This window comes from Lynx rufus, unplaced genomic scaffold, assembly GCF_022079265.1.
Source record: "Lynx rufus isolate CCGP_SWC_20201006 ecotype Redwood Valley unplaced genomic scaffold, mLynRuf1.p SCAF_8, whole genome shotgun sequence".
Taxonomy (NCBI): Eukaryota; Metazoa; Chordata; class Mammalia; order Carnivora; family Felidae; genus Lynx; species Lynx rufus.
In genome coordinates, this window is record NW_025814896.1 from 22,075,398 (window position 1) to 22,146,167 (window position 70,770).

The 70,770-nt window shown below is 48.3% G+C and overlaps 2 protein-coding genes across 3 annotated transcripts; one reads left to right on the forward strand and one right to left on the reverse strand.

Moving 5' to 3' along the window:
* The first annotated feature begins 9,333 nt into the window (after positions 1–9,333).
* BLCAP (BLCAP apoptosis inducing factor) lies at positions 9,334–19,707 on the forward strand. Its single transcript, XM_047068761.1, has 2 exons — positions 9,334–9,430; positions 17,735–19,707. The coding sequence occupies exon 2, from the start codon at positions 17,911–17,913 to the stop codon at positions 18,172–18,174; it is 264 nt and encodes an 87-aa protein (XP_046924717.1). The 5' UTR covers positions 9,334–9,430; positions 17,735–17,910; the 3' UTR covers positions 18,175–19,707.
* On the reverse strand, positions 14,210–15,828 carry NNAT (neuronatin). Of its 2 annotated transcripts, none has more exons than XM_047068762.1 (3): positions 15,757–15,828; positions 14,743–14,818; positions 14,210–14,509 (listed from the first exon to the last, which is right to left on the reverse strand). In XM_047068762.1, exons 1-3 carry the CDS (start codon positions 15,826–15,828, stop codon positions 14,280–14,282), a joined length of 378 nt encoding a protein of 125 aa, XP_046924718.1. In that variant the 3' UTR covers positions 14,210–14,279. The 2 variants fall into 2 exon arrangements, with proteins under 2 accessions (XP_046924718.1, XP_046924719.1); XM_047068763.1 differs by having other exon boundaries at positions 14,417–14,509; positions 14,738–14,818.
* Positions 19,708–70,770: the final 51,063 nt, after the last annotated feature.

Here is a 70,770-nt window from a genome sequence, read left to right on the forward strand (position 1 = left end):
CTGGGTCAGAGCATTGAGGGCTGATTCCAGGTGCGAGGCTTTGGAGGCTCCAACTTCCCGCTCTGAGCATTTGCTGAGGGCTGGTCCACCCAGCGCTCCAGGACTTGGATCCACTCCGGACTCCTGGGCCTGGCTTCGGGATCGAGGCCCCGGCTAGTCTGCAGCCCCCATGGAGGGGGTGTGTACCGGAAAGACACTAATGATCAAAACAAGAGGACATCACAGCCCCTGCTCTCATTTCCTCTCATTCCGCAGACCTTCCCTGCACTACCTAGAAGGCCCTCTCGCACACTTCTGAGAATGCTGGACAGACTAAAAGTAGGGTGTGGGGGCATATGGGTTTTTATTGACCGTTCTCCTGCCTGAAACATCAGCTTCTCTCTGACTGTGGCCCTGATAATCCTCGAGATCCCCTCCACCCTCCTCTTGCAGTGTCCAGCCTCATTAAGAAGAGGTGACAGATGGAAAGAGGAGGTCAAGGTGATCATGGAATTAGAGTAGGGCTCAGGGAAGACGGGGGAGGTGGCATTCTGACAGGGTTGGTGGTGAGGTGCCCCTCAGACTTGGAGGGTGACGCAACCACCCACAGCCCTCTTAACTATTTGTGTTTGGGACTGGAGATTAGTTTCTGGGATGCCATTAACTGTCAAGCAGGTTGCAGACTGCACACGAGCACTCAAGCAAGGAGAGACTAAAATCCAGCCGTTGCCCCTTTCACTGTAGAGCCGAATCCACCCAGAGGAAGGGGTGACTTTTTCTGATTCACACAAAGACAACATATGGGCTAGAGGTAAGCCTGTGCATTAAAGACCGGGTCTTAGAATGTTATGTGCAAAACTTAAATGTTTTATTTTGACTTAAAACATATAAATGTGTATTTACCCTCCAATCTTTTGATATAGGTCCAAGGCCTTTTCTCTGAGGAGTCCAGGGGTCGGAATTCCCATTCATTACCTATGTCTATAATTTCTAATGTTGGTGTCTCGAAAGTGGAAGGGACTCTCGTGAAGTGACCCGCAGGCAGAGGTCTTGCCGATTTCTCTCTCACAGCTGTCCTGTTCGTATCTAGTTACAAAGCGCTATTTTTACAGTTTGCCATTATTGGGGCCTCACAGACACCTAGCTAGATCCCAAAGCTTCTGCACGGCTGCGTTTGTCCGTGGGTATTTGCAAGATATTGTTGCTGAAGGGGGGTACCAGCGGAAGACCTCACGTGCTGCCACCTTACTGGTATCTTTCCTCCACCAGTTTTTCAAGCTAGCATTTATCAAGCATTTACTATGTGCCAGCTGGATACTAAATATTTTTCATGCGTTTTCTGCCACACTAGGAGGTCAGATCTGTCAGTCCCATTTTACAGGTGAGGACCCTGAGGCATAGGGAGAGGGGAATGCTTTGCCTTGTTTTCTGAACGCACAACTCCTATGTTGACTCAGTTCTAAGACATATTTTTTTTTCACATTGCTAAACTTAGGATGTCGACGAAATATAGAATAAATGAAGAAGCCATGATGTGTAAACGTGCTTTTAAAAACTTGTAAACTTTTAGTCTGAAAGCATTTCAAATTTACAGAAAAAGGTACAAGAATACTGCAAAGAATTCCCATATGCCCTTGACCCAGAATCACATATATTATTAACATGTTGCCACATTTACTTCAAAATTCTCTCTCTCTCCATATACATGAATCATTTGAAAGTAAGCTACAGACATCATGCCTCTTTTCCCCTAAACATTGCCCAAGAACAAGGAATATGCTCTTACACAATCATAGTATAACTATGAAAATCAGAAAATTTAACACTGAACAATATACTATTATCTGGTTCATAGTTCATAGCCTACATTCAGATTTTGCCAACTCTTCCGGTAACGTCCCTTACAGCAGATTTTTCTAGCGCCAACTTCAATTCAGAATTACATGTTGCATTTTGATGTTGTATCTCTGTCATCCCTTTTAAATTCCTGTCTTTTCTTTCTTCCATTGACATTTTTGGCGAGTCAGGCCAGTTACTTTGTAGAATGTCCTAAATTTCAATTCGTCGGGTTGTTTTCTCACGATTTCATCCAGGTTACACACTTTTGGCAGGGGGACCAGGTACGTGATAGCTTCTCGGTATACCCCATTGAGAGGCACATATGTTGGCTTGTCCTATCAATATGATGTTAACCTTGAACACTGGGCTAAGGTGGAGTCCATCAGGTTTCTCCACTATCGTGATCACTCTTCTTTTGTAATTAAAAAGCCATTTGGAAGGAGACACTTTGAGACTGTGAATATTCTCCTAGCAAACTTTCAACAGTTTTAGCACCCATGGATGATTCTTATTCCAATTTACTGCTATTACAGTTGCAAAGCTGTGATTTTCGTATGCTATCACCCCTTCTATATTTATTAGCTGGCATTCTGCTATAGGGAAGATGTCTCCCTCCTCTCCCATTTATTTCAAGAGTAGAGACTCATGGATTCTTCTCACATTAGTCAGTGGGAAATAATGCATTACTGTCATTATTTATGCTGATGTTTTATTGTCACTGAGGCAGGATATGAGCCCAGGTCCATCTGATGGCAGAACCTATGTTCCAGACCACTCTTCTATGCTCCACTCTGTTTACTAGCTTTTACCTTGAGCACACTGCCTAAATTCTCTAAAACTCAGCTTTAATACTGGAAGGATCTAAGAGACACGTGTGACACATGACTGAGATTCTAAAGGGAAAGTCTGTGGCATTGGCCCTCTGCTGGGTCCTAGGACAACCCTCGTTCCCTGCCAGGCCCTCAGCACCGTTCTGTTCAGTCAGGTTCAAGTTGCACCAACCTAACACTTGGTCCTCTACTAGGGGCTTTGTTTACACAGATGAGTGAGACCTGGCCTCTGCCAGATTGAGGCTGCTCCACACCACTGCGTCCCAGAGAAAAACAATGTGGAATAGAGCCACAGCTGAGCCACGATGGGCTTGTAGCACGAATGAGACATAAACATTTGTGGTCATCAGGCCCTGAGGTTTGGGACTGGTTTGTCCCTGCAGTATAACCTATTACCCCCTGTCCTAGTTTCTGAAAGTACAATTAGGACCAAGGCACACTTAGTTCCTGCTTTCATGGAGCTCACAGTCTACTTGGGAAGACCGATGCTAACCAAACGAATAGTTATTTAAGCACAATTATGGTAAGGGCTACAAAGGAAAAGCACTTGGTACTGGGACATCATCTAACCAGGGTGCCTGACTTCATCGAGAAAACCAGGGAAAGCTTCTGAGGAAGCAACAGTAAAACTAAGACCTTAAGAATGAGTCTGAGAGGGCCTGGTAAAGAAAGGCAAGCGAGATATTTCAGCAGAGGGAACAGCATGTGCAAAGGCCCTGGGAAAGGGAGACTTCAGGTTTCCTGCACTTTCCAAGCTTGCTTCTTCAAGTGCCTCTCAGTTCTGTGAGCCCAGAGATCCTACTGATACATTTCCTTTGTGCTTAAATTAGCTGAAAGTCTACTGCTTTCCACCAAAGAAATATACACTGTGTACTTTAGGCAGGAATTTTTGGCTACAGTCTGTACCCAGAGTCAACATCAACCCAAGTCTCTCAAATAAACTCCCACCTCAACAGACTCGTTGGCCAGAAAGAAGTTCCCTGCTGAGTATACGTGGGCTCATCTGGCTTCTCCAAGGAAAAGTCGAGAGCATCCTTTTGTGCAACTAAGCATCGAAAAGCAATCTGATTTCCTTTTTTTTTGTTTGTTGGTTTAGTTTTGTTGTTGTTGTTGTTGTTGATTCTTTGGAACAAGGCATCGTTCTACAGAGTGCCAGGGGAGCAAAGCCCAGCAGAGTCTCTCAGCCACACTCCGGCACCCATTACCTCCTTCCATCCCCATGTCAGGGGTAATCTCCTGGCATAACCTGAGCCAAAAAGAAAGAAAAAAGAATCTCTGCCCTCTGGGATAAATTTAAACTCCTCAAGTCTTCTCTTTCCTCAGCCTTACCCATTTCAGTCAATCCTATTTTTAAAGACAAAATCCCAGGAATCATCCTCAATTCTTTTATTTACCCCCTCACATTTGAGCAGTCATCCAGTGCCGACAGCCTTGCCTCCAAAATACATCACAAATTAGCCCACCTCCCTGTATCACCACGGTCTCCACCCTGGGCCAAGCCACCACCACCTAGACACTTATCTTGGCCTCCCCACTGTCTTCCCACCTCTCCTCTTGCTCTCCAATCCATCTACTTTATAGCTAGAGAGATCTTTTAACACAGAGGGGTTAAAAATGCAGACTTCAGGTCCTTGTGGCCTGGAGTCAAATTGAGCTTGATCACCTGTGGCTGTGTAGCCTTAGGCACTTGACTTCATCTCCCCGAATCTTCTTTTCCTGGTCTTTAAAATAAAGATAATACAATCTGTTCTTTATAGAATTACACTGAAGATTAACAATGTCAATGCTCAGTGTCTGGCACACGGGAAGAGCTTAATACATCATTATTGTTCCTATCATTAATGGGTTGAGGACAGGAAGAATATTGGGCACTTGCCCACATTACCACTAGATGTCGCCACAGTCCTTGCTAAAATAGCAGCACTTGTTTGCCAAGTCTGGAGCAAAAAAACAAAAAACAAACCTTAGAGTTGGAGAAACTGAGGAAAAAACCAGCAGGGACCTCTCAAGTCCATGAAAGCAGGTCCAGGATTCCAAGCCACTGGTCCTGCCCCCTTAAGGATGGCAAATTCCACACCAGGGCTCCCACAGCTCGTCCTGCCCCTGGAATAACCTGCTATCCATTTGAACTAACAGGTACCCGTGAGTGCTAACTGCGCGACAGGACCCATTCTAAGCATTTTACAATATGAACTCACTGAATTGGCAGAAATAACTATAAGAGGTAGATTCTAATGTTTTCTTCATTTTATGGATGGGAAAAGTGAGGCACAGGGAGGGTCAGTAAGTTGCTCAAGGACACACAGCTAGAAAATGCAGAGTGGGATTAAAACCCTGGCATTCTGGCTGTAGTCTGTGCTATCCTAGAGCTTACTTCTTTGGTCACCTTGGCAATAATGTTAATTATTACATTTTAAATCTTTTGATATCACATAGCTTCTTTGATGATTTAACAAATCACTGCTGTTCCATTATGGGTTACCTTTCCCCAGTCTGTGTCTTGGGAAGGAAACAGTGTTGATTTTCAGAAAAAGCGATTGTCAAATGATGTGATTACATAGGAAATTAAGTATTGTAGTTTCGCAAAACATCACTCTATAAACAACATAACCTTTTGCTGATTCTTCATCATTTAGCCCTAAGTTTGCTATCCAGTCCCAACAGAATTCCATGGACTTGGTCACTGGCTAAATTGGAGGCTTGGAGGACAAATGAGAAAGGAAGGAGCTTGGCCAGGTCTTTAATTCATTCACTCATTCATTCATTCATTCCACAGTGACCGCGTCCTACTCCCTGCCTGGCCCTGTACGAGGCTCTGAAGCCAAGAAATGACCCCTACATTAGCCCTGCCCTCAAGGAGCTCACAGTCCAGTGAGAGTTAACAGACAGGAAGTACGCACACATTGGCCCTGCTTAATTGACCATCTCCCCAGACTGTCTGTAGATGGAGTTTGTCTATTCCCTCCATTCCCAGCATAGTGCTTGGCCCATGTTAGGTACTAGATAAATGTTTGCTGAAATGAATACAAAAGCTCCATGGAGCAGGCAGCAATTTGATCTGGGGCTTTGAGGATTAGAAAACTCTTGACAGGTGAAGACAGAGGAGAGGACACACCCTCTCAAGAGGAAGAATGACATGGTCATTGTAGAAAGATCCTCCTGGCTTCTGTGTGGAGGATGATTGCTTTGGGTGAGATGCGGGGCACTTAGAGGCTGGTTCAGGGCCCAGGGGTGAGTGGATGGTGGCCTGGACCAAGGCTTTGGAGGTGGGGACAGAAAAGGCCTGATGGAGGATTGAGGAAGGATGGACAAGCCTTGGGGAGTGTGGAGCAGGAAAAAACAGGAGCCGTGGGTGAGTCTGGCTGTCTGGTGGAGCAGAGCAAGTTGGAGAGGACTTGGAAGGAAGTTGAGGTCTGTTGAACAAAATTTGGGGGCATAAAGACCCTTCAGGTCCCTCAAGTCAGAGCCCAGCTTTGGTGTCATTTCTATCACCTGGAACTGCCGTTGGGGGTTAGAGCAGTCTTGTGGATACAGAGGAAGCAAGCCAGCTGGGCAGGAGCCAGCCACATGTGAGTGAGAAGCCCTGCCTCACTTTCTCCAGTTTTCTGGGGCCCCAAGGGGAAGAGGGCTGGCCACGGAGGCTTTGTCAATGCCCAGACCTAGCATGAAGGTTACTGGAAGGCAGAGTCTCTCCAAAAAGTGCCTTCTGATGCTTGCCCAGCAGCACAAATCACATACCTTGGATTGGGAGGACATCGTCCTCTCTTTTATTATATTTTATTTTTCTTGGGCTATAACACACATAAAGTATATAAAGTCTCCTAATCTTAAGGTATAGCTTGATGAATTTGTGCCCATGTAGTCACCAAGCAGATTAAGATATAGACCTTTTTCAGCATCCCAGAAAAGTCCCTCTTATTCCTTTTCCATCTCTCCTCCCCTCCCCGCGACCCAGGTAACTACTATTCTGATTTCTATCACCATAAATCATTGTTGCCCACCCTTGAACTTTATATATGAACGGAATCATACTATATGTATTGTTTTTGTGTCTGGGTCCTTTTAGTCAGCTTAATGTCACTGTCTGTGATATTAATCCACATATCACGTCAGAATATTATACTTTTATATGTATAATATAGTATTCCATTGGACGAACGTGCCATAATTTGTCAGTTCTCCTACTGATGGACATTGAGCTATTTCCAGTTTAAGCTATAAATAAATCTGCTAAAATTCTTTCGTGAGTCTTTTTGTAGACATAGGCACTCATCTCTCTCAGAGTGAATACCTAAGAGTAGAAATTCTAGGTCATGGCAGAGGTGTATGTTCGGATTTAGTAGAAACCGTCGGTTATCAGAAGTGGCTGTACCAATTTCCTCTCTCACCAGCTGTATGCAAGAATTTCAGTGGCTGCACGTCCTTGTCTCTACTCCGAGACTCCTCTTTTCTTCCAGTGTTGGAAACTGGAACACCAGAGATTGGAATGGGTGCGTTGATCCCTCAGCCCATTAGCAGCAAGACAGACAGAGGCCACATCCAGTTTGTTTCTCAGCTGGGGGAGGAGTGGACATCTTGATGTGGATGTGACTCTAGGAACTGGGGTAGTCATCTTATGACCATGAGCATGAAATCATCATGAGGATAGCAGATCAAAGATGGAATTAAACCTGGGAGATGGAATGTCCATGATGACACTGCACTGCCAAGCCACTCAATTAATTTGCCATTGGGTGGCAGCCTTCTTATTTTTAAGCCAATTGATTTATGGATTTTTTTTTTTTTTGGTGGTTTTCTTTGTTCTGTTTTGTTTTGTTGGCGGCGGTGGGGGACTTATAAAGGATATAGTCTATTAGCCCTCCTTTTAACCAAACCCAGTGGTGCCATTTCTGTCCTTTATAGCAGTAAGCCCCACTGAGCACTTTCTCCTTCTTGAAACCTTCTCGTTGGGATCCCATATTCACCTGGTCTTCCTCCTACCTGTCTGGACACTGCTTCTCAGCTTCCTTTCTTGGCTCCTCCTCCTCTGTTTACTTTTTTTTTTTTTTTAATCTATCTTCCCTCCCTTGGGATCTCATCCAGCATCATGATCCCATCCATCACCTGTGTGCCGATGTTACCCAAATGTGAATCTCCAGCCCAGACCTCTCTTCTGAGCTCATCTCATATAAAAATGCCTGTTGACCCTCTCCACCTAGATGTTGCCCAGGCATTTCAGATTTGCCTTCGCAAAGTCAAACTCTGTATACTCTCCCTCAATTTGATCCTTCTTCCGGTTTCACTACCTTAGTGAAGGGCTCTTGACTCCTTCCTACTCAAGGCAAAAACCTAGATGTTCTTGCCATTGCCTTAGCACACACCCACATGCAATCTTTCATCCTTTACTTCTCTACCTCTCCAAACCGCCACCCTGAGTCATTGTTACTTTGCAGCTAGAAAGTTGCAACAGCCTTCTAACTGGTCCCCCCACACCTGCTCCCAACTGTCTTCCAAGCCATGCAGCCAGGGTAGCGTTTCAGAAATCCAAATTTGTTATCATTCCCCTTATGAAAATGGCTCCTCATTACTCTCAGGATAAAATCCAAATTCATTTGGTACCATTACCTGCCCTTCTCCTTGCTCATCCCTCATGCCCCCTCCCCCCCCCCCCGCCGCCGCCCCCAACTCCTTCCCACCTCATCTGGCACAAATGGTTCTTTCTGCTTAGTGCATTTCCCCTCTTACTCTTGCCCTGCACAACTCCTAACTGTCCTTGGTTTCTCAATCTAAATGCCAGCTTCGCAAGGATGATCCACCCTTACCCTCACCCTATGTCAGGAACCCCATTCATTTTTCATAATCCTCCTTACTTTCCCACCGTACATCCCATGCTGCATAACTATATATTGATTTGATTAATATTATTGACACATAGTGATTATTTGATGACTCTCTTTCCTCCTCCACCCGCCGCCCCTACACTTCACCCCACTAGAATGGCAGGTTGGAGCAGTGTCTAAGCCACCCTCCACTCCACTTGCTTTTAGCAATGCATTTAACAGAGAGTAAGCGCTCAAGGAATGCGCTTAATTAGCTGATAAATGACTCATTCAATCCCCCATAACAACGCTGTGGAGTAGGCATTTCACCAGACCTAGGGAAGCTGGGTGAGAACCGGGGTAGGCAAGTTGCCCGAGGTATAGTGAAAGCGGAGGAATCAGGTCCTGCCCCACGTCTGGTCTTAAATTCTGAACCTGGTTTTTCCGCTCCTGAACTTTGGCCGCTTGGTGAAAGAGCCAGGGAGGGGGCGGACTTTGAGCCACAGGAAGGTTTTCCCGGATGACACGGGTGATCCACATGGGGCACTGGAATCAAGAGTTCACCCACGGAAACTAAGGAACGCCCCCTCCGCTCTCAAAGAGTAAAGATCACAATCTGCTGCATATGCATGAGGGGACCATGAAACCGTGATTCGGGACTATCCAAGACGAGCCTGATTGAAAATTCTTCGGGCTTGAAGACTTGAGAACCTCCAGAATTCCTCACACATACATAGAAAGTTTTCAAAGGCTCATATAAAGCGGATATTGAGGGAATATCGGGTGAGGACGACCCAGGTTTGGGTCTTTTGATCAGGCGTCTGCTGGAGGCAGCCCGATCCCAGGAGGGGTCCTCGGTCTGCTCCACTAGAAGACGAAGGGGGCGTCTCCCCGGCTTCCTGCGGCGTCGGCGGCGAGCTGAGGTGGAGGCAGGCTGCGGCAGCGAAGGCGACAGGGGCGGCGGCGCCATGGCAGGGCTCGCAGGTACCGTGGCGTCGGCCTCCTGGGGACGGGATAAGAGGCCCTCAGTGCGGCGGTGCCGCCATGTTGTCCCCTCGGGGTCACCTTAGGCGTCGCCCGGTCCCTTTCTGGGGTTTTCCTTCCGCGCACCCTGGGGGCCACCCCTGTCCGGTGTCACGTGATTGCCCTGTGTGGCCCCAGCCTGGGCCTTGGGGGTCCCTTTCCGGCCCGAGGGCGGGCCACCGGACCCCTGGGTCTCGGTCTGGCCTCCAAGGTCAGCGCTCGCCTGTCTGTTCCCAGGAAGGGACAGACAGAGCCGGGGAGCGCGGAGCTGAGGGGCGCGACTACCGCGTCTTCGGCCCGGGGCCCACGGCAGGGGTCCCGGGTTCTGAGAGTCCTGCCACTCCGTCCCCGCCACTTAAATCGCATTTTTTAAATCAGAAGGGGCGTGGGGGAGAGGGGAGAGAGGGGTCTTCCCCACACATACAGGCACCCGCTTTGGTGTCTGAGGTGATGAGGTAATAGGTTGACGCTCTGCCTTGAGTCGCGGGTGCTTCTCACTCCCTCGTAACTTTTCAGGTCTGGACACCCGTTCCCTTTTCTCCAGTGTATATGGGGAGTGGCCCTCAAGGGCAGCTGAAGGAACGGAATGCCTGGCACACCCGTGGCCTAGAAAGAAGAATGGGGGCTGGGGAACAGTTGCTTTTTCCTTCCCCCTTCCCCCGTCCCAACCTTCTGTAAATTCCTTCCAGGCCTCCGTGTTCCTTTTCAATGCTAAATGTTGGGACAGCCTGGGGTCTGTCCTGGGGAGGAAATGATCTTTCTGTTTATAGGTTCGGATCGTGTTTTATCCCTTTCAGGGAACTGGTGTGTTGGGAACAGCTTCTGTTTGCCCTGCCTGACACGGTCCAACCATCCCCTCAGCCTTCTGGACGGCAACACCAAAGCCAGGACCCCAAAAAAAAAAAAAAAAAAAAAGTTCCAGCTTAAGTGCTAATGCCAAGTGTTAGATCTTGTCTATGTGTTTGTTTCAAATCAGACAGACTAATTAATGTCAAACAAATCTGTTACCAGATTCAGAGGCCTGGTCAGTTTCCAGTGACCAGATCAATTCCATAGCTGAAATTGGTCTTGTTAGAATTGCTGCCAGAAACAGCTTAACCTTTTATCTGTAACGTGTTGTTTCAGAGAGGAATCTGGAAGTCTGGGTTTGGCTGTCTTTTTTGTAGTTCTCTTATCTTCGAAACATATGCATTCCATCTCAAGCCTGTCACTGTGTGCTATATACCAAGGATCATGCGTTGCCTGCCTCTTTGACTTCCTGTTCTGGGAATGCTCAGGAATCGGGATCCTGCCTGGGTACGGGCCCTGTGGGAGGGAGAAGGGGCGGAAGGGAGGGCGAACCAGATCCTTCTCAGAGAAGGTGGTGACCTGTCTCTGGGGCAAATAGAGGAAGTCAGAGGTCACCAGGGAAAAAGAGCGTGTTGCTAAACCAATGTTTTGTGTGGTGTGTGCACGCTTGTGCACATTTAAATCTCGGGGGGTAAAACTAACTGCAAATTCAGAATTTCACTTTAGGATGCTGGCTCCTGAGTAGACACAGTTTGAAAATAGGGGATCTAGCACATGGCTCTCAGCAAACCTGCTCCCTCATCCAACCCAGGTGTAATGAGCTGTGGCTGTCCTGCATGAAGCTTGGGAAACTCTCCGCCCCCTCAGTCACAACCCAGATGCTCCACGGATAGAGATGACACTGTCACATAGCACCCCACACCTCTGAAAGCCACGGTACCCAAACCCTCCTGGAGCTTAACCTGACTGGTTAGGCTGAGACACTAACATCTTCTTGGGGTATTAGTGCCAAGGATCGTGCCCGTTGGTGTCCTGCAAAGCCATTCCAATCCCCTCACAACTCATCTGCTGTATCCTTGGTCTCACAGGGGCAAAGCCTTGTGGTGGTGGCAGAAACAGTTTAGGAAGAAGGGAGGCCTGTGGACTAAGGGTCTTGCAATGAAACTCTAGTGATTTTCAACTTCTGCCGTTGCTCTCTATCAGAATAAAATGTTTTCGTGGTATTGCTTCTGGAAAAATTTTTGTAAACAAGGTGTGTCTGGACCAGACTTCTAGGCACCACACAGGAATAGAAAGTGAACGCATTCCCTCTGTCTTCTCCAGTGGGTTGTGTTTGCTGCCAGAACATGAGGGTTTGGGGGATGAGGAGTGAAAGTGGAAGAGTAGACATTGCACACTCAAGCCTACCCATGTGGATGCAGGCCACCAGGACAGCCCTTGCCTGGAAGTCTGTCATCTCACCATGCCACACGGTTGGACGGATGGAGCAGCCCCACAGGTGGGCTTTGCCAAGATTATCTAGAAAGCCCCCGGGCTGCCAGCAGCCTCCTGGCTTTTAAAGGGGGCACAGGAGGCTAAGGGGAGAATGCTGTGTCCAGAGCAGCCAGACCCTTGCATGCCTGTCTACCTGAACCTGGCTGCCTTATAACTGGGCTGAGGTTAGAGCATCTGGGACAGTGGGGCTGTGGGCACACCCCTCGAAGGCTCTGAGGGGAGGCAGCCTTCATTGAAAACACATGGGGAAATGTTCATGGTTCTGTGGGTTTAGTGTGGAAGACCACAGAAACTCCCAGTCGAGGCCTGCCAAGGTACAGCTTCGGAAGGGAGGTGTGGGCATTGCCTGCTGATGAGTCACCCCGGGGCAAGAGGAGACCTGTCTCACCTTCAGGCTGTAGTACAAGCAGGAGCCACCCAGCCTAAGGAAGATGGAGTCTCTCATTATACATCCCTACCCCAGTCCTGATGAGTCCTGATTGGCACTTTGGTGACCGAATGTTTCTAGAATCCTGGAGTTCACTGGGATCTTAGCAGCCCTTTTACAGAGGGGAGCTAAAGGTGAGGGGTAGGAGGTAACCTGGCCAGCTTCCCTGGGCTGATCGATGATAAAGCCCAATACCGGAACTGAGGTCTGCCCCCTCCACCCACGTAATTCTCTGATGCTGTACTGAAGTTATAGATGCCTCTAGAGGTGCTTGCAGTGGGTTTAGAAACAAGGGGGTGCTCAGAAGAGGGGAAACATTATCTGGCTCAGGGTGGGCAAGGTGCTTTGTGCCCCAGAAGTGTTTGTGACAACTGTGACTAAGGGATTTGAGGAAGTGGCAGGGAGAGAGAGATTTATGGCCCTCCAGATTCTCCCTTGGTGTTGACCCAGGAACAGGTGTATAGTGACAGGGACACATGAAGCCAGAGACAAGGCTGAACAGGCGGCAGGGCCATTTGGTGAGGCAGTCAGCTGACCATGTGAAAGGAGTCCTGAGTCACTCAGGAGTGAAAGAGGGGAGAAAGAAGTGAGGAGCCAGCCAGCCCACCCACCCTGACATGACAGGGGAGAGCCCAGGGCCAGGGACCTGGTAAGCACCCCTAAAAATACGGAGGCTAATGCCTACAGAAGTGAAGAACCCACTCATGGAGAGATCTGGAGAGTAGTAGCGGGGCAGGGCAGAATGCCCTTGCAGTGGTCCTGGTAGAGGTTATACGGCCTAGAGGGATAAGCTGGGCAGGGGAGGCACCACACCATACCTCTTATCCCATACTCATTAAGCCAGTGCCTACCCTGCCAGTGCTCATTTCCTTGGGGCTCCTGGATGGAGATAAAATTTTGTGTTGTAAAGTCCTGATCGTCCCTTGGTCCTTAGCACCCCATCCTGAGGGCTACTCCCACCTGTTGCCTCCCATCTTTCCTGCTGATTACCTGCCACGGCCCCTTATTCCAGGACAGTGAAGGCACCCACCCCTCTGGGTAGGGGAGATGGTCCCTGATTCTGAGACCACAAACTGAGATGTAGACTTTTCTCTTTGGAGTGGGGGAAGTGGTCCTTTTTCTCAAAACAGTGTTAAATGAAGTTGGAACTGAGTGTGTGAGGGTCCCAGCTTATTCCCATTTTGTTGCCTCCCCCTCCCTCCCTCTCCCAAGTAGTGTGCCGCCGCCCCCCCCCCCCCAACTCAGTGGGTGCATCAGCCCGGTCTTAGGAGTATGTTTCGAAGCTGCAAAGGAGTCACAAGAGACAGCTGTTTGGTGCACCTCCACCACCCCGCAGGGTCCTAGGACACTGTGCGAGATGGGGGAGGTACTGGTTTTTTATTTTTTGTAGAGGTGGTCCCTGTCCTCCAGGAGCTTACAATCTAGCTGGGGAGACACAACTAATGCACACTTATACAATCAGTACAATTAGCGATTACCACAATATTGACCACAACTGCGTGAGACCAGGGAAAGCAAGATCAGTGAGGGGCTAGGGGCTCGGAGAAGGTGTTTTAGTAAAGATGGGATTCATTTACTGGTTGAATAAGTCCAAATTGAGTGACATTTCTTTGGGGTGGGCTTAGAAGGCAGTGAGGGGGGTGAGGAAGGGGAATCGAGGGAGCAAAGGCAGCAAGGCTGGAATGCACGTGTTGTAGGCAAGGGACAGTGAGAGGGCCCCACTCTATTTCTTAACCCTCTTCCCTCACTCTTGCCCTCCAGTCCCACCACACAGGCACGCAGTTGGCGCCTTGTCTGCTGCATCGAGATTCAGGGCTTCCGCTGGTGATGATGGAATGTCCATTCTGCTGGCTGGTATGGTTGTCTGGATCTCTGTGGTGGGGCCTGCTGGCATGGCCATGGCTGCGGGGCTGGGTTGGCGCTGTCCCGACTTGGTCCAGATCAGAATGCATTGCCTGTGCCCAGATCTCGGGGGTCTGCTCCCCCCACCCCCCTCCTCCCTCTACCCCACCCAGTGGTCAGAGGGGCGCAAAGGGGTTTGGAAGGGATCTGGTATTGTCGTCATTGTCGGTGCTGCTTCTCCGGGGGCCTACCGGCCCCTCACTGACCTTGGCAAATGCTCCTCTGGCGAGAGAGCACAGGGGACCCCCCATTCCTGCGCGGCACTGGCTCCCATGCTGGCCGAGAAGCACAGGAGCACCTGGTGACGCGGCCGCCCAGGGCTGGGGGTTGGGGCCTCAGTTGGGGGCTCGCTGCCGGCGCTCTCCCAACACCTGCCGCCCGGTCCTCGACACCGTGTACGCCAGCTTCTGCAGGGAGTACCTGAACACCTGCGGTGAGAGACCCAGGACCTGCCCTTAGAGGCAGGTACCCGCAGCGAGTCTGCAGCGCTGCCGTGCCCGCCCCCGCCCCCCCCCCCCTCCTGCCCCGCCTGCCTGTCGGACTTCGAGAGGCAGGCGCGGGCGCAGCTTGTCCACGAGTCAGGGCAGCTGGAGCTTTTCCAACTGTGCTGAAGGCTGCATGGCAGCAAGCTGATTGGACCCACAACTTAGGTATACCTCACTTCTCGCAATGGGCTGTGTCCCTGGAGGATTCCGAAAAGCGAATCCTACCCAGTAAATGCAGCATTCCAGGAACACCTTAAAGGAAATATGCGATTCCTTTGGCAAAGGGATTCCTTTAGCAGGGAATTCTTCCTGCAAGGGGGTGCTTTTAGGGTAAACGATTTTATGGGCAAAGTGCTTTCTTCTGATTTATTAATTTTTACAAAGCACTTTGTCTCTATGATTTCTTTTTTAAATACAGTGAATTGTCTTTTATTGGGAGCGCTTTTTTTTTCTCTTCCATTTCTCCTGCAAAGAACCTTTTCTAATTGTTTTCTTCAAAGCGCTTTTATCCGATTCATTTTTTCTGTTAGCTCCTTTGTCTAATTTTTTTCTGCAATGCGCTTTTTATCTAGTGCATTTTTTTTCTGCCAAGTGCTTTTACCAGATTTATTTTTCCTGCAATGCGCATTTTCTCTAATTCATTTTTCCCGCGAATTACTTTTCTTTAATTCGTTGTGGGTTTTTTATGAAGTGCTTTTTATTTTTTCTCTGAGAAGTGCCTTTTTCTAACTTATTTCTCATCCCACCTTCGCAAGCGCTATATATGTTTTTAAAAGACAATTTCCCCGCAATGCGCAATTTTTTAAAACGGAAAATTCTGCTATGCGAGGGTAAAGTCTCTTCGCAAAACAGGAGTGCCCCGCCTCCCTCCTGGGGTCGAGTCTGGGTGTAGCGGGTTTTTCTTACCGCGTTGGTCGCTAAGAGCCTTGGCGATCGTCAGTGGCTGGCGCCCGCCGCGCCCCAACTCTTTGTTCCCGGCCGGGCGCGGGCGCACTGGGAAGGGTCTGCGCGTGGAGGAGGGCGCAAGGAACGGGCGGGGGCATGCGGTGCCGACCGCGGCACTCGGGCAGGCAGGGATCGCGGCAATACGGATAGGACGGGTCTGGGAGGCGGCAATTGCGACGTGGGCTTGCCGGTTAAGGGGCCGCGCATCCGGACCCCTCTCCCACCCGGAACCTGGGCACACTTACCTGCAGTAGCACGCGGAAAATGTACCAGCCGATGATGAGCAGCTCAGCTGAAGCTGCCGCCACTGCCGCCATGGTTCCAAGAGTGGTGGGTGAGTGGTTGAGAGCGAGCGCGGTTCGCCGAGGTCCGCCGGTCTCGGAGTCCGCTGTTGGGCGCACTGCCGCAGCCGCCGTGGCCGCGCCTTAAGTATCCGCCCGCCACCCAAGTGCGCATGCGCGCTTGGGGGTGTCCATGAGGAGGGGTGGCCGGGGGCGCTCCTCATTCGCCGGGAGAGGAAAAAATAATCCATCTGCTCTTTCCACACCGACCCCCGCCTCCTGAGTTCCATCTTAGCCCCTTTCCAGAAGATTCCGCTGTGCCGCTTTTGAATTTTAGTGTAAAATGGAGGGGAACTGCAACTCTTGAGAAGCGCAAAGGGTTAGGGTAGGGGATGCACGTCTTTGGTGTGGAACCCCCCCCCCTCTCTGAGCCGTGGCCTGCAAATTTAAGCCCAGTGTCCTGTGACGCGCCAGAACCCACCTTGGGCATGGGTGGGAAACCACGAAAACATAACTTAGAGATCATCTGCCCCGCAGAGCAAATAAAAGGTGCCCCTTCCTGGAGCCTTGGCTTCACAGGCCCCTGGTCAGTACTCTTCTAATATTTGATGTGCTGTAAGCCTACATTCTCGGCTTCACAAGAGTCCCTGAGCACATAACCTTTCCCTCATTCCTCGCGTCCCGCTTCGTACGGTTACTACCACGGTGACTATTGTAGGAAAGTGAGCCAGAGCATTGAGCTCTAGGCGCAAAAGTGGTAGTCCTCGGGTATCTACCTTGTGGGAGGGATGCAAGAGGGATTTGTGTGCGTGGAAGGAATGGGATGAGCTTACTGAGAAGTGGTCGGAAAGTGCTGTGGGATAGTTTTCTGCTGGACAGGTCTTTTCAGCCTCCCTCTTCTGCTCCCCTCCCCCCAGGCCCTGGTAGGTCTTAACACAGCCAGGGAGGCTCTTTGTACCCGTTGCGCTGGGCGGCTGCAGCCTGGAATGGGGTTTTGCTACCGCCACCAGAGGGTTGTGGCTGCCGCAGCTCCATTTCCAGGCACAGCGGGAAGACCTGAACGTGGTCTGGGAGCTCAGCCCCAGCGCACTGGTGGCCTGCCGCTCCAGAGCGCCTCTCCAGCAAGCTGCCTAGCACAGGGGCCAACTGGCATTTGCCCCTGTGTGGATAGAAAATTAATTTTGATTAAAAGCTCACAGAGGTCAGGTTCTATACGGTTGCCAGCAGCAGATGGAAAGTGTAAGTGATCCAAGCGAGGTCGGTGTGGATGAAGTAGCATGGTGATTTTTTTTTTTTTTTTTTTTAAATATGTTGACTTTCGAAGAAGTTGGCTGGTTTGGACAAAATGATGCTGGGCTGCCATCTTAAAACAAAATATTTGGTAGTGCCGTCGCTGCGGCTTCGCAGAGCATGCAAAGATCCATTGCCTGCAAACTCCAGCCGGCAGCACGCTGCTCTAGTTCTCCCCTGAGCATCTGCTATGATAGATACTAGATACAGAATCCTATTCTTATTACTTGGGGGTACAGCACTGAGCCCATGGCCATCCATGGCAACCACAGGGCGGTATTGTGAGGTCTGGGCCCCTTGAGGACGGGCTGCAGCCCCAGGAGGCGATACATGATCTCTGCTGGGCAGGGCCCAGGCAAAGCCAGTCCACTGTGCCGGACCTGCCCGAAGAGCCCTCTGGCCCAACCCTGACAAGCCTAGGGGAGACACCCCAGGAGGCTTCCTGGACAGGTGATGTGGAGAGGAGTAGACTTCCATGGGTGGGCAGGGAGGAAAGGGCATTCACATTTGCTGTTGTTAACCATGATCCATTTTCCCAAATAAGTATACATTCTGTTCCTGTTTTTTTTTTTTTTTTTTTTTTTTTTTTTGTCTGTCTGTCTGTCTGTCTGTTTTTTGTCTGTTTGTCTGTTGTGTTGACTTTTCTCTTCAGGATCCCTGCTGCCTTGGTGATCCCGGGCTGACAGCCAGAGAGCACAGCGGCTCAGCTCCTGGAGAGTGAGGGTTGAAGAAAGCGGAGGGCAGCTGCCTGCGCCCGCTGGCTCCCATTGGGTCGGTTCCTGCAGCGGTGCCCGGTGGCCTTGGTGAAGGCCCTGCCCGGCAGAGATCATGTATTGCCTCCAGTGGCTGCTGCCCGTCCTCCTCATCCCCAAGCCCCTCAACCCCGCCCTGTGGTTCAGCCACTCCATGTTCATGGGCTTCTACCTGCTCAGCTTCCTTCTGGAGCGGAAGCCTTGCACGATTTGTGCCTTGGTTTTCCTGGCAGCCCTGTTCCTCATCTGCTATAGCTGCTGGGGAAACTGTTTCCTGTACCACTGCTCTGATTCCCCGCTTCCGGAATCGGCGCACGACCCCGGCGTTGTGGGCACCTAACAGCCTGCCCTGTTAGCTTTCCAAGGAAGCAGAAGATGGGAGGGGAGGCATTGACATAGGTCATAAAGCATTGGAGTTTCAAATCCCGCAGCCCCGCGGGTGCCACATTCCTGACGGCGCCTTTTTTGGCCTGTGATGTTTTATCCTTATAATGTGAATAATGGCACTGACCGGTGCTTTTATTGTAGAGTCCTATAGTCGTGGGTGGTCTTGTGATTGTGTGTGTTCTGTCCCCATCTCGGTTCCTCCCCTCGCTCCCCAAGGCTGGCAGGATGGTCACCCCCCTCGCCTCATTCCTGCGAGGAGTCTGCACCCATCCTGGTCAACCGTCCCGGCATGACCTGGGCAGATAAAATGCCAGTCTCGTCACCTCTGTGACCCCTCCTTGTCAGGGTCTCTTCCCTTCCCAGAATGTTACCAACCCCTCAGTCCCTCTCCTGGTTTCCCTTTAGTTCTCTTCCGCCCCTTTCCTTTTTGGGGGAGCACCTGTCCAAGACAGGGCTCATTTTTGCACTTATCTCGAATTTAAAGAGATTGCTGACGCCCGAGAGCCTCGCTTTTTCATCCTTCTTTCCCCGGTCAGCAGGCTAGACAGAAACATGTCTTGACTGTTTGTTGTCCACAGATCTCCAGTATTTTCTCCACTTCATTTTTAAGAAAGAAGTAACAGATGCTTGTTGCTCTTTCACCTGGGTTTCTGGGCTCATGCTTACCAGCCCAGCCTCGCTTTCTTTGCCCTTCCTCCTGCCTTTCTCAACTGTCCCGAGGAGGGGGGGCCTCATTGTGTCTCCTGTGCATGCTCTGCAGGATTGAGGTGTGGTGTGTCCACGTAGATCTAGCAGTCCCCAGCTGAGTGAATGGAAGAGTACTTGTGTGTTTCTTCATAACAGCCATGATCCCCTTGATAGGTGTTTGAATATATTTTGGTGTGCCGTGAGTGTGTGTGTGTGTATGTGTGTGTGTGCGTGTACAAATACATGTGTATATTCCTTTTAAAGAAGCTTTATCGAACGTGTTCTGATTTTGAGGTTTAGCAATAGCTAGCTGTAGTAGGTGCCGCTGCAGTTTTTATTTAGCATGGGGATTGCAGGGTGACCGGCACGCTGGACTCCGAGGTGGTTCAGACAAGACAGAGAGGAGCAGTGGCCATCATCCTCGTGCCAGGAGCTCCTTCAGTCCTGCGCATATAGACTGTACATTACGAAGAATACACAGGAAGACTTTGTGACTGTCACTTGCTTTTTGCTTTTTCTGCGCTTCAGTAACAAGTGTTGGCAAACGAGACTTTCTCCTGGCCCCCGCCCACCAGGGACTAGCATGGTTGTCCGTCCAGTCTAAATCATCCATCCTTCTCTTGCCTGAGTGGGAAGGGCGGTGGGCCAGGCAGAGGACAGAACTGGAGGCAGTCCATCTAGGGAATGGGACCGTGAGGCCACACTTGTGGAACATTTGGACTGCCATTCTGGAGCTTTTATTTCTGGTGTGTTCGTTGCACAGCTGTTTGAAATGTTTAATAAAGCTTTATAAACTTTACTTTGTGGTTTTATGTGGCTGCAGTCCATTTGGGTCGTGGTGTTGGATTTCTAAGTTGGTGGGGGACAGAGGGTAGCATGGAGGGGCTGAGTCCTTGGCGCCAGAGTACCTTAGCCCGAAAATTTGATCTGCTCTCTGGAGAGCAGATGGTGGGGTTGGGGGAGGGGGAGCAGGGGGCAGGCCAGGCGGTGAACAGGAGGGAGTCTCAAAGTTTTTAGAGATGAGACATTTGTGTTTCTCAGCTCCCATGGCTTCTCGCCTGAAACTGTTTCCCTCCATAGGAGATTTGAGTAACCGATCCCTTGACAAACAACTTAGGACAGCTGGAGCTCTAATCATCAAGGATTTTTATGGTGCTGCTTTTGAAGTAAAAATAAAGTGAAACCCCTTATGGCATTTCAAGTGGAAAAATAAATAAGGCTGGCCTCCAACCAGGGGGCTTACGGTGATGGCTGGAAGTGCGAGAGTGTTGCGGGTCCCTGTCGTTGATGGGCACATGCTCCTTGTGACTGTGACCTTTGAGACAGAGTGAGTAGCTTGTCGGGGGCCTGTGCTGGGTGTCCACCTCTCAGTGTCTTTTCCTTCTAGAAAACATAACTGGAGCACTGCCTGTCCAAAGCACAGTGCTATTGTAAGGGTTTATTGAAATAACAGTTATGAAAGGGCTTTGGTAATTTCATAGAAGGTCACATGTTTTACCTAGACTTTTAATTTATTGCTGTAAAGTTTTGTGCAGTTTTCTCCTGCCCTTTTAAATCTCCCCACTGTCAGTTTGTCCCCTTTTTCATTCCTAGTGTTGCAGATCAGTGAGTGCTTCCTCTTTTCTTGACCAAAACTGGCCAAAGATTTGTCCATTTTAAAAGTATTTTCAAAGAACTCAACTTTTATTGACTATATATCTGCTGAGTATTTTCTATCTGATCCTTTTGTGCTTTTATCTCTGAATTCTTCTCTTCTGGGTTTCTGGATATATTTCACGGTTCAGCAAAGTCTTGACAAGGTGAAGAGTCCTACACGTGGAAAGGATGGTTTGTTCAGCAAACATTGACCCCCTGTACTAGGCTTGCTGGGGATTTCAGGGGCAAGACCCAGACCTGACACTCCAGGAGCACATGATTCTAACCTAGTGGGGAAGACGTAAGAAAATAGACAATTGCAAATTCCAAAAACAAAACAAGCAAAACAAAAAAGGCTTTTGTGGCCCCGCTCTCCTGTGGAGACACCTGGATGATAAATGAAGCCAAGATTATTGTTTATTTTGCTCTCCCTCAGAAAACAGCTTTCTGTTGTAGGTCAAGCCTGCCTAAGAGTTACAAACAGGCCTCCCTCTGAAAGATTTGTGGCCCTTTCCAGCAGGGAGCCTGCAGCCCACTACCCCCCAAGGTGACTGCCAAATCAGCATCCTGTCTGCCCAACAGTGCTGCTTTCCACCTTGGCAAGGCAGCACGGGCAGCACTCTGTCTCCTGTTCCTGAAACACCTTTCAGGAACATGAAAAGTAGATGCCTCTTCCGGAAAAGAGCAGGGGCACCAAGCCTTAGAAAATCCCACTCTGCAATCCCTCTGTTGCTGTGGCTTCTAGCGTGAAATGGTTCCTCACGTACCTGGTAACCACAAGACCCCACGAGGCATTGGTCTGGGCTGCTTTCAGAACAGGTCTGCACCCTGCTCTGGATATCAGTTTCCTTATAGATCAAACGTAGTCTTTGGAGCAAACTGCAACCTGGCCCTAAATACTGGGGATCCTTTTCCCTAGGATCTTAGAGTCCTCCTGAATGCACTTGAGGAAGGTGACTGAGCTCTGAGAAGGTGGCAGTGTCCTTGCAGGACAGGCTGCATATGCTTTATGCTGTAGTCAGTGTACCAAATGAGCCCAGATATGCCTCTGTCAGGAAGCCTTCCTGGACTTCTTCCCTCTGCCTGGAGATCACTTGCCTAGAGCACTTTACTCAGCCCTCTGTTGAGTGTTAGCACTAGTGCTGGTACTCCTGCTCACCAGACTTCCTCCTAGCAGTCACCGGGTTCCTCCCATCCCTCAAGGGGGCCTGCATTGTTATTCAGTCAGTGGGTACTTTCAGAATCCTTGTAGGACTAGGCCTGGGGGCCACACAATGGACAAGGTGGAAAGTCCCTGCCATCTGGGAGTCATCCAGGCTAATGGGAAAGGGCAGGACATTGGGCAGATCATCCCACCAAGATGTATAAAACTATGAGTTGTGGCAGATGCTGTAACAGGAGACAAACAGGATCTGATGCAGGCCGGGGAGGATTGATGGTCAGGCTGGGACCTGAGGACAAATATAAATGAGCAGCGGAATAATAAATGAGATGTTATTTCTCAGCATTTCATCAAGCATCTCTGTTTCTGCAGATAAAGAAATGGGCTGAAAGTAAAATGAAGGGTCACCAATATCTGGCTGCCCTAGAATCAGCCCTGGAAGGCTTTTGGGTAGAGAGGTCAGTCTGTTCAAAGCTTCGAGGACTGTACTGGGAGGTCCTCAGGGGTCTAAGGCTGACATGCTGGTGACAGGTCCCAAAACTCAGTCCCGAGAACTCTTCAGTCTCCAGCTGACTAGACCCATCACAAACAGGGATCTGACAGGAATAGGGGGTAACCCAGTCAGAACAGCATTTTTAAAGTGGGGATTCTTTCAGCCAGGACCAGGACAGCACTGGAGCAGTGAAAGCTGCGGGGCTGTTGAGAAGGCCATTGCTCTGTCCAGCTGGTTGGGACCAGGGAGAAGAGGATCTAAGGAGTGATGGTGGGTGGGGAGGTGAAGGCAGGAGGAAGCTGGGAAGGGAGGGGGACAGAGACTGGTGATGGGAGGAAAGCTACAGGGAAGGAGGCCAGAGAATTGTTGTCACCGGTGTCCAGTCTCCCAGCATCCAGCACAAAGCTCACCTGCTCACACCCCGCCCGCCCCATAATGGGTGAAAGGGTCACCATTCTGAAAACAGGGAAGAACTAAGGAGTGCTCTACTCAGCAAGTGGTGGAAGATGGTCAGGACTCAGAGGGGCTTGTCTAGCCCCAGCCCAGCACCCTTCCTCCCTGGTGTCTTCTCAAAAGCCAGAAGAGGGGCAACTGGTCTGGCAGGCTTCAGAGAGGGAGAAGTCAGTATCTTGAGAAAAACTGATTATAGAGTGGGCTTACTTGGGAAGGGAGGAACCTGGCCAAGCAATAGCTGGAGGCTTCATGCAGAAGCACTTGGTCCCTCTTTGGGGTGTTGGGATTCAAACAGTGGGTGGGAGTAGGCTTGGAGCAAACCTTGGGAGGCGAGGCTTCAGGGAGCCCCAGGCCCTATGCCCCTGCCTTTGTGACCACACCTTCCTGAGCCTCAGTTTCCTCACCTGTAAAACGGAGGTCGTAACATCTACCATAGCCTGGCTCAAGACATCATCTTCACACCTATTTCCTCTCTTCTGTGGCCCTCCACCACCAGCTCCTACTGGGCTGAAGCCTCTTAGGGAAGCGATCTGATCATCCAGCTCTCCTACTCATTCGTTCATGTGGGGAGCATTTGCCAGGCCCTGTGCCAAGCTCTGAGACGCTGATGCAGAACAAGTCTGTGCCATCCTTGAAGAGCTCAGCTCAGCAGGAGGGAGGCACCAAGGCAGTCAGATAGGCAGACGATTGCAGTGCCATATCTGGCCTCTCCCCTCTTTTCCTGGGCAGCTTGTGGAGAGTCTACACTTGGCTGGCTCACTGCTTCTTTCAAAGCTAAACCCTCAGCCAATTCCCTGACCCGGTGATTGCAGCCCTCTAAGGGGGCCTGGTCCCCGCCTACCTCCATTTCCCATGTGACTTTGCTCTCCAATGCTCACTCTTCTCCAGACCTCTGTTTCCCCATGTGTATGCCAAGGAAGGGGCCATACCGGAAGCCTTTAACATTTCCAGAGCCATCTTCTGTGAAACATCGGTGAACTTTACCCTTGTTATTTCAGTACCCTTGTTGCTTCTTAGAGATACTGGGTAAAAGAAAGTGTGTTACAGCAAGCAAGTGTTTAATGAAAGGATTTCTTGCACTAAAGAATAAACTTCAAATCTTTTGGGTGCGGAATTTTGGAGTCAAGGCACACTTGGGAAGGGCTCTGAGGGAGGAAGACAGACAAAGCCCTTCAGTGGCTCCCTGTTGCCTTTGCTCCCAGCTCCTTAGCTTGGCCATCAGAGCCGTGTACAACCCTTGAGGGCGGGGGCTTGGTCTTTGTCCCTTGACCAGGCACAGGTCTGACCAGGCCTGGCCGAGAATCTGCTGATTGGCTGGCAGGGGGGATGGATGGAGGGATGGCTCTAATCAATTTCTAGCCTTCTAAGGACTCAGGTGGCCCAGTCCTTCCTACGTGTAAGAGAATTCAGTTTGCCTCCCAGACTCTTCTCAGCAACTCTGAAGTGACAATATTTTTCACACTCCAGACTAACATTTCACACACAGATATTACGGAGACCACTATTTCTCAGACACATGAGAAGAACCTTGCAAAAGGCTCCTGCCTCTGGCAACAGGTGGCTGTGAGTCCTCTTCCTTCACTGGCCTCAGTTTCCCATTTGTAAAATGAGGCAGTTAGACTAGATAATCTCGAGTTCCTTTCCAGCTCTAGCATCACCCTCAGATGCCCTAGTGCCTAGGGCAGTCATTGGACAGGGAGCATGGTAACTCCAGGATCTGGGTCAAGTCCACATATTGGAGCACAGAGGAATCACAGTGATGGCTACGGCCCCCCTAGAAGATGAACTTGGCAGAACTGGCTGGGAGATTTTTCTGCTGCTGGTGAAATGTCCTGGCAGAGTCTATGCAGGTAGGTTGATGCAGGTGAGGGGTGGGGTTGGGCTCTCCCTTCTCTTGTGGTCCCTGAGTAATGGTTCTTTGCAGAATCAGAAGCCTCCAGCACTGGTGGGTGCCAACCAGATTCTGCCATTCATATTGGCAAAGTGGGTGAACCATCTTTTCACACTGCCTGGCAGGGCTTCCGTAAGGTTTTCTGCTCCCGTTCCTTGAATTCCTCTCTTTATTTCACTGTCTATGCCTGGAATCATGCTTTCCCATAGCCAGTTCCCCATCCAGGTAGCATGTTCTGCGAGAAGACTGTGACCCTGATGCCATAACCAGCCAGGAATGGCTTAGCTCAGAGTCAGAGCCATGAGAGGAAGACTTGTCCAAAACTGGGGCTCTGTTGAAAGAAAAATATTCATCCATTTCCAGTGTCACCTCAGAGCACACACCCAAGTTCAAAAACTATTTTAAAAGGTCAGAAAGGAGATACGGGCCCGTTAAAAACAAACAAACAAACAAACAAACAAACAAACAAACAAACAAAAAAACAGGGAAGAAAGGAATTGGATAATTAACAAGTGTCTGAATGGGGGAGCCCCACTAAAGTGAAAAGCAACAAAATGACATCAAGAAGGCAAAGACCAACCAATTTGACTACATAAAACTAAATGCTTCCAAAGTCAAACAGTATCACAAACAGAATAAAAAAGCAGTGGGTATACTATTTGTAGATCCATAATGTGTAAAAGAACACAAGCAAAACCTTAACGGTAAAAATGCAACAGAGAAGTGCATAATTCACCTAAACCGAGTTTACAGAAGAGGAAATAGAATGGACTAAAAATTTGTTTTTGAAAAAATATTCAATCCGCTAATACCTAAAGATCAACAATAAAAACCAATAAGGAAATACAAGTTCTCACCAACAAATTAGGGGGCTAAAGTTTAAGAATACCTAATGCTGATGAGGATACAGTGGGCCAGGCACTCTTGTGCGGGGCTCAGGGGAATGTGAATTGGTGTAAACTTTTTGAAAAGTAATATGATAGTCAAAGACAAGGAGAGACATGAAACTTTCTTTTTTTTTTTTTTAAATTTTTTTTTCAACGTTTATTTTATTTTTGGGACAGAGAGAGACAGAGCATGAACGGGGGAGGGGCAGAGAGAGAGGGAGACACAGAATCGGAAACAGGCTCCAGGCTCTGAGCCATCAGCCCAGAGCCCGACGCGGGGCTCGAACTCACGGACCGCGAGATCGTGACCTGGCTGAAGTCAGACGCTTAACCGACTGCGCCACCCAGGCGCCCCAAGACATGAAACTTTCAAGAAAGGGCAAATGGCCTATTATTTATACAACATTTTATTGTCTAATTTGTGTTAGGCATGATGCTGGGTATGAAATATGAAGATATAAATAAGATACTGTGTCTGCTCTTAGGCATATAGTCAAAGAGGTAAGATACACAGATACTAAAATGATGTATAGTAAGAAGAAGGCCAGAGATATGCCTGGGACATGGACAAAGCCTGGAGCAGCTGGGCTGGGTTGTGCAAGTGTGAGGCTTTATGGGAATATCGGGGGTGATTCCTAGAAGAGATGCCCAGATGAGCAGGAGTTGTTCACGCAGGGGGCAGAGCCCGAAGTAAGTAAGCATCATGGACAAGTTCACAGACAGTTCAGGATTGCCAGAGCAGCAGAAAGTAAGAATCTGGAAATGGAGAAGATGGGATCAGGTCACACAGTGTCACGTCTGTCTGATTGAAGACTTTGGTCCCTCTTGACAAGAGGGAGCCACTAAAGCATTTTGAGCAGGCGGGAGCCATGGTAAGATTTCTGTTTTAGGGTGATTACCCTGGTTGCTTAGAGACGTTTGGAGGTACGAAGGCTAAGGAGGAAATGGTTGCCTCAGTCCAGGTAGAGAGGGCAAGGCCCGAATTAGGGCAGGGGCCAAGAGGATGGAGAAAAGGTAAAATTAGAAATACCTGCTCACTGACTGATGGCTGGGGTTAAAGGAAGAGTCATGGATGGCTTCCTTGTTTCTGTCTTGGGTGACTGGGTGGATGGGAGAATACCCGAGCAAAAAAGCAGGCTTAGGGGCTGGAGGAGGATAGTTGAGCTCAATTTCAGACAGTTTGAGTAAAAGGTGGGCATCCAGGTGGAGGTGGCCTGCAAGGAGGGAGGCAGAGGGTTTGGATCCAGCAGGAGATTTGAACAAAAGATTTGGTTTGTAACTGATGACTGTTGTAGCCATGGGCTTTGGTGAGCTGGCCCTAGGAGAAATGGCTAAGAAGAGGAAAGGGTCCAGACGGAGAATCTGTCCCCCATATAAGGGGTGAGCAGAGAGAAGGAAGAGTGCACAAAGGCAACAAGTCAGAACAAGATGGCAAAGGCCCCTGGAGCCTGCGTTGGCCTGGAGGGTTTCTAGGAGGGCACACTCGGCAGACAGAAGACAGAAGCCAGTTGGATAAGGACTGAGAACCCACTGCAGGGAGCGACTGGGGACCCTAGATCCCTACAGGAGCACTGTCCTGTGAGAAATGGGGCAGAAGCCCCCACAAGCTGAGCAGAGTAAAATGAAAGGGGAAGGAAAAGCCGGTAGCATGGCCACCTGTCCTGAGGAGTCTGGGATACCGAGGAGAAGTGCTGGAGTTATGATTTGGGTCAAGGAGAATTTCTGAGATGGGCTGAGAAGAGATAAGGACAGGGATGACAGAAGAGAGGTTGAAAGGGCTGTCACCTGATGTTCTCCTGTCTGTATAAATCAGAGGTAAGATCAAAGGACAAGGTTGGTAAGGAAGAAGAACGTCCATTGGTGACCTTGCCTGGAGCTGCTATCAAGTAGGAAAGTGTATATGCCAGTTGGGAGTCCACAGAGGAAGTGTGGGCATCTCCCGAGGGGGACAGATGGAGAACTAAGGATGAGCTTGAAGGAGAAGGTGCAGAGTTCACAGAGCAGGGCCAGACATTGAGCCGTGACTGACATTTTAGGAATGCAGACAGGAAGAGACTGAACGGGGAGGGGCTGGAGGAGAAGACCAGAAAAGCAGGGGTCCTAGAAGCTCAGGGAGGTGAAACCTTCCAGAAGTCAGGGTGGCCACTGGTGGACCGGATGCACAGAGGTCAGGGGAGACAAGGGCATCCCCTGGACCTGGTCTTTGGTGACCTTTGCTATAGCAGCTTTGGGGGAGGGGACAGAAGCCCACCTGGGTGGGGGATGATCCAGAGTCTGGCTGAGAAAGCAGGAGGGAAAAGGGGAAGCTGGGGGGAGGGGAACAGCAGGGCCCAGAAAGGTGCTGCTTCTTGCCTGCTGACAATAGGAGGGAGGAGGGCTTGGGAGCCACGTTTGAAGAGCAGGGACAGATCGTGAAAGGGGCCACAGAGCGGTGGGATTAAGTGTAGAGGTGAAGAGATTAGCCGTGTTGGTGGAAAGGGGCAAAATTAAATCATGTACATTTTACCAGGTAGCCTGATCTCCATGTTCTTCTGGAGGCTTTTTCTCTGCCCTCTGGGTACCGACTACAGCTTTAATTAGCAGTGGTTTCATTCTGCCTCGTGTCTGGGGCCACGTCCTCCTCATTTTTTGTGCCTTTCGGCACCTAGCAACAGGCAGCAAGCTAGGTAAAGGCAGAATAATTATTTTCTGCTTGAAATCAAATGCTTGAAATGAAGGTTCAGAATTCAGTTTCATCACAAAGATTTTGTGATAATTCCCAGGGAATCAGTGAACAAGGAAATAAAATTCAAGGTTGAGGCTGTCTTGGATGTGAGGCTGTCTGCGTCTCAGGAAATGCAAGCTGTACTCCAGGGGGTGGGCACAGGTCTTTATAGTACACACGGTGGATCGTGACCGTTGTCCCATCTGGTCATAGCAACTCCATCCTCCCACCCCTACTGAGTCATACAGCTACCATTAGCCCCATTTCACAGGTTAGGAAACAGGCTGAGAGAGGGAAGGAGAGAGTGATGGGCAGTGAAGTGGATGGAGACTCGGCACAATCTTAAATGCTGCATTCAGGGTCTACGTGAACTACGTGGTGGTATCTCCTGGACATCGCATAATTCTATTTCTTCCGTATTTGAACAGAAGTCAAAGTCAAGAGAGAGCCTTGGTCTAACTGGCTGAGCTCAGGACTGGTACCACCCCTGACAGGACCCGGGTGGTGAGAAGTAGGACCTGGAGGAGGGGCCTCTGTGGCCTCTGTATGCAAGAGCAGCCCAGGTCCCACTACAGCCACATAAAATAAAGAATAGGAAATTTCCCTAACTGTAACAAGGGGCATGAGGAGGAATGAGGGATGCTAGAAAGCCCAAATCCCCAGACATCCATTATAAGAAGTAACCAGCCCAGAGGCAGGGAGATCTGATAGGAAGCCATTGTCCAGATAAGAGAGGGAGATATCGGAACTAGACCAGTGGAGATGGTGAGAAATAGATCAGAAACTTGTAGTAGATAAAAACCAGAAATGACTGGTGTATGATTCACTATCAGGTGAGAGAGAGGGTATGAGAGTGACTCCCATGTGTCTGAGTGGGCCCTGGGCAAGTGGTGGGGGCGCCCCTGAGATGAGGAACACAGCATGGGGAGCCAGCGTGAGGAGCAGGACAGTGGACTCAGATACAGCCAAGGGTCAGTGTCACAGCCAGCTGGAGTCCAGCAGGCACTTGTATCCAGGGTCTAGGACTCAGGAAGAGATTTGACCGGAAGCACTGGCCCAGGGCCATGGCCATTCGGAGAGTAATGGGAACCCCAAGAATGAGTGAGGCCACCAGAGAGAGAATGGGACAGGGCCCAGGGCAGAATCCTGAGTTACAGTGACATGTGAGAAGCCAATCGAGGTGTGAGCAGGTGACAAAGGAGAGAGAAAGAAGGACCTCAGAGATGCGACAAACAACTAGGAGAAGGGTTGCCAGGGCAACCATGGTAGTGAAGCGTTCCAAGCAGAAAGTAATCAACATTGTCAAATGCAGCAGAGAATTCCAATAAGATAAAGACAGAATTTTTTCTTTGGATTTGATGGTTAGTAAGCTTTCGGTGACCTTAATAAGAGCATTTTGGGGGAGTAACGGGACATAAACTGAACTAATGTTCAGATGTGAGGGGGAGGTGAATCTGTCACTAAGAGTCCTTTGAGAAGTCTGGAAGACTTGGAGATGTGAAGGATCAGGGGTGGGGAGTTTGAGCGTAGGAAAGATATGAGCAAGTTTATAGACATCAGCTCCCAAATGCGGTAAGCATTGTTTAGTGACAAAAATTTATTCATTCCACGTGTTCTGATTTAGTACCTATTATGTGCCTGGCAGTGTGCCTAGTACTGTGGATACTTGGGTGAATGAAGTGAAATAGGCAGAATCCCTGTTCCCATGGGGCTTGTATGGTAGTAGAGGATAAAGACATGAATCAAACAGTGGCTCACATAAATCTACAACACCGATAAGCAGTCGGAAGGAAAGGTACTAAGTGCTGGGGCGTGTACGCCAAGGGGACCTGCCCTAGGCCGACTCCAGGAAGCTTGCCTGAGAAGGGGACACTTGAACCAAGTTGTTAAAGAAGGAGAAGGAGTTAATTGGACAGAGAAAATTGGGGAAAGGCCTTCTGGGCAGAGGGAACGGTCTGTGCAAAAGGAGATGAGATGAGACTAGAAAGGCAGGAAGTGCTGACTGAACAGAGCCTTGGAGGCCAGGGCTGAGCTCCTGCATGTGTCCCGGAGCAAGGGGAACAGGGCTAAGACCTGCTCTGGTATATCCCTGTAATCTGAGACTGGCTGTGCTATGGATAAATTGTTAGAAGAAGCATAGGTAGACTTAGGGAGACCAGTTAAGAAGTTTTTGTTGTCATGGTAGACAGGATTTGGACATAATCAACATATTCTAGTTAGTCTTAGTGCTGATGGAATGAAATGGGACAGGGAGAGGCAGGGTATTCAGAATGACCCCTGTGTTTCTAACTTGCCTTACTGGTGAGGTAGCAGTGCTGTTCTCAGAACTGGGAAGCCCTAGAAAGGGACTGGGTCCGTGAGGCAGACCCCAAGTCTCGTGGTACACAGCTGAGACATCCAAATGGAGGTGGGGAGGAAGTAGCTGAACATACATCTGGAGCACAGAGTGAGAGATTACTGAGATGGGCTCAGAGCTCCTGAAGGATCCTCAGTAGAAATGTGAGTTAAAGTGGTGTCAGATTTCTGGAACAGTCTGAGGCTATAAAGAGCGGCTGAGGAAGAAGAGGCCAGAAACGGGAGTCCAAGAGGCACCAACACTTGGAAACTAGAAAAGGAAAGAAGAATCTTCCTAGGGCACTGGAAAAGAAGGACCAGAGAGGTCTTTCAGCAGGATGAAGTGGTCATCAGTGAGTATGTGCAGAGAGGTCAGGAGGACAGGGCTGATCCACAAGCCCCTCCCATGTGCAACTGCACAATCACCATGGTGGCCCTGGCTGATGGGCACCCACCAGGGCCCATGGGAGATCACCTGGGGACCTTGGCCGATGGAGTGGAGGTTGGGTGGAGGTTGATTAAGGAGAGAAAGGAAGAGGAAGCAAAGTCCTCTTTGCTTTTAATGTTTGTCTTAAAGGAAAGGGCTTTTTGATTTTTGTCTTAAAGGAAAGAATGATACTGGCAAGCATCATCATTGCTTCCCAATGATACTGGGAAGCAAGCCTGAGTGATGAAGCGATTAAGGATGGAGACAATTAGTGTGAAATGAGCTCCCAAAGGGGCTGGGATCAAGTGTAGAGGTGGATAAATTAGTTTGGAGCAATAATGTATATTTGACTGAATGGGGCAAAATGAAATTATTTACCTTTTAGAGAGTAACTTGATCCCCATGTTCTTTGGGGAGCTTTGATCTGACCTGGGTACTGACTACAGTGCTAATTAGACCAGTTTTATCCTGTCTCGTGGCTGGGATCGTGTCTTATTTTTTGTGTTTCTCAGCACCTAGCGACAGGCAGTAAAGCTCTTTGGGTGCCGAGTCAGTATTCTCTGCCTTGGAATCAAATATCTGAAGTCAACACTCACATTTTTTGACCAAAAAGAATCTATGACAATTTTCTAGAAGTTACAATGCAGGAGAAAATAGGGGCATTATGTCATGAGTGGCAGGGGTGTGGGTGGGTGGAGAAAAAGTAGAGGAGTCGGCTCCCCTCATCCTGGTAAGCTCTGTGCCATTTAGACATGTTCACATTCATCATCCCAAGTGAACCTCCCCCCCCCCCCAAAGAGACAAAGCAATACCCAATTTCATATAGGAGGACAAAGAAGTCAGAGGAGGAAGTCTTACCGACACAGCACAAGTGGCGGGAGCTAGGTTCAGGTCCCAGTGCATCTAGTATAACAGGCCTTCTCGTGACCGGGCTGACCTGGAGAGAAAGAGGAAGAGAGGGGGTCCAGGGGGCGCGGGTGGAGATGCTCCAGGCACTTGCAGAAGGTTGCAGGTACCGTCCAATTGGAGACCTACCAGACGTTAAAGCATCACATCAAACTGCAGTGATGGAGTTTGCAGCACTAGCTTTCCCTCTCTTTCTCTGCCCCTTCTCCACGAGTTCCCTCTCTCAAAATAAACAAATAAACTTAAAAAAAAAAAAAAGGAAGCCTCCCCACCACATTATTGATATGTGCATTCTATATTTGCATCTAAAACTTCTATATTTTTAAGTCTTTAACCCATCTGAAATGGATTTTCACCTGTGGTATGACACGGAGATCTAATCTGATCTTTTCCTAGATGGATAACCAGCTTGGTGTTGTCCCAACACCATCTTTTCTCCCAGTTCCCTATGTCTAGACTCTATTCAGATCTGTTGATCTATTTGTCTACTTCTGGGCCAATACCAAATTTTAATGAGCACGGCTTTATCTTAGGTGGCTGATAAGGTAAGGAGCCCTCCCTCCCTGGCCCTTTGTTTTTTTTTGTTTTTGTTTTTGTTTTTGTTTTCAAAATTACCTTGGTCATACTGCACATTTAACTTTTTCATACACAGTTTAGAATAAGCTTATCAAAGTTCCATGAAAAAAATCTTGTTGGAATTTCGAGCGGGATTACACATCTCCAGGATGCCAGGTCTTCTCATCTGTGAACGTGGTATCTGTCTCCATTTAAGCAGAGTCTTATCTCTTTGGTTTGGTTTTTGATGCCTTTTAATAAAGGTTGGTCACTTTTGTCATAAAGGTTTTTTACATTTCTTCATGGGTTTATTCCTGAGTACCTTATCAGGAAAAGAAAAAAGTTTTCCTTTTTTTTCTTTTTGCTTTCCAAATTTTAGTCAATTGCTAATCACTATGCTCCATTCACAGACACAGAGTAAACGTGCTTTGTCCCTGGGCACATAAATGAGAACACCGCACACATGTAAAGCAGAGCTAATTGGCTAGAAACAAATTAGAATTTTTGGATTAAATTTCAATTATACAAGTAATACATGAATACATTTTCCCTTAAATAAAATTAGAGCGTTACAGATAGTCTCTGCTGGCACCCTCCCCGCCCCTCCCGCATCTCTGCCTCTGGCCCCTCCCCCTCCTTTAGAGGTAGGGGCTCTTAAGCTTTTTGCTATTTATTTAAATGTTTTCTTATGCCTATTGAAACACATCTTCTCTTTCTGTGGGTGTTTGTTTGCACAGACATGGTGTGTACACTCTGGAGGTGTTGCTCTCAGCTTAGTGTACCCTACAGGACTCCTGGGGTCGCTCTGTGCAGCTGGCAACTGGTGGTCAGAACTGATTATATACCACCTTGATTTCCTTGTTTACTATTGATTGACTGTCAAAATGTTCCCGTTGCCATTCCATTAAGACAAACCTGTAAGAGCATCCTTGTACATTGCCCGTTTTACATATGTACGAGTGTTTCTCTGGGACAGACACTTAGAAATGGAATTGATGGGTGATAGGATATATACATCTTAAATTCTAATAGAAACTGCTGAAATGTTCTCCAAAGTGCCTTATTAATGTAATCTCCTGCGAGCAGTGTATGAACATCTATTTCCCCAGACCATTTCCAAGTTTTGCATTTTTAAGCAGTCTGATGAGTGCAAAATAGTATCTCGTTTTAGTTTGAATTTTTCTGAACTACTGCAAGACTGCAGGCTTCATGTGTTTACTGCCCATTTATATTTCCTCCTCTGGATTGCTTGTCTGTATCCTTTGCCTATTTTTTTAAGTTATTTTTGTCTTTTTGCTATTGATTTTTATGAGTTCTTTATGTATTTTGAATACTAATACTTTGTTATGTATATTGCAAATGTTTTCTACGTTGTGATTCTTGTCATTTAATTATATGGTACCTTTTGTCTTAGAGAAATTTTAAATTTGATACAAACTTATCAACCTTACTTTTATGCCTTTTTACAGTCGTATTTAAGAACACCTTTGCTATATCAAGGTCATAAGCATTTCCTGTATTTTCTTCTCTAAAATTTGTAGTGTGTGTGTGTGTGTGTGTGTACATATATATGCCTTTAAATTATATACAAGAAATAAATTCCATATGCATGAATCTTAGGATCTGACTTTAAACTCCCCATCCCCAAATAGATAGGTAATTGTCCCAACACCATTATGTAATAATATATCATTTCTCCACTGATTTAAAATTGCTACTTTCAGCTGCACTAAATTGCAATGCAGGTCTGTTGCAGAGCTGTTTCTGGTCCATTGATCTATTTGTCTACTCCCGAGCTTGATAATATGCTAACTGGCGGGACAAATCCCACCCTTTTTGTTGTTTTTGCAAAATTGCCTTGGTCATCCTTGCATATTTGTCCCACCACATGGATTTTGAAATCAGCCAGCCAAAGGTCAGGAAAAATTTAATTGAGATTACATTGAGTTTATGGATAAATGTGAAGAAAATTGGCATCTCTGTCATACAGACTCTTCCTACCAGTGCTCAGTGCTATATGTACTTCTCTCAGGTCTGGTCAGCTTCTACGTCTTTCTGGGAAGTTTCACATTTTCCTGTGGTCATAGTCTTGCATATTTCTTGATAAATTTATTCCTGGGTTTGTCTGGCCCCTGTTTTTCCTTATTTCATTTCAGCCTGTTTACTAATCACTGTGCTTGGTTTGCAGACACACACGCAAAGTAAACGTTCTTCCTCCCTGGGCACAAATATATGAGCATAGCCAAACACGCTGAGCCGGCATCATTGGCTGAAAACAAATTAGAATCTTTTCAAATTATACTTTAATTAAACATGTAAGGCATGAATATATTCTCCTTTTTCAAAGTAGAACAATATGAATATAGCTCAAGTTTCCTTTGGCCACCCCCTGAAATCCTAGTTTCCTACCCTCTCCACAACTTTATGTGTCTGCTTTCATAGAAATGTATAGCATCGATGTGGATATTTTGAATGAATCATCCCACTTTATAAGGATTTTACTGTAAGTTGCGTTTTTTCACTCAATCACATATTTTTAGGATATACTCCTATTGAAGCAAATGGCTCTTTCCTGTTCCTTTTAATAGCTGTATTGTATTCGTCCATGCCACATTTTTCTCTTCTCTGAGGTCCATGGACATTCAGTTGCTTTCTTTCCTCCATTGTAAGCAGCGCTGCAGAAAACAGCCTTGCACATGCCTCCTCTGTAATTTTTCTCTAGGATTGAGAATGGAATTTTGGATCTCAAGGTTACCACATTTTTAGTTTTAGCAGATACCACCCAAGTGTCCTCCATAAGTTCTGTACCATTTACACTTGCAGCAAGAGGATACAAGAGGGCTCAAAGCCCCATATCATACGCGGCTGTTGTAAATATTTGCCAATCTGAGAGATGAAAAATTGAATCACTTTTTAAATTTATATACACTTGTTTGCTAGTGAGATTTTCATGTGCACTGCCATTTGTATTTTCCCTTTTCTGATTCATCTGTTTATTTTTGCTCATTAAAAAAATTAGATTGTCTTTATCTTATTGATTTGTGGAATTTCCTAATATAATCTGGACATTAATCTCCTGTATATACATGGCAAATATTTTCTTCCAGCCTGTCTGTTGCCTTTAACTCTTTGGAAGCTCTTTTAGATAGAAGTTATCAATTTTGACCCAATTAAATTTATCACTCTTTTCCTTTATTCCTTTTATTTATATATCACCTTTATACCTTTCTTAGGCCTAAGGTTTAAACGTGTTCTGTGTTCTTTTCTAATAAATTTACCTTTATTGAGGTCTTTAGTGCATCTGGAATACATTTTTGTGGTTGGATGAGGTATGATCTAACCTCTCCCCAAACACACAACTGGTTATTGCAACATGGTAGAGTGACCAGTTCATCCTTTCTCCGCTGATCTGAAGTGAAGCTCCCTCACACACTGAATCATGGTGTCTAGGTTGGCGTGAGACCCCTGTTCTGTTTCACCGGTCTATATATTCCTGTCTGTACCACACTATTTTGTCTTCTATAGCTTTATGCCACCTTTTGATATCTCTTAAGTAAAGTGCCCCATTTCATTGTGCTTCCTTTTCAATGATCTAAGCTAACTATCACTGCACATTAACTCCTCTGCATGAATTTTTAAACCTTCTTGTCAAGTTCTGTGATTTTCAAGATTAATTTGGGGGAAATTGACATCAATACAATACTGAGCCTTTTGATCTGTGAGTACAGTAGAACCCTACATTTATTCTGATCATGTTGCATCTCTTCAGTTACATGGTTTTCTCCATAAAGAACCTACCCATTTTGGGATGGCTCAGTTGGTTAAGCATCCAACTCTTGATTTCGGCTGAGATCATGATCTCTGAGGTCCATGGACATTCAGTTGCTTTCTTTCCTCCATTGTAAGCAGCGCTGCAGAAAACAGCCTTGCACATGTGGTAGGATCAAGTCCCACATCAGGCTCCACACTGAGCATTGGAGCCTGCTTGGGATTCTCTTTCCCCCTCTCCCTCTGCCCCTCCCCCACTTGTTCTCTCTCTCTCTCTCTCTCTCCCCCCTTCCCTCAAAATGAATAAACATTAAAAAAAAACCCATTCCCTAATGAATTTATCCCTGTGTTTTTATTGTTGTGAACAAGTTCTCTCCACACTCCCTTTTTTGTTTTGCTTTTGCTTGCTACATTTTTTAAAAATCTACTTACTAATCACTGTACTTCATTCACAGACACACACAAAGTAATCGTTCTTCCTCCCTGGACACAAACATGCGAACACTGCCAAACACACAGAGCAGACATAATTGGCTGAAAATGAATGGGAATTTTTTCAAATTAAAGTTTAATGACACAAGCGAAACATGAATACATTCTCCTTTTTAAAAAATAGAACACTGCAGATGATGCTAACGTCCCTTTTGGCCACCCACTGCCATCCCATTTCCTTCCTCTTCTCCAGAGGTAACCACTGTAATAGGCTCAATGTGCACTTTTCTAGACTTTCCAAAAACTTATAAATTCACAGATAGATACCCACAGGAAATATATGTAATAGTTGTCTCACATAATGAGACTTTTGTCTTTTCCTTTCCAATTTTCATTGATATTGACCTGAATTTTATTATGGTTGTAGAATAGAATGTCAGTATTATCACCCGTCACAATGTGAAAGGAAAGATGTAGAAGTCTGGAGGCAGCAGTGGGGGAAGAGGGGTACTGAGGAGAGTGATAGGGGGCAGTAAGAGCTTCTGTGAAGGCATGAAGGGGCAAGTGGATTTCTTCAAATTGAGAAGATAACCAGTAGAGGTACTTTAAAACTGTGTTAGGGAAAGCAGGGATGGAAGGGAGTACTTTCCAAGGGTCCTAAAGCCTAATCCCTAACGTGGGACATCCGTGGATCTCATGAACTAGAAATAGGATGGAGCAGGTGCTGTTCAGAGAACTCTGATGATCCAGTTTTGACCAGGATCTAATAAGGAAACATCTTCAGGCAGCTTCAAGGAAGCTCTTTCTTTGACTAAGGCAATGCACCTGGGGAGCTTTCTTGCCCACCCCCGTTTCTTTTCTGCCTAGGTGCTGTTGAGTGAAAATGTGATGCATGGAGCTCTGACAGCCATCTTGTGACCAGGAGGGGAGGGCCAAGTGATGCAACTCTCTAGCCCAGAGCCTGGTCACCTGGAACCTCTGACTCCTGGGCTTTTCATTCTGTGAAACCAATAAATGTTCTTACTCTTTAAGCCAAATCTTAGGTATTCTGTTAGATTCTGGTGAAAGTGTTCTTCCTAATACAAGAGATGTAAGAGCTTTTTAGAGTTGGGGAGGTGACCTCAAACAGCAGGTCACATACTCTGGGGTGATAGTTTGAGTGGGGAGGAGGTGGAGAAGGCTGCTCTTCATCAAAACCCTGCTATTTTCTTGGATTTTTTTTAAACTATGTGTATGTATTACATGGAAAGAAATAGAAATTTATTTTTTTTTAACAGTTCTGATAAGTGTGTCAAAATGTAACCAGTGGTTGCCTCTGGTTACCTTGGGTATGTAGCAATTTTCTAAGATGTCCTCAAATTATTTCTGTAATTACAAAAACAGTCCAAGACCCAGGTTCTTGGGGGATGGCACATGAGAGACATGAATTTTTTTTAAATGTTTATTTTTGAGAGAGAGAGAGCGAGCATGAATGGGGGAGGGGCAGAGAGAGAGGGAGACAGGATCTGAAGCAAGCTCTGGGCTCTGAGCTATCAGCACAGAGCCTGACACGGGGCTGGAACTCATGAACCGTGAGATCATGAGCTGAGCTGAAGTCGGATGCTTAACCGACTGAGCCACCCAGGTGCCCTGAGAGAGGTGAATTTTGAGACAGGGAAAGGAAGTGGCTCAGAGATGAAATCCTAGACAAAGACCTCTCACCTGGCCTCGTGAGGACAGCCATGGGCTCAGGGCACATGTACCGCAGGAGAGCAGTGACAGGTCAGGCCAGCCAGTATACACACGGCCTGTGCATCATACCAAGGAGTTTGAGCTTTTATTTTAAGGGTAATGAGGAACCAGGGACGTGTTTATGCAGGGAAACAGGTGTGAACCCATTTTCACATAGTCACATTTCTTCTGTGCCAGAGAAGAAAGTTCAGCTCGGATCCACTCAGGAAAAAGGAGAACTTAATTGGCTTCCATAACCAAACCATCGACCAGGCTGGGCCTCCAGGCCCCCTGGAGCCAGGGGCTTGGCCATCAGACCCTCCCTGTCACCTCCGGGCCTCCCCATCTCATTGCCTGTCAGCCTCACTCTCTCCGGCCTGCTTCTTCCATATGCTGGCACTCGTGGCTATGTGTGCGTCTCACTTCCCTCAGGCTGTGACCAAAAAAGACCAAGGGGGGGAGGGGGGGCACAGGGATTTGGCTAAAAGGCCTCACGTGAGTCAGTGACACTTGTTACTAGTTTCTCTGTCCTCAATGTCCTCGTCTGCAGACACCCATATTTCATAACAGCACCAGTCTTATTAACACCAGGGTGTTGCAAGGGTCAAAGGAGATGATGCTCTGAGATGCTTAGCTGGGACCTGGCATGTAGTGAGTGCTCTATAAATGTCATGAGCTCTCTCTGTTCCCGAGTCAAAAAATCTGGGGACAGACTCTGGCCCAGCCTAAGTCAGGTACTCAATCAGCTCTGGCCAATCAGTGATCGCCAATAATGTGAATAATGTGAATCACCAATAAGGTGAATCCCATTCAAAACAGATAGGTTGGAGTGCAGAGTGACTAACAAGGAGAGTTGGTATTGGTCTAGGTAAAGAAGGCAGTGGATGTGTCCTGTTATCCCTCTGCTGTCTGCAGAAAAGAGTTTGAAGAGGGCCCCATAAACCTGGAGGGAGGGAGGATATGTAAGAGGTCACCTCAGTTGTCCCTGAGAAGTGTTGCAGGGCTGAACTAAAGGACAGTGCAGATGGAGAGCAGATGGATTCAAGAGAAGTTTTGGAGATAGAACTAGGAAGGTTGGTGCCAACCAAGCATGAGAGATACGAGAGAACAAGAGGTTGAAGGTGATCCCAGGTTGCTGATCCAGAAACCTCCACGAACAGAGCATGGCCAAAGTTTAGCTTCTTTATTTCTCCAGGACTCAAGTTCACTCTACTACCACCACCCCTTTCTGCTCAGCTGCACAAACTTAATCTTAGTTCAAGATAAGCACAATCACTTCCGGACTTTACCTCTCTCTTGAGCAAATTCTTGGTCCACTTCCAGCTTTTCTGCTTCCCAGCACTTCTTCCCTTCTCTCTGAGGGTGTTCTGTGTTCTGGGATCTCTTATTTTGCCCTGGCACCAAGGTGGATCACCAGAATCTGTCCACTGCCATCCACTGAGCCCAGATATCCCCACTGAGTCCTTGTCCTGACCACAAAGCATGTCCAAGTCCACCAGCCACACTCCCTCTACTTCCCAAACCCTTACCCTCAACACCTTGCTATGGGGACACACGGGGGCCTGGGGGACACCCCCAGGCCCATCTATCAGACACTTCTCATCAGGGCTCTCAACTTCTCCAGCCCAAGTTGGGGGGGTTTGGTCTTCTGGGCAACACCATGAGGGGCCAGGCAACAGCTCCTTCAACTCTTCTACTTCTTTTGGGAGATCTGGTATCTCCTATTAGTCATGTCTCCGTATGATTCCCCTCCTCACTAGCTGGCCCAACTTTTATTTCCTTTCAGGCAGAAAGACAGCTTCTGCATTCTTCCCTATTTTACTGTTCATGACATCAATTTCAAGTTCTGAGTCCTTCCGTTTCTTTTCTCTTTACCAAAAAGCAGCAGCCACAACCAAATGCCCTGTCTCTGCTGTGGGTGTCAAGATGCTATTTGAAACCATTGACCGTCTCATTGCATTCATGCTGTAACAACCCCAATCCTCCCCCAAGCTCTGCCTGAATCAGGAGAGAGTGGCAATGCCACCATAATTTCCTGCCTTCTCTATATACACATAATATTCCTTACATCAAGAGGTGGCGTCTACTTTTCCATGAGTCTGGGCTGGCCTTAGTGACTTTCTTGGCCAATAGAACATAGCAGAAGGGACATCCTGAGACTTGTAAGACTACATCATCAGAAGCTTTGTAGCTTCTGCACAGGACTCTTGAAATACTTGGTCTTGGGACACTTCCTCTTGCAACCCAACTGCCATGCTGTGAGAAGTCCAGCCTTTGTGGTAAATGCACATATGGGCACTCCAGTGGACAGCCTCCACTGAGTTCCCGGCTGGTGGCCTGCTATGTGAATGAGCCCTCCTGCACAGTAAGCCCAGCTGAGCCTTGAGGACTCAAGTCCGGCTGCCATCTGACTGCAACGCAGAGAGACTTTAAGCAAGAACCACCCAGATGAGCCTTGTTAACCCCTAGAACCATGAGGAATAATAAATTGTGTTTTTAAGCCACTAGAGTTGGGGTCATTTCTTATGCAAAACAGTGTCAGGCAAGGAAATAGGGGGCGGGGAGCACATTGAATAGTATATAAAAGATCATTCTATATGATCTAGGGGTGCCTGGGTGGTTCAGTCAGTTGAGTGTCCAACTTCAGCTCAGGTCCTGATCTCACGGTTCACAAGTTCAAGCTGTGCTGACAGCCCAGAGCCTGGAACCTGCTTCGATTTTTTGTCTCCCTCTCTCTCTCTGCTCTTCCCCTACTCATGCTCTGTCTCTGTCTCAAAAATAAATAAACACAAAAAAAGTTATTCTACTACACAACATTTAACGGACCATTATAATACAGTATGGTAAGTGCAGTAATGGAACATAGATATGCACGGAGCTTTCCAGAGGAGATGACTACTGGTCTGACTTCTTAAAGATGAGCAGAAATGAGCAAGATAGAAGGAACAGGAAAGACATTCCAAGCAAAGGAATCAGCATAAGCAAAGCCCCACAAGTGAGAAAGTAGCAAGAGTGAGCTTACAGGCATCTGGTATTCCTGGAATACAAAAGGAGGAGATGGGAAGAGTGAGACAGGAAGTGGACAGAGATCAGGCCCTACAGGGCCTTGGATGCTCCCCACATCAAGGAGTTTGGACACCATCTTGTAGTCAGTGGGTACTGTTGAATGTTTTTACACCAGTGACATTTCAGATTTGTGATTTGGAAAAATCCTGCATTAGCCAGTGTGAAGGCTAGATTTGGAAGGTGACAGTCTCTAGGTAGGGAGACAAATTAAGAGACTATGGTCATGGCCCAGATAAGACAGGATGAGGCCTGACCTGGAACAATGACAGGGGATGTACAGAACCCAGAAAACTTTACAAAATAAAGTCAGAAATGCGGGATGATTGTTGGTTTTTGGGGTGAGAGCAAGGGTAAAGGGAAGGGTGAGTCTTGTGTGTCTTAGGTGGGGATGGAAGGGAGGTACTTGGGATGGGGAACATGGTATGGGAGCCAGTTTGAGGGGGACAACAATGGGCTCAGTCTCAGGTAGAGCTGAGCGGCTGGGGGCACAGACAGGTGGGACCCATCAGGCAACTGGATCCTGAAATCTGAGGTTCAGGAAGAAATTCAACTGGAGGGGCCAACCCAGGGACAGGTGGTAACGGGAACCTCAGGAATGAGTGAGATTGCCAGGGAGAGATTGTATGGAGAGAATAGGAGAGAGCCCAGGGCAGAATTGTGAGCCACATACATACATACATACATAGGAGGGGCCCGGAGGTGTGGATGGGGAACAAAGGAGAAAGTGAAGGAAGGACCTGGGAGATTTGACAAAGAGCAGGGTTACCATGGCAACCAAGGTAGTGAAGGGTTTCGAGGAGAAACTAATCAACTGCTATATGGCCTGAGTCTCAGAAAAACAAGAAGCATACTCCTTTGAATTTAGCAATCAGGGGCCTATTGTGAACCTTGGCAGGAAGAGTTTTGGGAGTGAGGGTTAAAAACTAGTTTACAGGAGACAATGGAGGGAATGAGTGGAGGAGATGCAGACCTCCCCTTAGAGAAGGCTGGATGGCTAGGGTAGGAGTTGGGTGGCAACAAGAAGAATGTGGGTGATCAAAGGAGGATTTTTCAAAACAAGAGACCCTAGAATTTTCTTCTCTTGAAAGAGGGCACCAGCAAAGAGGGAGAGGATGAAAAGAGGAACAATTTGTGAGCTGGGATCCATCCTCTGAGCCCGGCTGAAAGGAAACAAGTGGGTATGATTGAAGATGTCTCAAGAGAAGAAGGAGAGACATGGAAAGACTCCTCTGTGATTCCCTTTCCAATCCTAAAAAACTTGGAGAAAAGATTGTCTACACTGGCCAGTTCTGTAGGGTGGTTGAGACCGATAAGAAAGGGAAAAGTTGAGTTGAAGTAGCTAGGAGGCCATTTGGTGACAGCCATTCCTCACTGGCTCCTAGAGCCTTTCTTTCTCTATCCGGTGCTGTGCCCTGGATGGCCGACTTTTACATCCCCCAGGCTCCTTGCTCTCTGGCTTCTAGTTGAGTTTGGTCAGTGGAGGAACCAGTGGGGAGAGTGGAGTGGAGGCTCTCTTGGCTGACTTCCTATGGGCTGTGTGTTGGCAGTGACTGTATTCTTTTACTTATGGCCACAGGTAGGGCCCTTTTCTTAAAGTCGCTGCTTTCTCTATGTGTTCTTAAAACCCACACCCTCTTCTCTTCAGGCCTAGAAGCAGTGATGGTTTCTAACTGTTGCTCATCCGTGGGCCCTTTGTCATCGTTGGAACCCTTAGCCCTGCCATACTCTGTGAATAGTCTTTCACTACATTGGTTTCACTTAAATCCTTTTGAGTGCACCTACCAGGACCCTGAATGAATGGTGAATTTGGTTTACTGGGACAGACATGTAGGAGGGTACACAATACTGAGTAAAGCCAGACCTGATCCCTGCCACATATGCTTCCCGATAATCCGTCGAGGGAGCCAGATATTAATCAAGTAAATAAAGAAATCCATAATTTCAAACTCAGAGGGGTGCCACAGAAAAATCTTTCTAGATCAGAGAAGTAACATTTGATTAGAGGAGTGGAAGTTAACTAGGAATGAGGAAACCATTGCACATAAGGAAACAGTGTGTGCAAAACTCCATGGTGGGAGGGTGGTGCATTCCAGAAACCAGAGGCCATCATGGCTATAGCACTTATTGGTAAGAATGATTTTGAAACAAGTGACAGAAAACTCAACTCAAGAACATTTAACAATAAGAGATTTATTGCCACGCATAATGAGAAGTTCCAAGGGAGGCAATTCGAATGAAATCAAGGACCCAGGATCTGTCCATCTCTCAGCATATACACTTCTGTTCCCATGGTCACAAGATGGCTGTGGCTACTCCAGGCATTGTATTCACCATACTAATATCCACAGATAGATGAAAGAAAGTGGTTCTTCCTTATACTTCTTTTTATTTTTTATTTATTTATTTTTAATATAATTTATTGTCAAATTGGCTAACATACTGTATACAGTGTGCTCTTGGTTTTGGGGGTAGATTCCCATGATTCATCACTTACATACAACACCCAGTGCTCATCCCAACAAGTGCCCTTCTCCTCAATGCCCATCACCCATTTTCCCCTCTCCCCTGACCCCCTTCAACCCTCAGTTTGTTCTCTGTATTTAAGAGTCTCTTATGGTTTGCCTCCCTCTCTCTCTGTTTGTAACTATTTTTTCCCTTCCCTTCCCTTCCCCCATGGTCTTTTGTTAAGTTTCTCAAGTTCCACATATGAGTGAAAACATATGATATCTTTCTCTGACTGACCTATTTCACTTAGCACAATACCCTCCAGTTCCATCCATGTTGCTGCAAATGGCCAGGTTTCATTCCTTTTTATTGCCAAGTAGTATTCCATTGTATATATATAAACCACATCTTCTTTATCCATTCATCAATTGATGAACATTTAGGCTCTTTCCATAATTTGGCTATTATTGAAAGCACTGCTATAAACATTGGGGTACATGTGCCCCTATGAAGCAACACTCCTGTATCCTTTGGATAAATTCCTAGTAGTGCTATTGCTGGGTCATAGGGTAGTTCTATTTTTAATTTTTTGAGGAACCTCCACACTGTTTTCCAGAGCAGCTGCACCAGTTTGCATTCCCACCAACAGTGCAAGAGGGTTCCCGTTTCTCCACATCCTCACCAGCATCTGTTGTTTCCTGAGTTGTTAATTTTAGCCACTCTGACTGGTGTGAGCTGGTATCTCAGTGTCGTTTTGATTTGTATTTCCCTGCTGATGAGTGACGTTGAGCATCTTTTCATGTGTCTGTTGGCCATCTGGATGTCTTCGTTGGAAAAGTGTCTATTCATGTCTTTTGCCCATTTCTTCCTTATACTTGTTTTTAAAGACCAAAAAACCTTTTCCAGAAAACTCCACCACCATCACCTCTCATTGGTTAGATTTACAATACCCACTCATAAGCCAATCACTGTTGAGGGAAGTAGACCTGACCACTGTGACTGACATACATCACATGGAGAGTGGCTTCTGCTAGCAAGAACCAAGAAGAATGACTTGGTGTGGTGGGTGAGGTGGAGGGCATAATGTGTGATGAAGCTGGGGAAATCAAAGCTGATCTTTCTTTAAAAGCCATTGAATGGTGTCAATAGGAGGTGAGCATAAAGAAAAAGATGTGTATTCTGAAATGCCCACATGGACTGCTATGGGAGCTGGATGATTGGAAGGAAAAGGAGATTTGGAGAGACCATTCAGCAGGTAACTACAGTGGACCAAGCAAGAGATGGTGACTTGGACTAAGCTGCTGCTGCTGCTGCTGAGGCAAGGAAGCCCCACAATGGGATGTGGTGGGTGAAGAGGAGATTCTAGACTAACTGTTGAGTGTCTCCCACCAGAACAATGGTGTCATTTTCTCAAAATAGAAAACACCAGACAAGGACAAATTTGGGGAAGAAAAATTAAGAATTTTAATAAAGAGAGATAATCAAGTGGAAAAAGAAAAACAGGCCAGGAATTTCATTTGGCTCATGTTGTTGAGATATCAAATATTGGTAGATGGCTGGCCGTCGCATTCTGGAGCTTGGAGTAGAGATCAGGACTGCAAATGCAAGAGCAGTCATTAAGGAGAAAGATTGACATGTTAGTCTGGAGCTCAAAGGTGGGTTGGACTGGACTGTCAGTTTGGGAATCAGCCTCAGGAGGCAGACAAAGCTTTAGGGGTACAAGAAATCAAGGGAAAAGGTGCACAGTGAAAGAAAAGTCCAGAGACCCATGGACTTGGGAAGGGGAGTCTGAGAAAGAGAGGAAGACAAGGAAACAGGGGATCTCAGAAAGCCCATGAAGAAGGGTTCCCAGAGGTCAGGGTGGTCACTGATGGGCCAGATGCACAGAGGTCAGGGCAAAGGCGTCCCCCTGGCATGGTCTTTGAGGATCTTTTCCACAGCAACTCTGGGGGAGGGGGCAGTAGCCCACCTGGGTGGGGGATGATCCAGAGTCTGGCTGAGAAATCAAGAGGGAAAAGGGGGAGCTGGGGTGGGGGTGGGGGGAGTGGAGAGCAGGGTCTGGAAAGATGCTGCTTCTTACCTGCTGACATTTGGTGGGAGAAGGGTTTGGGAGCCATGTTTGAAGAGCAGGGACAGGTCTTAGAGGGGGCCCTAGAGCAGTGGGATTAAGTGTAGAGGTGAAGAGATTAGCCGTGTTGGTGGAAAGGGGCCAAATTAAATCATGTACATTTTACCAGGTAGCCTGATCTCCATGTTCTTCTGGAGGCTTTTTCTCTGCCCTCTGGGTACCAACTACAGCTCTAATTAGCAGTGGTTTCATCCTGCCTCGTGTCTGGGGCCATGTCTTCCTCATTTTTTGTGCCTTTCGGCACCTAGCAACAGGCAGCAAGCTAGATAGAGGCAGAATAATTATTTTCTGCTTGAAATCCAGTGTCTGAGATGGAGATTCAGAAAATGTTCTATTGAGCACAAAAATGTTATGGGAACTCTGAAAGAGCGAGATTACAGGCAAAAGGGGCTGTTGGGGTAGGTGGGGATGGAAGACCAGGGGACTAAAGAGTCACCAGGTTAGTTCAATGCCTGGAGACCAGGAGATGAGCTCAGGAGGGCTAGGACTCCTCCCAGCCTGGGCCCAGCCCTTCGTAGGAGGCAGCGCTGCCCACTGGCCTGGCTTCCCCCTGACTGGTTCATGGCCATTCTTTTCTGAAACCCCCATTGCCCTACCCAGCGGACACCCTTCTCTCCTTGAACTCAGCCTCATGGTAACAGCTGACACAGCTGACCACTCCCTCCTGAAAGCGCCTCTCCTTGCCTCCATGACACCACTGTGACACCAGATCTCCCAGTTAATTCCACCCTTGCTGGCCACTCCTCCTCAGCCTCCTCCACCCGGCATCTCAGTGTTGGGTTCCCTCAAGACTCATTTCTGGGCGCTTCCCATCCTCCCCTGTATTCTCGCCCTGGGTAGTCACTCGAGACTCTGCTTTGATGCCCCCACCTGCCCTCTCGGGACTGGCATGCCTAACTACCCAGCTGGCAGCTCTGCTAGGGTGTCTTTCATGGCACCCTCAAACTTGCTGCAGCCAACAGGACTGCTAGCTTCTCCCCAAAACTTCTGTCAAAGGCCCAACCTTCAACCCTGCCTCCCGAATCTGGCCTTCGAGAGTCATCTTTGGCTCTTCCCCGCCCTCCCCTCCCACCCAGTCGCAGCGAATCCTGGCATTTCAGTCCCCAAATTCCTCCCCAGTCTGACTTCCCGCACCCTCTACTACCACCTGGCTTCCATCTCTCATCGTCTTTCGGCAATGGCCTGGCAGCGCTCTTCCCCCTCAGTCCTCCGCTTATCACACAGAAGTAAAAGCAGACTTCTTGAAACCCAAGTAGGATCCTGTCATTATCCTGCCTACCACCAGCCTTCAGTGATTTCCATTGCCCTTAGAACAAAACCGTCTCTCTCAAGGCCCACCTCAGCTGCCTGGTGATCTGTCAGCCCCCCTGGGAGAGGCTCCCCTGGGATGTTCCACCTCCCTGTCCTCTGGCCACAAGCGAATTCTTTCAGTTCCTCAAATGTTCCAGCTTGTTCCTCTCCTAGAGCCTTTGCTCCTGTTGTTCCTCATCCTGGGAAGGCTTTCCCCTAACTCTCTCCTCTCAGCCTTTCGGGCTTACATGTCCCCTCAGAGAGGCCCTGTCCAGCCCCCCATCCATCCCTTCCTCAGTATTTTGTCCTTTCCCCTTGGGGCCTTCATAACAATTTCTTACTCTTAGTTACTCTCCTGGAAGCTCACCGAAGGTCATTTCTTAAGAGACCATCTCTGCCCACTCTGGTGTTCCCGAACCTCACACACATTTGTTGAGCAGAGAATAAAGCTGTGTTGATGTTCTTTACCTCATTTGGCCATCATAGATAGCCCCATTCTACAGAAAAGAAAACTGAGGCCTCCAGACTTCAGGGCTGTGCCCACCATTCGCCTGTCCCTGTGTGAACAATGATATAATTTGACTTCCAGGGGGTGGAAACAGCTAGAAAAATGGATATATGTGTGGAAAAAGTGGTGCCATGAGAAACCCACAGTGAGATGCCCAAAAGGAAATTTGATGTGGGCGTCAGACACTTGGGCAACTGAGCTGATGTGAAATAAAGATGTCCAGGGCTCTCACCCCAACAGATATTGCAGTATGATATAAAACAACGTAACATTTTTTAAAAAAAGAAAGACATCTCAGTGGAATAGACTAGAAAGCCCAGATGCTGATCCCTGGAATATCTCCCACTGTGCCTTAGGAGAGCAGAGACATCACAAGCTAATGAGGAATGGAAGGATTTCTCATTAAGTGGGGCTAGAAAATAATTTTATCTGTCTGGGAAACAAAAAGTAATTTTTACCTCCCTTTATATTAACACCAAAATCAATGCCAGGTGATTAAGGAGTGCACTTGTCATGATGAGCACTGGATGTTGTATGGAAATGTAAAATCACTCTATTGTACACCTGAAACTAATATCACACTGTATGTTAACTAGCTGGAATTTAAATAAAACCTTTCAAAAAAATCAATGGCAGGTGATTTAAAGAGTTAAATGCAAAAAAAAAAAAAAGCATGCTGCTAACTAGAAACTAGAAAAAAATTGAAATGATTCATTATTCAAACTGTGATTAAGGCAAGGCATTGCAGCCTTCACAGCAATAGAGAGAATTATAATGGAAAATACAAATATAATTGACTATAGGAAATGTAAAGCTTTTCCGTGTTGAAAATTCTCATAAATAAAACATTTACAGAGGCAGTAAGAATTTTCATAATGAAATGTTGGGGCAATAAAAGGCGGTAAGAGTCCATTTATAAAAGATGAAGTTCAAAAGGCAAATACAGTTGCAAATATTGAACTTAGTCATAATAAAATACATGTAAATTAGGATGGGGAGACACCACTTTGGGCCCATCGAAAGAGTACTACAAAACAAGAGGCTTGCAGTGCTGGCTTGGTCCTGGTGGCCTGGGACCTCTTGTGCACAGCTGGCAGGGCTGTGAAGTAGCAAAACCTTTCTGGAAAGCAATTTGCTTGAGATGTGTGAAGAGCCTCGAAAAAGTTCACACTGTTTGACTCAGGGATTCCATTTACAGGAAGCTCATCCCAAGAAAATGATCTAAAACATTGCCCCAAGACTGGTGCAGAAAGCTGGGCACTGTGGCTTTATTTGTAATAGCAAAGAAGAGAAAAGGGAAAGAAAGAAAGAAAGAAAGAAAGAGGAAAGGAAGAAAGGAAAGGAAAGAAAGGAAGAAAGGAAAGGAAAGGGAAAGGAAGAAAGAAAGAAAGAAAGAAAGAAAAACAAATACTCAAGCCTCAGGAGAATGGTTAACCAAATTATGTTTCATTCATTAAGTGGATTATTAGACAGCCATTAAATGTAATAATTACAAAGAATGTTGACTAACAAGGGGAAATGCTTAGCATATAATCAGTGTAAGAGGGTGGTGCAAAATTATATATATAATAATAGTATTTTCTGTAAACAAATGCCTTAAAAAAGACTATGAAGAAATGTACTCTTCCCATGCATTTTCACATAGCAAGGCTGTGGGTGCTGGGATTTTTGTCAAGATTTTTCTATTCCTCATTCTTTACTCTCCCAATTTTCTGTAATGTTCAGGTATTGCTGTTTTTATGGTAACACATTTCAAAAGTACAAAAGGGAACAAGAATAGTATAATGAGCACAGTATACAATATACTTGCCATCTAAGATCATGTATTACTTTCACAGCAGGAAAACCAAGAAAAAAGAAAAGTAATAGAGCCAGGTCTTAAGGGAATGGCACTTGCTTTGGTCAAGTTTAGAAGGCAGGGTGGAGGGATGGGGCTGGAAAGGAAAGAAAATGGTCCAAATGCTTGGATGGGCCCCTTCAAAGGGCTGAGATACGGAGACCTTCCTGCTCCTGGGGAGCAATGCTTTTCATCTGAGATGTCCTTCCTAGAATATGGCAGGGAAACCATCAGACATGGTTTTGATCCTGAACTCTGAGTTGTGTAGGTCAGTGCGTCTATTCCTGACCATGCTGTTGAATCACTGTTGCTTCCTCAGCTGCTACCTAGTAGGGCAAATACAGTCCTTTTCCTCCTATGGTGCTCTCACCACTTGTTTTTGTTCCTTAAAATGATCTCGGCTGTTCTTCCATCTCCTCTTCCATATGACCTTTAGAATCAGCTTATTAAGTTCCGTTTAAAAATCATGGTGGGATTTTGATTAGGAAGGCACTGAATTTGTACATTAATTTGGAGAGAATTGACATCTTCACAATATCGAGTCTTCAGGACCCTAACATTGCAAGGGTGGTTGAGTCAGAGGCTCTGATTAATGGGACTGGGAAGGAAAAGTCGTCATAGAGACGGGTTAAAAACAAGGAGAGGGTGTTGTCATGGAAACCAAGAGAGCCGAGCGTTTCAAGAAGGCGAGAGTGATCAACAATATCAAACCCTGCAGAGAATTCCAATAAGACAGGGATGGAAAAACACCCACTGAAGTTGGTAATTAGGAGGTTATCGGAGCCCTCAGCGAGAGCGGTTTCTGGGGTGAGACGAAGCAGAACCCCAACTGCAGTGCCTGATGATGATAGATAGTCAGCAAAGACGCCCCTTTTACAGAAGTTTGGATAATTAAGTTTAGATAATTAGAAAAGTTTTGAGAAGGATTGCAAGCTAGAGAGTGAAGTGCAGAATCAAGAGAAAGTTTTCAACTCAATTCAACAGATAATCTTTGAGCATCTCCTATGTGCCAGCTAATCCTTTCGGGAGATGGTGAGAACAAGATAACACATCCCCTGCCCACTGGGAGCTGATGGTCTAAACAGGGAAGCAGATATGAATCGGGCAACCACATAAATACATGGATAATTACAATGATAATCACAAAGGAGAGGTGCACGTGGCTAAAAGCAGCCAGGGGGCGGCCGTTGGGAAGGAGAGATCTGTTAGTATTTCCCAGAGGGGATCTGAAAGGTGAGCATCAACCAGGGAAAGAGCATTCCAGGCAGAGGGAGCAGCACAGGCAAAGGCCCTGCAGCGGGGAGGGGCAGGGCATGTTCTGGAAAGGGAAAGAAGGCCAATGAGGCTGGGCTGATGGAGGAGGGGCAGAGTCAGAAATGAGGTGAAGAGTTCAGCAGGGTGGGAAGGTTTGGGGCTGTCTTCCAAGAATGATAGGGGTTTAAATATGGCAGCAGCATGTTCCCATTTGCATGCTGAAAGTATGGCTCTGGCTGCTAGCGAGGACAAGATTGCAGGGATGCTGGAGGGTTGCAGGGAGACTGTCCTTCAGACCAGGGCTAGTGGTGGCTTGGGCTAGGATGCTGGTGGTGGAGTTGAAGACAACCAGAAGGATCCAGGAGCCATTGGGAGGTCAAGTCTCCAAGGCTAGAGGCTAGACTGTGGTTGGGGGTCAGTGCAAGTGAGCTGAGAGGCAAGACCCCAGGTGTCCGGCTGATATCTTTCTAGGACATATGGGACTCTAGTGAAGGACTGGATTTTGGACAAGAAAAGTTGTCTGTTGAGTGTGTTGAGTGAAATGCCTTTGGACTTCCCGGTTCTGGAGCCCAGAGGAGAGCTCAGGCTGGAAATAGATGCTAGGGTGGCTTCAGGCACAGGCAGGGCTCAAAGAGGGGGTCTTGAAGCAGCTCAGGGGGTGAGTGTTATTAAGGAATAGAGTGTGGAAGGAATGAGCAGAGGGCAGGGGCTGAGTCCAGCATGTAGGGGGCTGGGGACTATACGAAAAAGAGGCTGAGAAGGAAGGACCAGAGGGGGGAAGGCAAAAGGGGCATTCCCAAGGAGCCTAGGGAGGAGAGTTTCCAAAAAGACAGGGTGTCCACTGGTGGCTGTAGGTAAGGGGGCCAGAAGTTTGGAGCGGGGGGGGGGGGGCGGAGTGAAGGCTGACTAGCTTCCCTGGACTTGGCCTTTGGGACACATTGCCAGTTTTTTGCAGGGGGGTAAGTCAGGAGTCAGGGTGGTCCAGGGCCTACCTGTGAAGGGAGGAGAGCGAGGAAAGGGTGCAGAATTTTTCATTTGGTTTTGGTCCTAGTAAAAGAGCCATAGTCACACATTAATTTTCCCAGGGGAAGGCACCTGTGGGATATGAGCCATCGCAGAACAAGGGCAATTAGCTAAATGAGGCCTCCAAGGAAATGAGGCCATGTGGGCGAAAGGGATCCATCTTGGGCAATAACATGCATCCAGCCTCCCAGGAGAGAATTCAATGCCGGGCCTTTTACCGAGTAAGCTATGTCCAAGTAACTTTCTTTCAGAGAATTTGTCTGTGACCTTTGTGACTTCACCGAGTCTTGCTATAGCAGGAATTTCATCCTGCCCACGGTCAGGACTTCGGCTTGTTCATTTTGGAATCATCCCCAGGCTGGGGCAGCCAACCGGGTCCTGAATAAATATATTCTCTGACTTAAAATAAAATGTCAGAAATGGAAGGTCAAAATTCTTAGCCAAAAAGAGTTTGTAATCAATAGAACAATCAGACAAATACACTCTGTGTGTGTGTGTGTGTGTGTGTATGTGTGTGCGTGCGTGCATGCTAAGTCCTGCCCGGGAGAACAAATGAGGACTGGGAGAGCTGGGGATGAGGATAGATTAGATGGTCAGCATTCTTGCCATGCAGGGCTGAAGGGATATGGCTAAAGGAAGTGTGCTGTTGACACGGAACCAGGACAACCCGCCCCAGCGTGAGCTCAGGTCTTTACACTGTGGGGTCACAGCCATTGTCTCATGTGATCATTTCAAAGCCTGTGAGGCAGAGAGGGGTGGGCAGCCCATTTTACAGACAAGCAGAAAAGGAAGCTGAGCCCGCGTGGGGCACTGGCTGTGCCCCAGGGAAGACCCTGGAGTGTGTTAATGGCCTGCTCTCCCACCCGTGCCTCTAGTGACCCAGCCCCCCTATGCCCCACGGTGAGCCCCCACAGGAGCTCCTGCCCCAGAATTGACAGCTGCAAGAAACCAAGGCCAGAATCAGAAGTAGAAGTTATGAAAGATAACAGCGGTGTGTGGGTCTTCAAGAGAAGACATTCATCAGAGGGCTTCCTGGAGCTCAGTCGAGGTCTGCCCAACCCTCCTGGACATCAAACTATAACTCAAAAGCACACTATGAGGCCACAGTAGCCAGGAATGAGTCCAGGCCCCAGGACTCAGAAATGGCACATGGTCACAGGCAGGATATACATACTGCTCATGTGTACCAGAACCTTGCCTCTTCTGGTCCCACCCTCCTGTGCCAACAGCCACAGCCACTGTCCCCACAAGCTCTGCATGCTCCCCACCTTTTCCTGGCTTCTCTGGGCCTGCCAGCTCACTCGGCACCCCGCAGGCCCTCTGTAGGCACCCAGACACCCTCTGATACTCTCCAGCCCCCACAAGACCTCTGCAAGGTGTCAGCCTATGTCCTCTTTTGTGTAAACACCAAGTTGGACTCCAGATTTCTGCTCTTGAGATCTCCTAAACTTGCCTGGGACCCCATCATATTGCCCCTTGGGACTCGGCTTAGGGACTGGGGCGTGATATTCTGCTGGGGACCCAGACAATGCCAAAGTTCCAGTCAATGCCCTTGGATTTCTCTTCTACCCACAGGTTGAACATTTAGCTCCTTCATGAGGCCCAAGTTCTGACAGCACTGTGAATTGTCTTTTCAACCTATTGTCTTTGCATAAACTCTTTGCCCCTTCCATTAGCTTTGATTCCAAGCTTTGTGGCATCCAGAATCTTCCCTCTCTCAAGCCCCCATTCTTGCCCTGAAAGTCTGTGGCTCTTGTTCCGCGGGCTTCCCTGTGGACAGAAGTCTTCATAATGGTTGTCTGTGCTATCGACTTACAGAAGCCCACACAGGGAGCTAAACGCCAGGGTAAGGACTCTATATGATGTCATTACCCAAAGAGCAGTGCATCCAGGAAGCTTGGACAGTGGGGGCAGGGAGGGAGGTGGAGGAAATTTCCACCCACACACAGTATAAGAGAAAAATAGTACCGTACCCCACACAGTTAAAAAGGGGGCACCCTGAAGCAGTGAGGAAAGAAGGGATTAGTCAATAAAAGGTGCTGGAGGGATCACTAAGCTGTTTGGAAAAGCAAAATCCTCTTCATTCTTCACTTCATGCCATACATCAACATCGAGTTCAGATGGATTAAAGATTTAAATTAAAAATCACGCATGAATAAAGTAGAAGTGAATATCCATCAGAAACTCTTGTCTGAATGTTACCTTCTCAGCTTAAAAGCAAGGGAAGTGTTCACAAAGAAAAGGAAAAGAAAATAGGTTTTAAATTTGAGACTTTTTGTGAAAACTGAAAACAACTTTGTGGATGTCACAAGGAGGGTTAATATCCTTGGTGTTTAAGAATCCATACAAATTGAGTTTTAAAAATTCAAATCGCTCCTGGATAAATGTGAAGGGATAGGAACACTCAATTAACAGAAGATTAATTTTTTATGGCTCATAGGTTGAACCTATTTTCCAATATCTAATTATTTTTTAAAAAGTAAATTAAAACAACAATGGGATAACACTTTCTGCCCAGTATAGAGTGAAGAAAAAAATTTTAATGAGAATACCCCATGCTGGTTAGGGTGTGATGAAACAGACAATACCGCTGATGGGAATGTAAATTACTACAGCCTTTGACCCAATAATTACACTTATGGCACTCCATCAAAAGGAAATAATCTCAAAAAGACAAAGATTTATGTACAAAGAGATATAGTGTGGCCTTGTTTATAGCAACAACAACAATAACAAACAACAACACATCGAAGCAACCAAACTAGCCAACTATTGGGAAAAACAGGTTATTTTATATCCACTCAAATGGACTATTATTCAGCAACTAATTGTAATTTTTAGAAAAAGCTCTGAAGAATTCTTATGATAGATATCAAAATGGGAACACAAGTGAGAAACCAGGGTGCATGGATATTATCTCAGCTCTGGAAACAAACAAGAATATATATATATATATATATATATATATACACACACACACATACATACATGTGTATATATATACATACATACTAAACAAAGAAACAAGAATATATATATATTCTTGTTTCTTTGTTTAGATATTCTTGTTTCTAAATATATATTTATTTAGAGAGAGAGAGAGCAAGTGGGGGAGCAGCAGAGAGAGAGAGAATCCCAAGCAGGCTCCGCACTGTCAGTAGCACTAAGCCCCACGTGAGGCTGAAACCCACCAACTACAAGATCATGACCTGAGTCGAAGTCAGACGCTTAACTGACTGAGCCACCCAGGCACCCCAAGAACATTAAAAAAAAAAAAAGACAGAAGGGATTTGTGCTGGGACCCTGAACCTAAGGGTATGGACAGGGTTCAGGACAAATAAACTTTGATGAGGACAGGGGAATGAATGGTCAAGTCCCAGAAGAAGCCCAAGTGAGGTCCTGGTTGTTATCTCAAATTCAAAGAATTTTATAGCTGGAGGAGAGAGAGAGGGAGAGGGTCAGCCAGCTCTGGAGTCCGAAGAAAGAATTGCCTTGGGCATCGAGCCCGAGAAACTGCCATTTGTTCAGGGCAAAGAATGAAGTCGATAGCACAGACCACCATTATGAAGACTTCTGTCCACAGGGAAGCCCGCGGAACAAGAGCCATAGCCTTTCAGGGCAAGAATGGGGGCTTGAGAAAGGGAAGATTCTGGATGCCACAAAGCTTGGAATCAAAGCTAATGGAAGGGGCAAAGAGTTTATGCAAAGACAATAGGTTGAAAAGAATTCACAGTGCTGTCAGAAGGTGGGCCTCTCATTAGGGAAATGCAAATTAAAACCACAATGACATACCCTTACATACCTATCAGAATGTTTAAAATTAAAAAGACCCGACCAGACCAAGTGTTGGTGAGGCTTCGAAGCAACTGGAACTCTCACACGTGGCGGGTGGGAATATAATATGGTACAAACACTTTGCAAAATAATTTGGCAATCTCTTTAAGAAGTTAAATATACACCTATCGTATGATCCAATCATTCTTCTAAGATATTTACCCAAAATAATGAAAGTGTGCGTCCATACAAAGACTGGTACATGAACATTAATAGCAGTGTTACTTGAATAAAATAAGTTTTGTTTCTCTACACTGGAAACAGCCCAAATATTCATCGAGAGGTGAATGGATAAATAAACTATGGTATACCCATACAATGGAATGCTGCTCGGCTATCAAAACACAACATGGATGAAACTCAAAATAATTATGCTGAATGAAAGAAGCCAGACAAAACTGTATGGCTCCATTTATATAAAATTCTAGAGATTACAAATCAATGTATAGTGACGGAAAGCAGATCAGTGGTTGCCTGGGGAATGGAGGGAGAGGGGTAGGTAGAAAGGGAAGGGAAGGAAGAGATCACAAAAGGACACAAGAAATCTTTGCAGGTGATGGTATGTTGATTATCTTGACTGGTGATGATTTCAAGCGTGTATATATATGTCAAAACTACCATATTGACTTTAAACATGTGCAGTTTATTTGTATGTCAATGACAGCTCAATAAAGCTGTTACATAAGTAATTAACAAAATAAGAATTATATTGGTACAACTGGGTATCAGAGACTTTCCCTCATCTCTCATCTCTAAGTCCAGTTTCCCAGGAACCCAGAGGAGCCCCTGCCCTTCCTGAGATAGCTGTTTTTGCCTACGCTGTTTCAAACTTGGTTTCTGTTGTTTATGACCATAAATGTTCTGGGTTAGCATAGAGATAATACAATGCCTAGAGTGTTATCAGAACACAAGAAGGGGTTTGTAACCTCACCTTGGGGACTCAGAATTGGTCCAGGGGGTGGAAGTGGCACTCAGGAATAAGATGCCCAGAGAAGGTGACACTTCAGTTGATTTCTCAAGGAGTTGGGATCAAGGTAGAAGAGACCACAAAGGTTCCCAGGCAGAAGGAGCAGCATGAACAAAGCCAAGGAGGACAGGAGACAGGACATGAGGTATGTGCTTGGAGGGAGCTAGGTGTTCTGGAATTTGTGTTGAGATAAGGGCTGGTGAGAAACAGACAGGAAAAGTCAGCAGAAAGCAGCTCATGCCTTGTTAGAGAGCCCACACTCAACCGTGGTGGTAATGGGGAGCCATAGAAAAGTTTTGAGCAGTCAAGTGCCATGGATAGATTTTTGTTTAATGGCGATCTGGGACTCGGAGAAGCAGGTGGACCAGGGAGGGGTCATTACCACAGTTGAGAGTGCGGACACCTGGGGGTGATGACCAGCAGGAAGTCAGGATCAGGAGTCTGGTTCTCAGAACGACATCTCCCTTGGAGACATAGAGCTGGGGTGGTCACCATGTCGATGGCCATGGCTTGGGAAGACTGAGAGGTTGGGAGAGCCCCGCCAAAGTCTGAGGACCTCCAACCCACCATTTCAGGGGCTGGCAGAGCCTGGGGCACCTACAAAAGCAGCAGAGAGAAGAAAATGTCAGTGCCACGTGGCCACGTGAGCAGAGCCCAGAGCAGGTTGTCATGGAAACTGAGCTAGTGAAGCGTTTCTAGGAGAGCAGGATCAGCAGGACCAAATGTAGCAGAAAATTCCAAACCGACGAAGGCTGAAAATTTTCTTTTGATTTGGCAATTAGTAGAACATTGATGAGCTTAACGAGCAATTTCGGGAGATCGTGGACCAGCGAGGGGGTGGAGTTGGAGAGAGATTTAGGAGGTAAAATGGACCAGAGTTGGTGATGGGGTGCTTCTTGGAGGAGGAGGAGAAGGAGGAGGAGGGCAGTGTTAAGCAAGACCCCCAGTTTTCTGCTGTTCCGGAGAAGGGACTGGATGACAGTGGGGAACGCTACAGAAAGATCGGGTTTGCAAGAGGACGATCAGTAGTTCTGTTTGGGATGTTTTTGTCTAACAAACACATTTTTGCTTAGACACTGTGCCAGACATTGTTCTAAGAGCTTTACTTACATAAATTCATTTATACTTATAATTATCCTGTAAGGGAGCTACTGCCTCATTTCTTGCCATTTGCACATAAAGAAACAACGAGAAACTTGCCCATAACAAGGAAGGAGCAGAGTACAGATTTGAAGCCAGGCGAACCGGACAGGTTGGTATGAAGTCCCTGAGATGAACAAATGGGGGTGTCAGAGGGGCAGTGGACCCAGGCTCCAGGGCTTGGGTGGAAGGTTCTAGTCGGAGGTGTAAGAGCAGTCACTGAGCACGGAAGGACCCTGACTTACCTCACGCCAGTGAGGGGTTCATGCTGGGGGTCACTGGGTCCAGGTTGGGGCTGAAGTTTCAGGGATGAGTGACCCCATTGGAGTGGGTCCAGGCGAAGGCCCAGCACTCAGGGCCCACTAGGGAGACTGCAAAGACAGGGCCAGAAGGCAGATGTGTCACTCCAGGGGGAGGCCAGTGGCAGGCCTTGTTCAGAGAGGTCAGGGGAGGTGACTGGGTCATGGACGCCTTTGAGAATCTTTGCCAAAGCAGTCTCGGGGAAAGAAATAGGAACCCCAGAAAAGGAGGCATCCACGGGTCTAGCTATGAAGGACAAAGGGAGGAGGGGTGCTCCCAGGGGAGAGAGAATGGTCCAGAAAGGTATTATTTTTTTAATGGAAACTTTTTTAATTAAAAAATTTTCATTAGAGGGGCACCTGGGTGGCTCAGTTGGTTAAGCGTCCGACTTCAGCTCAGGTCATGATCTCACGGTCCATGGGTTTGAGCCCCACGTCCGGCTCTGTGCTAACAGCTGGAGACCTGAAGCCTGTTTCAGATTCTGTGTCTCCCCCTCTCTCTGCCCCTCCCTCCCTCTCCGCCCCTCTCTCGCTTGCACTCTTTCTCTCTCAAAAATAAACAGTAAAAAAATTTTTTTTCATTAGAAAATGCATTCAAATGGTTCAAAATTCAAAACCACCCAAAGAATGCCCAGTGAAAAGTCTCCCTCCCGCCCTTCTCCCCCGTCCCCTAGGTCCCCTTCTTGAAGGCAACCAGCATAGCCTCCCAGAGACAGAAGATATAAATTCACAATGTGGGATTCTGTAAATAGACAGAAACTGAGTTTCAGGACATTGAAGCTCTTTGGGGAAGAACGCCTTGCTGGGCGAGTGACGGAAGAGAGGGACACACAGCTGGAGGCGCAGGGGTCCCGAGGGGCGGTGGGAAAATGAGTTTTGGGCAAGAACCCGTGTTTCATTGCATGGAACAAAATAATATCGTTCTCCTGCTCCCCAGTACCGTGAGCTCGGGGTTCTCCTGGGCCCTCTCGGCCCCAGGGCCCTGGTGGCAGCTTCCGTGCTCGGGACTCTGTGCTGCCCCACGGCTGGAACCAGCGGCCTGTGAGTCACCTTCCGCACCCGTGGCTGCTGAAGAAACCTTTCCCGACAGGAAAGGCAATGTCTGAAAGGCAGCTCAATCTTTTTATTTATGTATTTATTTTTAATTATCGAAACCAACTGGAGGGTCAAAGAGACATGAGCGGAGCCTCTAGGGCTGAGGGGAGGGCGGCAGAGACTGGGGGCGGGGGGCGGGGGGGGAGTGTGGGGGTAGGGCCAGAAGGTTCCTGAATCCTGGCTGCCTGTGGCATCATCAGGAAGCGAAGCTGCGTGCAGCAGGGCCACCATTCCCAGGGCCGCTGGGGCCCCTCTCGCAGTTGGTAAGGGGAGTTCGTCCCTGCTCGCCTCTGAGAGGAAGGCCAAGGGGTTATGGGCCAGGCCCGGGGTCGCTGTGTTCCCCAGTGCCTTTCCCCCACCTCATTCTGTGACTCCAGGCAGATGGCCTTCCTCTGTGGGCCTGGGTCTCTCTGGCTGTAGAAATGGAGGGAGGGGGTCAGGGGAGAGCTTGCATGGGACGACCTATCCTTGCTTCCACCATTTTGCGCCTTGATCGCGGTGGACTCTTAGGGTCTGTGGCCCTCCTTCCCTGTCTGTATTGATTCCCCTACAGCCACCCAAGACCCAGTTCACCATCCGTGGGCCTGAAGGGACCCCCCTGTCTAACACACCAGCGTCATGAATCCAGAGCAGGGGGGCGCATGAGGTCAGTGGCCACACCTGAAGACAAGCTTCTAGTAAGTTGGAGGAGTCGGGGCTGGGCCCTGGGGTCCACCTGAGCCCCGGGTGGTCCATCCTCGGGGAGCCAGGTAGAGGTCACCAGGTCACAAGTCCACAGGTAGGCCATACACAGCCTCCCACGCAGGGGGAGCTCTGGCCGGTGCAGTCCCTACCGCCTTCACGACGCCTGGTCTCTTGTTCCTGCTGCTTTGGAGAGTGGCCTTCGAGAGCCTGGTTAAGTGCTATGGCCCCTGAGAAGGGGACACTTGGGAAACTGCTATGAGGCCCTAACACTCCTTACGTACATTTTAAATTGAAAGTTAATATGTATATGCGGCGAGTGCCTCCGGTTTTCCCCTACCCCCAGAGACCCCCCATCACCTGGCTGTTATGAATCCTCGAGGTCTTACTGGGGCTGAGTGGAGGAGAGGGACGAGGGGTGCACAGAAGAATCCAGCCATCAGATGTAGAGGTGCGGTATGGGGAGCGATGGGGTGCTTGTGCCCGGGCTCCTGCCTGGAACAGCTGGTGAGTGTTTGTAGCGTCCCTATGGGGGCAATCTGTAAAGAGCATTCTCGATGGGAGACAACTGGTTGGGTTTAGGACACACTGGGTCTGGGGATGCCCAAAGGACAGGGAGGAGGTTGCTTGGCACAGCAGACTGGCCGGGTACGTCTCACCAGGTACAAACGCACCTTCAACCTTCCCTGTCTCTCTAGAAGCTTCCCCCCCGCACGGTCCCAGCAACTATCCTGTACATTCTCCGTTTTCCACAAGACACTGACCTCCTCCCCACCCGGCCCCCTTCCCACCACATGTCCGGCCGCTGCTCCAGGGTGGGCACAATCTTGCCTTAGACCCCAGGGAAGCGGGAAATGTCCCTCCGCCCCATATCAGCAGGCCTGTGTTTCCCAAAGCTCCAGCTCTGCCCCCCACCAACCTTCCCTGAGCTCAGCCCTCCCTCCTGGATCTCCAAGCCCTCGCGCCCTTGGCAAAGGACCCCAATCCCGTCCAAATCTGCTCAAGAGCATGCTCCTGGGCCCCATGCCCCACCAGCTCCTGCCTCTCTCGACGTCGTGGCAAATTTCCCATTTGCTCCCCAGGCCCACGCCTACTGGGACCTTGAGACCATCCTCGGCCAGGTGCCCGTAAACTTGATGCCACCTCCCAGCTCTACCTTGTGTGTCTCAGTGCGGTTGGTACCATCCACAACTGCCCCATCTACGACCTCGTCTCCGTCCCTGATGTCACCCTCTCCCGTTTCCCCTCCCCACTCCACCTCTCAGTTGCTCCCTCTCCAGGGCCCTGACGGGATTTCTCCTCAATCTGCCCTTAAATGCCCAAGTCCCTCAAGGTGCCCCAGAGGCCCTGCCTCTCCTCACTCACACCCTCTCCACCCTTTGCTGTAACTGCCATCTGTATGCTGTTGCCTCTGTCCCCAAAGGTCCAGCCCAGCACTGGACTCTATACCCATATGACAACACCCACCCGGCAGCTCACCATCTTACTCGAGCTAAAATGTGGAGGTGGTTTTCTCTCACCTCCCCAAGCAATTGGAACCAAGTCAAGAGGGTTCAGTTTTGCTGATACATTTCTGAGACCCACTCTCTCATTTGCATCCCCACTGCCACCCTGGTCCGGGGGCTATTCTCACTCTGCCCGTGACTGGGATAACTTCTGACCTCTTCTGCCCAGGTCCACTCTTGCTGAAAACAATCTCCACTGCCTAGAACATTCAGTGGTTCCCCAAGCCCTTGGAATAAAATCCATAATGCATAATTCTGCCCTCTGCCCTCCTTTCTAACCTCATCTCCTACCACTCTGTCCTCTGCTCACTACACTCCAACCACAAAAGTCCATTCGTCCCTCATGCATCATGCACTCCCTGCCTCAGGTCCTTTGCACGTGCAGTTGCTGCTGTTCGAACATACCACTTGCACATGACTCCCTCTGCTTCAGCTAGCTAATGCCTAACACAGCTTGGTCTTAGCCCAAACAGCACTCCTGAGCGCAGTCTTCCCTGAAGACCATCATACTCTCATAGCAAGCACCTGCTCTGTCTCCCTTGTAACTTACTTTTTGTGAGATTACTTGTTAATATGGGTCTTTCGCCTGCAGAGGGGATGCTCCGTGAGGACAGGAACTGGGGCTGTTCCGTTCCCAGCACGGATTCTCACTAAATATTTGTGGATTGGCTAAAAGTATCCAAGCAGAGATGTTAACTGACAGAACCTGTGCACCAGGCACCAGGGATACGGGAGAAGATGCCGAAAGCCCTTTAGCAGGTAGAGGAGACAGACAACAGACAGGTGCACGGATGATTCCATCCTTGGCCTTCAGTGCTCATCAGTGTGATGGCAGGAATGCAGGGTGAGGGCGAAAGGCTCCAGAGTGACCAGAGCCTCTCTTTGCTGTGGGGTGGGGGCAGGACTAGGCTCCTTAGGTAGGATAGTCAGGGAAGGCCTCTCTGAGGAGGTGACGTCGTCCTATCAGAGACCTGAGTGACTTAGAGAGCCATGTGAGGAGAGGGAAGGAAGAAAGCCACATGAGGAGGGGGAGGAGGCATGCCAGGCAGAGGGCAGATATTCATTTCCTGCTCTAACTAGCACCACAAATTTAAACAATGGAAATCCATTGGTGCACAGTTCTGGAGGCCAGAGGTCCAAAGTCAAGTGGTCAGCAGGGTTCACTCTTTCTGAAGGCTATAGGGAGAATCTGTCCCAGGCCCCTCTCCTAATTTCCAGAGATTTGCTGGCAAGCTGTGGTGTCCCTCGGTCTGTAGATGCAGTCCCCTGACCTTCACCTTCATCCTCCCGTGTTCTTCCCATGTGAGTGTGTGTCCAAATGTCTCCTTCTTGTAGGAGCACCAGTTATACTGGGTCAGGGGCCCACCCGACGCCAATACGACCCCATCTTAACTCATTACCTCTGCAGTGACCCTATTGCCAAATAAGGCCACATTCAGAGCTACTGGGGTTGTGAGTGTAATATATGTATCTAGGGGGACACATTTAACCCATCACCGAGAGCCTCTAGAGGAAGGGCCTGGTAGGAGGAACGGCAGAGAGAGTGGCTGCAACAGAGAGCGAGGGGCAGGGAGCGGCTGGATGGAGGCGGGACAGGCAGGCACCTCACACAAGTCCTTGCTGGAGTTTATTCCAAGTGCAGTGCGGAGTGCGGCGGGTCTGAGATATGACTCCCGTTTGCAAACATCCTTCTGGCTGCCATGTGGAGACTCATTGGCACAGAGTGAGTCTGGATGTGGGAGCCCTTTGAACCTGAGAGCTGAGGAGGCCCATCAAGAGTGCGGTGGGAGACCAGACAGTGTTCCAGAAAGGACAGGCTCCACACGTACACTGGATGAGCCAGAGGGCCAGCGGGATTTCTGGAGCCAGCAGCTCCAAGGACCGAGAAAGGCTGAGCCCTCTGTGCGCACCCAGGTCAGGAGGGGACTGAGAAGCGTCTGGTGTGGTCGGTAGCCAGGGGGCTTTGGTGGTCTGGTCTACGGCTACAGAGACCAAACTGACCCCTGAACTCCAGGCTGGGAAAGAAGGGACCATCCATGAAGCTGAGGACCTCCGAAGAGAGGAAGCCGGGGGCTAACTGGGCCTGGGGTGCAAGAAGAGAAGCCCCGCAAGGAGACTGGGACGGTCCAGATGGGGGGTGGGGGAGAACAGGAGAGGACGGGGCTGCCACGCGAGGAAGGAGGGCATTCCAGAAGATGGAAGCTGTCACCCGTAGGCTGTGGGCACTAAGGTTGGATGGAGACGAGGACAGACTGGGCCCCTGGGCTTGGTGACTGGAAAGCTTTGGGGGCCCTCCACCAGAACAGCTGGTGGAGAGAGAGGCTGGTGCACAGAGGCTGGAAAGCCACCCGAGAGGAGAAAGGAAGGAGAGAGAGGAGGGAGGCATCTGAGTACGTTAGTTCTCTGAGGGGAGGCAGCAGGGACAAGGAACAAGTACAAGTGCGACAACTAGTGACCAGATGAGGCCAAGGGTGCAGACGGACGCGTGGTAGGGTACACAGGGCTTAATTCAACCGCCTGCCTTTCCGGGGTAAACCGATCTCTCCTGTGTCCCCCCCGGTGGGTGACAGCGATGCACGTAGGCACGAGTCTCGTGCTGCCTCCGGGCCGGGAGGGTGTATGGCCCATCTTCTGTTCCCTAGGCCACTTGCAATCGTAAGTAAGCCATACAGCGCACGAGTCTGAAGTGTCCAGCTCGGTGATTGTTTAATTACGCCCACACCCAGGTAACCGGCCCCCAGATCAAGACACACAGCAATTTCGTCCTCCTGGAAGGCTCTGTGGCACCCCCTCCCAGGTAGCACCCCCACCTGCCAGAAGCGATTACAACCCTGACGTCCGTCACCCACGAGGGGTTGTGCGCGTTCTTGAACGTCGCGTGAACGGAACCTGTGTGTGCCCTGTGTCTGGCTTCTTTCACGGAACGCACGTCGGCGAGATTCAGCCACAGTCACCGTGTGTACATTTACTGTGTTCTTCTTCATTGCCACGGAGTGTTCCTCTATCTGAATATGCCACCGACGGGTCTGTGTCTCCATTCTCGCATTAGCGGGCCTTTGAGTTGTTCCCGGTTTTCCACGGTGACAAAGCCGCGAATGTCTGCACGCACGTGTAGGGCAGACCGTCGCACTACCTTCCGCTGAGGGCCTTCCCGGCAGTAACTGGGCCAGAGGGCAGGCGTAGGCTTCACTTTTACAGACGCTGCCAGTTTTCCACACTGATCGTGCCAATTTACACCCAACAAGGTGGGTTTTATTAAAAGTTAGGCGTACTGGGGTGCCTGGGTAACTCAGTCGGTTGAGCGTCTGACTCTTGGTTTCCTGGGTTCAAGCCCCGCCTCGGGCTCTGTGCTGGCAGCATGGAGCCTGCTTGGGATTCTTTCCCTCCCTCTCTCTTTGCCTTTCCTCTGCTCGTGCTTTGTCTCTCTCAAAATAAATAAATAAATAAATAAATAAACTCAAAAAAATTTTTTTTAAAAAGTCAGGTGTATTGAGGTATGATTTACATGCAATGGCATTCACTGTCTTTTGGGTACAGTTTTGACAAATGCATATTATTGCATAGTCCTTCACCATAATTGAGATAAAAAACATTTCTTTTTTTTTTTAATGTTTTCTTTATTTTTGAGAGAGAGAGAGAGAGGAAAGCATGGGGTGGGGCAGGAGAGAGAGGGAGACAGAGGCTCCAAAGCAGGCTCTGCATGGACAGCAGTGAGCCTGACGCGGGGCTCGAACTCACGGACCGCGAGATCATGACCGGAGCCGAGTTCGGACGCTCAACCGACTGAGCCACCCAGGCGCCCCAAAAACATTTCTATCCCTGCACAACATTCACTCACGCACCACCAGCCGCCGCGAATCTGGTCTCTGTCCCTACACTTTTGCCTTTTCCAGAATGTCATAGAAATGGAATCACAGAGTATTTGGGGTCTGGCTTCTTTCACTTATGACAATGCATTTGAGATTCTCCCATGCTATTGTTTCAGTATTTGTCCCTTTTTATTGCTGAGAACTGTCCCACTCTGTGGATGTGCCACATTTTTTTTTTTTATTGTAGCGTTTAATCTCTATTAGTTGAAGGACATGTGCGTTGTTTCCAGTTTGGGGCAATTTGTGGATAAAATCGTTCTAAACACCCAACAAAAGTTTTCGTTTCTCTAGTTAAATGCCCAAGACAGGGATTATATATTCTACAGTTAAACTCGACCTGGAGCTGTCCAATTTTTTTTTTTTTTAATTTATTTTGAGAGAGAGAAAACACAAGAGCAGGGCAGGGGGAAAAAGAGAGGGAGAGAGGATCCCAAGCAGCCTCTGCACTATCAGCACAGAGCCTGACACGGGGCTTGAACTCATGAACCATGAGACCATGACCTGAGCCGAAACCAAGAATCGGACAGACACTTAACCGACTGAACCACCCACGTGCCCCGAACTGTCAAACGGTTTTAAAGACTATGCCATTTCACACTCCTACCGGCCACGCGTGAGCGTTCCCGTAGCTCTCATCCCTGACAGCACCTCATATTATTTTGTTTTGTTGTCATTTTAGCCCCTCTGGTGAGTATGGAGTGGCTCAGGTACTATGCCCATGTTTTATCCGGTCGATGGGAGGGTTTTGAGTAGAGGAAGGGCACAGTCAGGTGTGTGCGTGGAGGGCTGGCTAGAGGGGACCAGAGTGGATGAGCCTGTGCCCTGGGGTCTGGGAGGAACCCGGTGCATTGTGACAAGGCCACCCTAGGGGTGGCCCTGAGGTTCCAGAGAGTGAGAGAATATGAATAGGTTCCAAGGGGGTTCAGGAGGAGCTGCAGTCTGTGGCCGTTGTGTTCACTGCTGACTTAGGTCGGGGTCCAGAGAGGCAGTCCATGGGACCAGGATTTGGGTACCAGTGGTTGCTTTATAAAGGAAGTCACTCCAAGACAAACAGGCAAGGGAGTGGGGAAGCAGGACGGGAAAGAGGGAGAAGGCGGAGAGGTCCCACAGAGGGTAGCCCCAGCCTGAGCCCACAGGGAGCTCTGGAGGGTCAGGCGCCGCTGAGTTGTCCCTCCTGGAAGCCAGGAAGCTGGGCTTGCACACCCCTCCACCAGTCAGCATCGGCGAAGGGATCTAGGGGCGCATGGCGGGGTTGGAGGGGGATGCCATGGTTCCCCACGTACTTCTGGCTCTCAAAACCTGTGGGGAAAGAAGGTCCTGGAGCCTAAGGATAGCCCACCGTAAAACAACTTCAGGTGCTAGTTGTAGGAAACTAGACAGAGCAAAGATGGGATCCGGGGAGCACAGGAAGCTGGTTAAAAGGGAGCTGACAGGATGCAGACAGAACACCGCATTGTCCACCACCAGGGCCGTATCCCCGTGCCTAGAACAGTGCCTGACACCTAGTAGATGTTCAGTAAACCGTTGTTGACCGTAGGACTGGCAGAAGCCACCGAGACAGGACGCTCAAGAAGAGCCGTTCGGTAGGAAAGACGGAGTTTGGTTTGGGGCCTGATGCCTCCAGGGTGGTGATGGGTAACGGGTCTGGCACCCAGGAGGGGGGCCCTGGAAGCGGGAGGAAAGGGAGGAGGGAGGAGGAGGGAGGGCAAGTCTTGGAGGCTCGGGGTCCAGGGAAGAGGAGCCACCGGAGGTGAGAAGAAGGTGCCCAGAGACGGGGAGGGAGCCCGGAGAAACATACTGGAGGAAGAAAGGTGGTCAGCGAGCCCCGTCTCTGCCAAGCTGGAGCTGCTGGCATTGACCCATGGAACACCCTGATGTCCTTGGCCGGGGAGGCTGCGGTTGCCCAGAGGGCCTGGAATAAGACCAGAAGGGGCAGCCAGAGACGGGCCTGGGAAGGAGGGGGACTGTGGGCAGAAGGGGCCAGAGGAGAAAGGGAGGGTGTTTTAAGAAAGAAGAAACAGGCTGGGGAGGGGGGGGGTGGTACCCACGTTGACAGGATCCAGGCCGAGTGGAAGGATTAGATTTAAACAATACCCCAGTGTTGGGCTGAGCTGCCTGAGGTGAATTAATTAAGTCCTCAGCGGGTAACTCTATCCCCGTGTCCTGGGTGAACCTCATGGGGTCCCGAACGTTCCCGGGGAGGGCGGGGTTGCATCCTGCCCGGGGTCCCCAGCAGTCGTTCCACTTAACCGCGGCCGGTGTCGTAAGCCCCCAAGAGGGCGAGTGGGCAGGCGAGACACTGAGAGCCTTTCGGAAGCCAGCTCGGGGGACGGAAAGCGAGGATGGGAGCAGGGATGGGGAGAGCTTGATGTAGGAGCTTCCCTGGGGAGAAGGGAGGGAGGTGGAGGCAGAGGTGGTGGGTTGGGAGCGGTTGAGAATTGTTATGGGCAGAGAAAAAAGAGCCAGCAGAGAGGGAGAAATCAGAGGAAGGAGAAGAAGCAGGGGGAGGGGGGTGAGGCCCACGAGGAGACGGGCAAGGGACAGCTGGCTGGCCTTAGACGTGAGAAGGTGCTGGCAGATCTCTCCGGAGCCGGGAGGGGGGCAGTGGCGGGAGCCAGTGCCCCACAAAGGCCTCTGTTTTCTCTATTGAGCAGGGCCCAGGTTGCCTGCCTGGCCCAGGGGAACAGGGGGCGCAGGGGGGAGGGGGCTCGGGCAGAACCACTGCTGCAGGATGGAAAGGGAAAGGGTTTGGGGACCACTCAAGGGGCCGCCGAGCTGCATTTAAGACCCAGCTGAGGCTGAAGACGATTAGTCTGTGTTGGCGCGAATCAGCGTGGTGATGTGATTTTTGCCTGCCGCACTTGGCCCAGAGGCGGAATGGAGAAAACAGATGGTTTTCTTAGCTCCTGCTCATCTACCATCTCGCTTAGTCTGCCCAGCAAAGCCGGCCTCCTCGGACGTACAGATGAAGAAACTGAGGCCCAGGGAGGGGAGACCACACGCCCAGGTGTTGTGACAAGTAAGCGGCAGCTGGACCTTCTGCCTGGGGAACCCCAGTGGCCCTGCAAACTTCTGCCGGCACACCCTGTGAAGGGCATCATGGCAGCTCCCAGTCCTCCGCCCCAGATCCGTACGGAGCCCACTGCCTTGTGTTCCCAGAACTGCTCGGTTCACCTACTCACTAAAACCTCACCAAGAGGGACCAGGAGGAAACGGAGGCTCACATTTGGCACATGACGGGTCCAGGGTCACACAGCATTGTTAAGATGTCAATTCTCCCCCAAAGTGATGTATAGACTCAACACAATTGCAGTCAAAATCCTAACTGGCTTTTGGTAGACGTTAACTAACTGACTCTAAAATGGATGTAGAAATGCAAAGAACTAGAACAGCCAAGACAATTTTGAGAAAGAAGAACAAAGTAGGAGGACCTGCGCTATCTAATTTCAGGACTTGCTAAAACCTACAGTTATCAAGACACTGTGATATTGGCCTGTGGATAAATGGAACATAATATAGAGTCCAGAAATAGAACCACATATATACAGTCAATTGATTTTTGACAGGGGGTCTGAGGCAATTCAATAAGGAAAGGATAGTTTTCCTCAAATGGTGTTGGAACAATTGGAAACCCATATGAAAAAAGTGAGCCTCAGCCGTTACTTACCTCACACCATATCCAGAATATATAAAGAAGAGGTAAATACTGGGTTCAATACTCACACTTTTTTTAAGTGGCAACCATATGAACAGATACTTCACCACATGAATGACAGATAAGCATATGGAGAGATGCTCAACATCATTAGCTATTTAGGAGATGCTAACTAAAACCACAACGAGCTACCCCTGTATACCCACTAGAACGGCTAAAATTAAAAAGACTGACAATATCAAATGTTGGCAATAATGTAGAGCAACTGGAACGCTCAGACATTGCTAGTGGGAGTATACAATGGTACAACCACTTTGGAAAACGTTTCGGCGGCTTCTTATAAAGTTAGACATTCACTAACCATTCAATCTAGCAATTTCTCTCCTATGTATTCACCCAAGATAAATGAAAGTGTATGTCCACCCAAAGACCAGCTCTCAAACATCATAACAGCTTTCTTCACAATCGCCTAAAAATGGGGGAAAAAAACCAAACGTTCACCAACATGCAAGAGGGCAAATACGCTTTTATGTATTCACACAATGGAATAGTACTGAGTCATAAAAAAGAACAATCTGTTGATACATGCAACAACATGGATAAAACCCCAAAAACATCATGCTGAGCAAAATTAGCGAGAAGCAAAACAATGTGTACTACATGATTTCATTTATATGAAACACAGGGAAATGCAAATGTAACCTATAATGATGGAAAAGAGATTACTGGTTACTTGAGGCAGGGAATATGGAAGATTGGTTGTAAAGAGACATTGAGGGAAGTTTCTGGGGGATGGAAAGTTCTATATCTTGATTGTAGTGGTGGATACATTGCTGTAGAGTTTGTCAAAACTCATTGAAATGTACACTTAAAATGTGTGCATTTCACTCTATGTAAGTTGCACCATGATGATTTTAAAATATTATTAAATTTGTCATCATGAGAAAAATTAGAACATTGTGGACTTCCCTTATACTTACTTTATAGTTTATTGGCTGTTTTCATTTATTGTTGAGGTAGAAAAGCCATAATCTTGGAGCCTCTGAAGACCTTAATCCAGCCCTGGAGGGCCAGTCAGGGCCAGATACCCAAGGGTCTTGAATGCCAAGTGTAGTGGTTTTAAGATATGTCTATAAATTCTTTTACACTCCTCCCTTCAAGAGGCAGAGCCTAATTCCCCTCTCCTGAATGTGGATTAGACTCAGTGACTTGCTTCTTACAATAGAATAAAGCATGGGGCACCTGGTGGCTCGGTCGGTTAAGTGTCTGACTCCGGCTCAGGTCATGATCTCACAGTTTGTGAGTTTGAGCCCCACGTGGGGCTCTGTGCTGACAGCTCAGAGCCTGGAGCCTGCTTCAGATTCTGTGTCTCCCTCTCTGCCCCTCCCTCCGCCCCTCCCCTGCTCGCACTCTGTGTCTCTCACAAAAATAAACATTAAAAAAAATAAAAAAAACCCAATAGAATAAAGCAGAAATGATGTACAGGATTTTGAGGACTGGGTCATAAAAAGCATTGCAGCTCTTCTCTCCCCCCCCCCTCCCCTCTCTCCTTCTCTCTCCTCATTGCCTCTGGGGGAAACCAGCTGCCATGTCCTGAGACACTTCAGGAGCCCTCTGGAGAGCCCACATGGTGAGGAACTGGGGCCTCCTGCCAATAGTCATGTCAGTGCGCCATCTTGGAAGCAGATTCTCCAGCCCCAGCCAAACCTTCAGTTCACCAGAGTCCCAGCCGTTAGCTTGACCACACCTCCCGGGAGAACCTGAGCCAGAACCACTCAACCAGGCTGCTCCAGGATTTCTGACCCTCAGAAACTGTGCGAGAGAATAAATACTTGTTGTGTTGTGCTGCTTAGTTTGGAGGTAATTTGTTATGTAGTAAAAGATATTACACCAAATTAAGAAGTTTGGG

Excerpts from the sequence above, each read along its gene's own strand:
- BLCAP (XM_047068761.1), top strand. The coding sequence starts at position 17,911 with ATGTATTGCCTCCAGTGGCTGCTGCCCGTCCTCCTCATCCCCAAGCCC.
- NNAT (XM_047068762.1), bottom strand. The coding sequence starts at position 15,828 with ATGGCGGCAGTGGCGGCAGCTTCAGCTGAGCTGCTCATCATCGGCTGG. Across the intron at positions 14,819-15,756 it reads TTTTCCGCGTGCTACTGCAG|GTGTTCCTGGAATGCTGCAT; the intron begins GTAAGTGTGCCC and ends ATTTCCTTTAAG. Across the intron at positions 14,510-14,742 it reads GACACAGCCCATTGCGAGAA|GTGTTCAGGTACTCCCTGCA; the intron begins GTGAGGTATACC and ends CTCTCACCGCAG.